At 41.9% G+C, this 72,089-nt stretch overlaps 1 protein-coding gene across 1 annotated transcript; it reads left to right on the top strand.

The window, feature by feature from the left end:
* The first annotated feature begins 15,798 nt into the window (after nucleotides 1–15,798).
* On the top strand, nucleotides 15,799–50,037 carry KIT (KIT proto-oncogene receptor tyrosine kinase). The gene is made up of 19 exons (XM_026083758.1): nucleotides 15,799–15,816; nucleotides 18,536–18,672; nucleotides 21,286–21,445; nucleotides 24,357–24,546; nucleotides 25,674–25,789; nucleotides 31,633–31,747; nucleotides 33,023–33,216; nucleotides 34,325–34,431; nucleotides 34,524–34,650; nucleotides 34,913–35,017; nucleotides 35,106–35,216; nucleotides 36,818–36,968; nucleotides 38,811–38,899; nucleotides 39,244–39,371; nucleotides 42,688–42,810; nucleotides 45,574–45,685; nucleotides 45,782–45,881; nucleotides 46,542–46,647; nucleotides 47,835–50,037. Exons 1-19 carry the CDS (start codon nucleotides 15,807–15,809, stop codon nucleotides 47,958–47,960), a joined length of 2,307 nt encoding a protein of 768 aa, XP_025939543.1. The 5' UTR covers nucleotides 15,799–15,806; the 3' UTR covers nucleotides 47,961–50,037.
* Nucleotides 50,038–72,089: the final 22,052 nt, after the last annotated feature.

The raw sequence follows: 72,089 nt of genomic DNA, 5'->3' as shown, positions 1-72,089 counted from the left end.
ACATGCAAACTTCTGTCTTCAAGGCGCATCCAAGACAGAGCTTTTCACCRATCTCGCTGGGTGTTGACGTGACTACATGGGACTAGCTTTGTTCACCCTGGGAGTCTGAAGAACCTGCCCATGAATCTTTCCTAGTTACAGTATTGGAGAAATATCTTTGCGTGTAGTTTCAGAAAATATGTCTCCATTAAAAACACATTTATTAGATTTGTTACTCTCTATAAGACTTAATGCTTCTACAAGAATTTTGTAACATTCTAATTAGCAGCAAACCTTGTGCAGTATTTGGACAATGCAAATCTAACTTACTGCAGGCTAATTAAAATTGACTAAATGGATAATATTAATTTATATGGGCAAATATGGAAATACTCAAAAACTTAATGCCATGTGGGTGCATTACATGTGATTGCAATGACTTTTATTTCAGTAATAGAGCTATGTAAATGCCTTAGCTGCCTTATTACTAGAACCTTATTACCAAATTCTCATGAATCCGTCAGTCCTTTCAGTGAGGGAGAAAGAATACAAAGTAATATGTATATAAAAGATAACTGTACCTTCTTCCAAAGTTTGGTGAATGTGTTTATTATCTTAATCTCAAAGTCTTATTTATTGCTGTAAACTTCTAGGAAAAAATACTGAACTAAATATCTAGAGAAAGTAAAAGCACTGCTCCTCTTTGTGGTATTTAATGTGGTCCATCATAAGAGCAATGATAACATAATTATGCAATTATTGGTATATTTTTCCCCCTGGAGGCCTTATGTAGATGATTACCAGTGCACCTTTTAATGAAATTGCTACTATTTGATAAAATTGCTGCCAAGATTTGAAATAATTATAATTTGCATTGCCAAAAGTCTTACATCTCTTTCCTCAGTTGAGCCTTTTTCAAACAGACATTAGTTCAGATGGCAAAACGATTCACTTTTCTCCAGTTTTCTCATTTATCTTTATTAAAACTACCTTTTTACTGAATTTCAGAAAACATACTTTCAAGCCCATGTTAATCATTACAAGGAACATTCTTTTAAAATGGAAGTGAAAAGATACTGCACTTTTTAATGTAAATGTCGCCAAAGAGAAGTGAGAAGGAAAAGCCATTAAAGCAATAGGCAAGATGAATGACAGCTGAATTTGAATATACTATGCATTAGCACACTTTTTCATCCCTTTAAATTGTTCTCTATATTTGCTTTATATTTTGTTTATGTATGTGTGCAACAGCTGCAAAAACTAGTTGTGGGAACAACTGGTTAATAAGCAATTTTTGGAAATTTGAAGCAAAAAGGAAATAATTCTGCAGGAGTAAGGATCACTCTAAAAGACTTATAAAATCTCAAAGCTGACAAGTATTGTAGCAGCAGTTACTCTGTGAAAATACTGCATATAGGCATGTATGTGCATACATATTTTTCCGTACTGTGTATTTTTCTTTGAATAAGAATTAGCAGTTACTGTTTGAAGCTCAGACCATATTTTAGTTTAAAAAAACCCACCTCTTTTAGATCAGTCATGCTTTGGGTCTTGTTTTGTTCATTGACACATTGCTTGTAAATTCCTTCTGTGGTGGTAAGTTTTGGTAGAAGAAACCATAATGTATCAACATGCTGTAATATAATGAGTTGTGCATCTGGAATATGTTGCTGCTTGTAGTGCTTTGTAGTCTATATAATGCTCTTTCAAAAAAAAAAAAGACCCAAAACCATGACTTCCCAGAAAAAGAAGATTCAGAAAAATATCATATCCAACCAAGGAAAAAAGCATGGATTTTAATCCTGTTATGATTGTTTAGTATGTCAATCAGAAAGGACAAGCTTCTTGGTAGGCAGACTGTTCGTGTGGCTTGAGTTTCCTTGCTCCAGCAAGGAAAAACAAAGCAGCTTGGGGAAAAGGAGTGTAGGTCTTCTCTCTCTGGAAGTTACAGCTACTTCCTCCAGCGTTTTCCCCTGAGTAAAGGACATCTACCTGAGTTTTGCACTAACACGTAAAGCCAGCTCTGACATACTTGTTTTACAGGTCATATGCAGAATCTTGTCTGTTAAGTCTGCCTGTGAAATCAGCCAAGTATTATTAGAGAATTGCTGCAGCCAGACCTGCTGGCTTCCACCCACAAATAGGGGATCATCCAGGGTGCTCATGCTTCTTGTCCTGCCTAAAAAATCCTGTGAATGTTTCTCTTAGAGGGTGGGATTTGCTGGGGACTAGCAAACTGGCTGGATTTGTGTTCCTGCCTAGGTCTGTGTTGCCACCTGGCTCAGATGCTGACTGTTTCTGCTTAACCACTCTCATTTGGAAGGGTGCATAACCCCTCTTCAGGTGTCTCCTCAGCAGTGTTAGTTATCTGAGCCATTTTGTCCTTTGGACTTCTTGATATAGCTCCCAGCAAGAATGCATGTTGTTCCCTGTTTTCTCTGGAAAGGGCAAGTATCAAGTGCTTATTACTTGTCTTGTGGCGTGCCCTCCCAGGGCATGAGCTGCTTAGTGAGGCAGGTCTGTGTAAGAGCACTCCATAACTGTGGAGTTGAAATCTTCACGTGGAACGTCACCACCAGCGGGGTGGCGCGGCAGGGGTGTCCCACAGCCGCAGCACAGCTCCAGCTGTCTCTGTGGTTCCTCATGCTCAGGCCTCCACAGAAGACAAACCCTTTGTTCCAGGCTCCTTCCACTTCCTCTCTTGAGTTTGCTATGGGTGGGAGCAGACTGGCTCCACACTTGCTCTTTGTGTTGAGAGATACCTGTTTCTCCTTATGGAAGAGGTAGATTTGGCTGCTGCCTTTGAGCAGTGGGCTAGTGAGCCCGCGCCTGCTGCTGTCCCTGTTGCGCTTGCCTTCCTAAGCCAGTTTGAGAGGGGGAGTTGTGTCAGGAGGCAGTGATTGCCAGCATCGCAGCTTGGTAAACATCATTTCTGCTTAGAGCCTTTGAGAATTCAAAACTTCAGCGCAAGTATTAGTACAGGAGCTTGGGAGTACTGCATTTCTGCTTGAAATACACACAATATTTAAGAGAGGCAGTTGGTCAGCAGATGGCACTGACTCTGTTAGATGAGTTAGAAAACAAAACACTCAGTTCTGCAGGGAAACCTAATCAGTTTAGCTCCCACAGTACGCGCTTGGTGACTGTTAAGTTATTTTTCAGTCTCCAAGAGGAAGTTGGGGCGGAGGGGCAGGTCAGCATTTCTATCAGCATGGAGGTATGGTTTTCATATATGCTGATCATCTGTGATGCTTGTGGATGATAATCCCATCTTTGGTCTTTTACTAAAGTGTGTCTGTGTCTTTGAGGAAGACACTAGCATGAGTGTTGGCATGGATGGTTTCTTTTGCAAAGTAAGAGGCTATACTGCTAGCCTTATTTTTCCCTTCAGCATAGCTGAAATGCTACATGATGTAGCTTTCAAATCAGATTATTTAAAATTGACATTTGCCATTGCTAAACTTTTCATCTAGCATAAGGGAGAGTGTCTGTTCAGCGAAGTGGAACAAAGCAAGTAAGCGTTATGATAGCATCTCTCCTTTGAAAAATCTGGGAGATTATGTACATCAAAGCAAATTAAAATTGCCTCAGTGTGGCTAAAATGTGAGGTTTACACTTTATTTGTTTCCTTGGGGCATAAAATGGGAGGACAAAGAAAATCTAATTGAAAAGGTCTTAAATTCAGCTTTAGTCATAACATATGTCAAGTGCATGGTGGCTGTAACAAGAGACAAGAGTTTGTAAGGGAAGTAATATTCTTCAATTAGACCAACTAACACTACAAAGAAAAACAGGCAGGCTTCTGGCTACAGCTTCTGCATTTGTGTAAAAGAAGCAGCTTTTGCTTCTGCTCTTTTTTCAAACCTGCAGGAGACGTGTCTGTAAACATGTTCATTTTTTTCAGCAGTACTGAGTATGCTAAAAGAGGATATTACCTCCCTGCAAGCCATGCCTTGCTGATATTCCTAGTCCATTGCATCTACAGCAGTACCACTACTTTAACTGATAAAGCATATCTCTTGTTTCTGCTCTCTTATGTTGTTATAGATGAGAAACTGAAAAATGTGGTGAGTAAGGTCTGTGTGATATCCCTTGAAATGAAGTCAGTGCCCAGAATGAATGGGGACTGAAACTAAAGCAGTCTCTCTGGTTGCATCCAGTCACCACAACCTTAACACGAAAGTCACAGATATTTTGTCCTGTGAAGTTTAGCTCCTAAGTGCATTCATCATGGAAAAACATCAACTGGTTCAGTGCTCATAAATTCAGGACTGATAATTTGGAAATGATGGTCAGGGGATTGCTTTCGTTGAATAGGATTAGTACAGTTTCTGTGGGGGCTATTGATCACTATCAAGGTCATGGAGAAAAACAGGAGAAAGAGGCTTATAGGCAAATGCCGTGCTCTTCGAGGGCAGCCCAGCAGCACGCTGCACTGGGAGAAGGGAATTACTCTTGTTGGGTAGTGATGAACTTGCTGGCAGATCACTGCTGGTCCCCTGGGCTTGGCAGAGAAAGGGGCATCGGGAGGCCAGGTGCAGTGGTAATCTTCATACCTCTGTCCAGGCTTGTCTTTTGGTTCTGCACTGGAGGTGGAGCTGCTTTTTAGGGTAGCCCTTGAAGGCCTTGGGACAAGGGAAGCGGCTGCTTTTAGTATGCTGGCAGTGCTGGTGGTGTAGCTGCCTCTGGTTTCCTTGGTGTCTGGGAGTTTTTGACGGGGGTTAGGTGTTGGAGGCAGGAAGCCCTCGCCACCGCACTGCATTGGGACAGGCAGCCAGTGGGCACACGGCCACCATGCAGCCCCGGAGTGTCCCATGGTCTGTGCCGCACCGGTCCAGTGCATCAGTGGAAGGGCAGGGTGTCCACACCTGTATGCCGGGCTCTTCAAGCAGAAAGAGAGCGTTCTGGTAGGGAAAGAAATAGGGGTCTTCACAACAAGGTGTTTCCACACGGTGGCTGTACTGTGAAGCTGAACTGTGCCCCTTTCTTGGTAGGTGTTTGGGATAAGTTTAACATGGAAGGGGGCTGGATAAGGCATAGCTTTAAGTCATCTCTGAAACTAATCTGTTGTATTATCACCAGCTTCTTGTTCCTTTTAATGTTTAGCTAAGAGTTGAAAAAGGAAACAGCCACAGAGGTACTAAGCCATTGGCCTAAAGTTGTGCAGGAAATCTGTGGCAGGACGGGGAACAAAAGCCACATCACTTGACTCTTCATCTTATTCAATGGCAGTGCCATGTCCTTTGTTTGCTTGGCAGCTGGAGACAAACTCCAGTTGCTTATGAGCATAATGTGGATTTGCACCTGACATGCTTTTCCCTGCTTCGGCAGTGTTGTGGCTGAGGCGGACCAGGATTCCACAGAAAATGTTTTTTTTTCCAGGATGGTGTGCTCTTCAGCCAAAGCTTGTTTGTTTGCATATCCCCTTATTGTTACAAGAACATTCTACTGTCCTTAATCATATCCCTGCAATCTGACCTGCATTTCCTATCAGTATTATCTAGAGCTGCTTCATTTTCTAATTCCTTCAGCCCTGTTTTCCAGATGTTCCTTCTGCTGCAGAAGTCACCACTGCTGTACTCCCCCTCTTTCCTCCCTCTCCCTCTGTTTTTAGGGTTTAGGAAGCTGCTTGCAATATATTCATATATTCTGCTTGTTTTTTCAGTTACAGCTTTTCAGAGCAGCTTTGTTCGCAAGTGATCCCAGCAATGTAGTGTTTAACTAAAATTCAGTACATTACAAGAAGAAAGTAGGGTAGTGGAAGTGACTGTTTTCAGCTATGGGACACAAACTTAGAATATCCAATATGGGGCTTGGATTGTCCAATTCCGAATTTTGCATAGTATTTTATGGGCATTATTGATTATTAAATATTTGCCATTATTGCCGTATTTTATTAGCATATGATTACCTGCTGTTTGCACTTGAGGGCAACCCCAGAGGGCAATCCAGACCCCCAGTGTGGTATTCTGGCTATGTGACATCTGGGGAGGGTCTGATGTTTCGCGGTGGGACTTGCAGCTTGCCTCAGCCTGCAGTGGGATCAGCTCCCCCAGTTAGCCAGCGGGAGTCGTGGAGACAGAGGGTTGATTTCCTATCTTCCTGTCCTGTCCTGTGATCGGGTGGGCTTCCCTGAGGTTGGGGCGCTCAGCTAAATAATGAGGTTGTGGTCCACCTCCTTTTCCAGGGTGTGAGGAGGTAGAGGGAGGAGGCATGCTCAGTGTGGGTCAAGATACAGAGTAGGGATGCAAACCCACACCTGGAGAGATCTTCAGTTGAGGTAGAGCAGTGGATTCCTCCATCCTGGTGCCAAGATAGCRTACAGTCCCATTGGTGACAGTAGTGAAGTCGTGGCCATCCCTCTTAACCATCCCCTGCCAGCAGACCTGATTCCTAAATTATTACCTTTACTATTATAGTTACGATTTTTTTGTTTATAATTTTGTTACGGGAGTGTGCAAGACCAATAGCAGACCGGCAGAAACCCCGTTGCACCTCAGGTGCTGTACAAATGGAACAGTCTCTGATGTGATGTGTTAGCAATCTGAGAAAAGATCAAGACATAGCAGATGGACATGTGCTGCTGGGGATTAGTAGACTGGATTACAAACTGTTGGTAAAAATCTCAGATTTTCATTACTTAATTATTCTCCCCAAAACATATATACAATGTTATTCCCATCTTTCTAAGCACCATTTACTGTTTTAATTCTCCTTTTTAAAAGATAGGAGATATTTAAGTGCAAAATACTAAACACATCTGATAGTCCTTGCTTTTACCTCCTGTTATTCTTACGCTGCCATATTCCCTTCCCTTGAAGATGCATTGTTTTCAGGTGTCAGACAAACTTTAGGTTGTGGGAATCCTTTGCACAAGGCATTAATTCAGTTTGTGAATTTTTGTGCAGAGAACTTGGAATCTGCTTTAAAAAGTTACAAAATTTGAGCTGCTGACCTGAATGGCTGTGATGCARTGCTAGGGAAAAGAGTAGGTAAAAATCAAAAACATGGCATAAAAATATGGGTTTTTTTAATCTTTCCTGGGGTTCTGGATTGCTCTCTGGGGTTGCCCTCAAGGGCAAACAGCAGGTAATCATATGCTAATAAAATAAGACAATAATGGCAAATATTTAATAATCAATAATGCAAAAAATTGCCCATAAAATATTACATAAAACTCTGAATTGGACAATCTTAGGATGCTTGCTTATAGGTGCAGTCACGTGAGTTTGTATAGAGGATTAGTGGATCTCATGTGGAAAATTTCTGGTAGTGCTGGAAAAATGACTGCCTTTTTGATTGGACACTGATAAATACATTTTAATCAGAGGAAGATGATGTGAAAATGGGCACTCCCTCCAAGATCCAGACCAAAACCAAAGTAATTAGACTCTGTAGGTGTGACCATCCTTGCTTCTTACTCTGTTGCCGTTGGATTTGTCAGGAAGAGCAGCAGTTACCTGACCTGGCCTTAATCCACTATGTACCATAAGAACAACTAAAGCTGCAGGATAAGTGAATTAAGTCTGGAATTTAATCTTGTCCCAGCTAATTATCAGATTGTTTTGCTTGAATGTCTGTTATTATCCCTGTGGGTAGGGAAATTCAGCCTCTGAAAGGAACCCCTGTATGTGTTTTTCAATGCAAGTAGTATCATTTTTTTGTGAAGTATTTTCTCCACACGCATATGGTCATTATACATCAAGCCCACCTGTGCAATACTGTATTACATGTTAGAGTGGCATGAGATGAGGGTTACTTGTAGGAACAAGGAACTGCTCTTTGGAACGGGGAGAATTTCTTGCTGCTGCACGTCTTCAGCATTTGTGTGCATCACAGTAACGTGTATATCAGACAGATCTACACTACATTTTGTATGTTGCTATGATTTTAATCTATGGAAAAGAAGACAGTGACATCCTGCTGGTGTGCCCATTAACAGATCCAGATGTGGCAAATTTCACACTGAGAAAATGTGATGGCAAACCCCTCCCCAAGAACATGACGTTCATTCCCAATCCCCAGAAAGGCATCATTATAAAGAACGTACAGAGGTCGTTCAAGGGGTGCTACCAGTGCTTGGCAAAGCAGAACGGAGTGGAGAAGATTTCGGAACATATTTTCCTGAACGTGAGGCCAGGTAACACCTGACAGTCACCACCGGGTAGACGGGCATGGCTTTTGAGCAAAGGAAGGTGATGGCAGGTGCTGTGAACAGATGGTTCGTGTTGTGTCCTGCCCTAGCACTGCTGTCCCTGGGGAGGCTGGAGCTGATGATGTCCTGTGGGGGCCTTTGGATTCTTCTCCTCCTAAAGGGCAGCTCTGTTTCCAAACCAGGGGAGTGCTTTGTGGCATCTGTGGCCGTTTGGGGATGTGCGGGGGAGAGCGGTGGGATTAGGAAGCTTGTGGTGGACAAGTGGCGTGGGAGAGCAGGTTGTCCCCTGAGACTTGTGCCGTGGCCGTGTTGGGCAGGGTCGGCCATGATCGCTTTTGTTTCCCATCCATGGGGACTTTGAGGCGTTCCTTTCCCCATGTAAGAAATGCAGATTGCGCTGTTAGACCCTGAGGAGAAAGCCATGCTCCTGCAGTTTGGAGAGGTTTGTGCAGCCAAGGCTGTAGATTTGGGTGCCTGGCTCTCGTGTCCGTTGCCCAAGAGTGCCAGCAGGAGGAAGTGATGACAGGCATTAAGGAAGAGAGATTTGGCCGAGAGGCAGAGCGTGGGGGAGCACGAGGCCCCTTGTTTGCCTTGGTCTTGCTGGGTGAAGACAGCTGCAACAGCAAGCATGTGGCCAGGTATGATGAGGAGGGCGTTGCCGGTCGGGCTGCCAAACGTACCGCTTACCTCTGCCCCGTCCCTTTGCTTGGTGGAGCTTGTTGTCGAGACCTCAGATTTGACCTTGTGGTCCCTGTGCCCTAGGGCAGGGTGGTGAGTGGGTTTGGGAAGGAGAAGCAGCCCAACTCCTGGCTGCCAAGTGTGTTGAAGACAGGTTTTGTTTTGAGCAGTTTGGAGCATACGTTTATGTTGTGTGTTGCTAATCCACTGTATAAATACTCAGGAGAGGAGTGGAGGGAGCAGTTTAGCAAGCCAGGCTAGCTCGGTGTTTCCACCGAGGCAAGGAAATGAGTTTATTCTCCCTGTAGCTCTTGGGCCCTTTAAATTAACTTACCGCTTGCGTTGTTAGGAGCGTGTCCCCACTAATGCGTGAGCGTGATGCAAAGGCCGTAGTGAGCTGTTGAGGGAGAGTCTCCCTTACCTTTCCACGTGCAGGGTACGTGTCTGGTGCTTTGGTTTGCTGCAAGTTCGTTTCTGCTTGTCCGGCCACTTTGTCACGGCTGAGGTTTCTCTGTGTTGAAAGTCTGACATAGCGGGTAGTGGTCAGCTCTGTCCTTTCAGAGGAGCATCCAGACATTAGATTGAGGTGCTAGGGGAGCTAGCGAAAGTTGCTGCTGGAGGAGGGGGATAAGCCAGGCTGGGACAGCGGGACGGTGCGGTTTTCAGCTCCTCTGTCCCGTTTTGTGCATGGTGCAGTGGGCAGGCTGAGGCTGGACCCTTGGGAGCTTTGCCATGTGCTTGTGACAAGGGGAGCTGCGGTGTTCGCCTCACAGCGCGGTCGTGTGACCTGCCCGTTGCCGCATGCAATGTGACGGGGCAGGGGACAGGGCCCCTTCTCCGTGAGGCCACAGAGTCTCTCACTTCGCGGCAGTGGCTGTGACCTTGCAGGTAGACTGGCAGGTGCCTGGGCTGGGGGTTATTCCAGCTGAGGATATGCCCGCTCCTCCTGTCTTGGTCTTCCTGACTCACCTGAGGACTCGATGCCCGAGTGGGTGAGCAGCTTTGCACTCCCACCGTTTTGCAAAGCTCGCAGCATTTGTGGCTGGAAGCAGCATGTGGCCTATGAGAAGCAGCACAGAGGTCTTCTCATCTGTCTTCTCCCCGTGCCCTCGCAGCCGCTGAAAGGTCCTGGCTGTGACCGAGGGGCTTGCAGATTTGGAGGTCTACTCTGCCGTTATGGCCTCCTCTGCCCACAGTGGTGGGATTTTCCTGCTCTACTCCTGTCTGCAAAGCCACTGCTGGATAGACCTTAGCTCCTGAGATGTTGGGCTTTTGCTCTACTCAACCAAGCGGTTGTGTCACAGTTCAGGCTCACGTACGCATTTCGATGTGGCGGATTTGAAATGTGATTTTTTTTTTTCTGCTTTTTTCTGACAATTATTATTTCTTGGAAGTTTGTTTATATGTTCAGTTGCGGAAGTGTATATGCAGGGTTAGTGGTCTTCGTGTGGAAAATTTCTGGTAGTGCTGGAAAAATGACTGCCTTTTCGGATGGACACTGATAAATACATTTTAATCAGAGGAAGATGGTGTGAGAACAGGGACGCCCTCCTAAATCCTGACCACAAACAAAGTAATTAGGCTCTGCAGTTCTGACTGTCCTTTGCTTCCTACTTTGTCACTGCCTTGGATTTGTCAGGAAGAGAGACAGTTACCTGACCTCATCCTAATCCATTGTACACCTTAAGAACAACTAAAGCTGTGAGATAAGTGAATTAAGTCTGGAATACATAATCTTGTCCCAACTAATCATCCAATTGTTTTGCTTGAATGTCTTTTGTTATCCCTGTGAGTAGGGAAATTCAGCCTCTGACAGGAAACCCCTGTATGTGTTTTTGAATGCAAGTAGTATTGCTTTTTTGTGGCATGACTCTACTGCTAYGCATGGAGGTTGAACAGTGAGTCCAATGTTGCTTCATATGAGAGTGGCATTAGCTAATGACACAATTATTGTAAGCTAAGGGTTACTTGTAGGACTAAAGAGCTACTTTTGGGAAGGGGAAGGGTTAGGGTTTGTTCTTGCAAGACCACCTCAATATTTGTGTACATCAGTCTGAGGTACAAGCAGATCCACCATAGTAAGACTTTATCTGAATTTCAAGCTGTGAACTCCGTTTTGTAGGTTTGTTAAGACTTTCATATCGGGGTTTGGAGCTGGAGAAGCCTGAATGTGCTTTTTTTTCCAAACATGCAAAGTAAGTTGGGAAATGGTTGGGAACTGTGAACTGAGGCTGCTAATTTTACGCAGTTTTATTTTCTCAGAACTTTTAAAAAGTTGTGTTGTGGCATGTTAAGTGAAAGTTGTGTTATGGCATGTTAAGTGCTAAGAGCAGATTTAAAGTGGCTTTGGTGACTGGGAGATTGGCACCCCGGTGACAATAATTTAGTAGTGTTGGAATGGGAGCTTGAAGGATATTTTTCACGGAATTATTTTTTGGGGTAAGGAATGACAAATTACCACTTCAACTAAAGAAATAAGCCATGCTGTGGAAATTATGTGCTGATGCCTTAATTAAACTGGACACTTCTATTCTTAAAGTGTGACTGGAGTTTCTAAATACATGAGAGAGCAGTTAAAAAAGAACAAGGGATCTGTAATTCTTGGCAACGTACTGACTAAATGGCAAAGAATGGTTAAAAGTGTTACCATGTAGAATAAGGCTCATACGGTCTTGAATTTAATTTTTAAATAGCTTTGGTCTGTTCCCATTCAAAAGCCAAATCACTGTGGAAACTGGTGTATCTGAAATTAGTTTCAAATGTTTTTTTAAAGGCCAGTTATTTGCTCTGTGTGCAGAAGGTCTTATAGTCAAAAGGCATCTGTAGAACTGCATGAAATGGATGCAATTGCAGCTTGGTATTTTCAAGAAACCACCCCCAAAAATGTTAACCACACATATACAATCATTAATAATGATTTTGCTGCAGGAAAAAAAAAAGAAAGAGTTGTATTGACATACATTGGATTTTGTCTTTTTTCAGGTGGTTCATTGCCGCATGAAGAATCTTCACTTGTTGTAAATAAAGGAGAGGAATTAAGACTGAGATGCAATGAGGATGGACCTGTGACTTGGAATTTTCAGAACTCTGACCCATCAGCAAAAGCAAGGAGTTCCAATGACAAAGAGTGGTACACCAAAAATGCAACAACCAGAGACATAGGCAGATACATATGCAAAAGCAAAGGGAGTATTGTCACCTCTTTTTATGTTTTTGTTAAAGGTAAATATTAAGGAAGGCTTTTTTTTTTTCTTTTTGGCTTTTCCCCCTCTTTCTCACTCCCAAGGGTTATCTTGAAAAGGTTGGGCCTGGGCAAATACTGGATGTTGCTTTGCTTGTGAGTGCTCAGAAGCTGAAATAAAGCCTTTTAAATTACCTTCAAACATTATGTGGAATCACTGTATTAGCGCAGAAAGACTCAAAAGTTATTTCAAAGATAGTCAGGTAAGCCCAGAAACAGTGAAAGTTTGAACTGCAAAAGAGAAAAGAAATCCTCCTGGCTGATACTTCCTGTTTAAAGTAATACAACAGTAAATCCCAGGGAGGAAATGAATTTGAGGTGTAGAAGAGCACAGTCCAACAGGAGAAATATTTTTTTCTGTTCAATAGAAAGAAAACTCACTCCCAGCTTTGCTTTCAAAGGCCTTTGTCACTGGAGCAAAGTTGCGGATGAGTTTCTTTTTACACCCCTGTTGTTCTGTGGTGAGATTTGATACCTGAGCTCTCTTTCTAGAAGCCATTCAAGTGACCCAAATTAGTTGCGTGAGTCAGTTGTACTGTGAGGAAACACGTAGTATGTGGAGAAATGTCTTTTTAATCCCATGCTGACCATTACTATGGAGTCATGTAAAGTTTAGCCTCAAGCTCTTGATTTATTGAGGCAGTTAGCTAATGGATTTGACTTTTCAAGGCTGCTCTCTCAGGGGCAGGCCAGCAGGCAGCAGTGATAACCACCTACGCATCTTGTGTTGGAAACCTCAGGTGTGCCCAGGAGGCAAGTGCTTCCTAAGACGTACCTAGAGCAGAAAGCTGTGACTATGAGCAGCCCTATTTGTACTCGGATTCCCTGGGAAAATCCTTTCATGTCTTCTCACCATTATGTCTCCCTTCCCGAGTGGGCTGGAAGATGGGAGGGCTGCACCTTAGCAATCCTGCTTACCCTAACAAGGCCTTCTCTCGGATTTCAGCTGTTGGTCAAACAGGTCTTTGTTCTTTTCTTCCTTTTTCAAGAACGTCTTTTTTTCCTAGGGAGCCGTGCTTTCTGTAGGGCGAAGATATCTTGGCTCTGTCAATGTCTGAGAGGAGGTGGACTGTGAGGAAACAAATCAGTGAAGTCCCTGTCAGCAGCGGCCTTTAGATGAGCTCTTCAGCTCAGGAGTGACAGCTATTCACAATTTATCTCCATGTATCTCTGGGTGCAAAACATCACGCCTTCATTCTGTTCAGACACGTTTTGCTTCTACATTTCTGTTAGGAGTCTGTAGCTCTAGACTGACCCTTCAGAAGGTTTTAGTTTGTGGGGGCTTTCTGGGGCAACGGTACCAAACCAGGCTATGACTACATTCTCACTCTAAGCTGGAAACTGCATCTGGTGTGCTGCTGTGTTGTTTCACAAACAGTGCAGTGCACATACATACTCTGTGTTTTGGTTTTGACTGGAAATTTCTCAGCAATCAAGTTAGAAAAAGAGTAAAAAAAAAAAAAGTTCTTACTTGCTTGAACGATATATTTTTGTGCTTCTTTCTTATTCTTTGAATCTCTTATTTTTTATGTTTTTTAAGTTTTACATGTGATTTCAGCATTTCAGTAGTAGATGCAAACAAGAGAAGCCCTAAAAAAAAACAACTAGACTAGAAGGCAACTTGAAAGTTGTCCAGTCTGTCTGTCTAGTCTGGAGCAGGATCAGGTATGCCTAAATTATTCTTGGCCCTGTGTCTAAAGTGTTACTAACTTCTCTAGTAGGAAAAATTCTGCAGCTTCCTAGGTAAGCTTCAGTTCAGTGATGAACAACCTTCAAATTAGAGAGCATTCCCTAGTGGCTTACCTAGACACCGCATGCTTGATTTTCGGTGTGATACTTCTTGTCTTAAACCAATTGCACAGCGTTATCGCTCCTCCTAACCCACTTCTCTCAGTATTTCCTCTTAGGTCTTGTCTGGAGATCTCTATCATTCAAGTGGTAGTAGGCCAACTGACAAGAGGAAAGAAAACTTTTTCTTCTCTATTTTTCTGATTCATACTACTTTTTAGGGAGAGCAAATGGGAACTGAAATAAACTTACACAGAGTGTTTGTCACTGCACTACCCTTTATTTTTGCATTCACTATTAATGGCAGAGTTCTTAGCATTTCAAGGTCATCAGCTAGCATGGGCAACTTTGGTTGTAAAAGTATTTGAAATACTGTGTGTTTGTGTGCGGTGGTTGGCTGAAAAAAAAACTTTTTAGAAAAGTTACCTTGTGAAAGATTACATGCTCATTTTTCACTCAAATGTGCTGTTTGTATGCCCAGGGTTTTCTTAAGAGCCTAAAAATAGCCACATGCTTTCAGGGAGGAGACAGTAGTTGTTTGGTGCTTCCTCTGGCAGCAATCTGTGTTCATTTAGATTACATATTTTACAGAAGTGAAAACCATAATTTAGATGCTGTTTGACTACTGTTTGCTCATAAATTTATTTAAAATCCTCCTGGGGGCATGAAGCCTTACAGCCTTGCCACTAGCTAAAAGCAAATTCCTTCTAATGGTCTGTGAAAATCTGTTTGCTGTTGTTTGGGGGAGGCAGGTTGGAGCTAAACATGACAAAAAATTCTTCATCTTCACATAAAAAAAAAACACAGTAAGATTATTTTTAATGCACATGATTCTTTAATGTGGCTGTTATTGAATGCTACTGTGCTGCACTTTTAGACTATTAGAAAATATGGTATTACCCAATTCATGTTTACCAAGAAACAGTAACCATACAGGYTGAATGTAAAGCTTCCTTTGATAACAGTGCTCAGTGGCAGAGTGAGGGCTATGAGAAGTTCCACGTGCAGTGTCAGCTTTTCTTACAGATCCTTGTTTTTTCCAGATCCAAATGTGCTCTTCCTTGTTGATTCTCTGATATATGGAAAAGAAGACAGTGACATCCTGCTGGTGTGCCCATTAACAGATCCAGATGTGGCAAATTTCACACTGAGAAAATGTGATGGCAAACCCCTCCCCAAGAACATGACGTTCATTCCCAATCCCCAGAAAGGCATCATTATAAAGAACGTACAGAGGTCGTTCAAGGGGTGCTACCAGTGCTTGGCAAAGCAGAACGGAGTGGAGAAGATTTCGGAACATATTTTCCTGAACGTGAGGCCAGGTAACACCTGACAGTCACCACCGGGTAGACGGGCATGGCTTTTGAGCAAAGGAAGGTGATGGCAGGTGCTGTGAACAGATGGTTCGTGTTGTGTCCTGCCCTAGCACTGCTGTCCCTGGGGAGGCTGGAGCTGATGATGTCCTGTGGGGGCCTTTGGATTCTTCTCCTCCTAAAGGGCAGCTCTGTTTCCAAACCAGGGGAGTGCTTTGTGGCATCTGTGGCCGTTTGGGGATGTGCGGGGGAGAGCGGTGGGATTAGGAAGCTTGTGGTGGACAAGTGGCGTGGGAGAGCAGGTTGTCCCCTGAGACTTGTGCCGTGGCCGTGTTGGGCAGGGTCGGCCATGATCGCTTTTGTTTCCCATCCATGGGGACTTTGAGGCGTTCCTTTCCCCATGTAAGAAATGCAGATTGCGCTGTTAGACCCTGAGGAGAAAGCCATGCTCCTGCAGTTTGGAGAGGTTTGTGCAGCCAAGGCTGTAGATTTGGGTGCCTGGCTCTCGTGTCCGTTGCCCAAGAGTGCCAGCAGGAGGAAGTGATGACAGGCATTAAGGAAGAGAGATTTGGCCGAGAGGCAGAGCGTGGGGGAGCACGAGGCCCCTTGTTTGCCTTGGTCTTGCTGGGTGAAGACAGCTGCAACAGCAAGCATGTGGCCAGGTATGATGAGGAGGGCGTTGCCGGTCGGGCTGCCAAACGTACCGCTTACCTCTGCCCCGTCCCTTTGCTTGGTGGAGCTTGTTGTCGAGACCTCAGATTTGACCTTGTGGTCCCTGTGCCCTAGGGCAGGGTGGTGAGTGGGTTTGGGAAGGAGAAGCAGCCCAACTCCTGGCTGCCAAGTGTGTTGAAGACAGGTTTTGTTTTGAGCAGTTTGGAGCATACGTTTATGTTGTGTGTTGCTAATCCACTGTATAAATACTCAGGAGAGGAGTGGAGGGAGCAGTTTAGCAAGCCAGGCTAGCTCGGTGTTTCCACCGAGGCAAGGAAATGAGTTTATTCTCCCTGTAGCTCTTGGGCCCTTTAAATTAACTTACCGCTTGCGTTGTTAGGAGCGTGTCCCCACTAATGCGTGAGCGTGATGCAAAGGCCGTAGTGAGCTGTTGAGGGAGAGTCTCCCTTACCTTTCCACGTGCAGGGTACGTGTCTGGTGCTTTGGTTTGCTGCAAGTTCGTTTCTGCTTGTCCGGCCACTTTGTCACGGCTGAGGTTTCTCTGTGTTGAAATGAAAGTCTGACATAGGGGGTAGCATGGGGAGCGAGAAGCCTACATCAGATCTGCTTTTTTGCTGTGGCAAATTGAAGAAATCTCCTGCTGTTTTGGGAATTCTAATATAGAAAGTTTTAATGAATAATAGCAAGTTTTAATTAATGGGAAGAGAACTATAGGCACTATAGGTATCTCTGGTATTATCTTTTGACTAAAAAAGATCAAGTCAGTTTTGTTGTCTCTGGTGTTGGTTTTGTAACAAGTTTGTTTTCAAGTGTTTTTTCAGGGATGGTCAAAGAGAGAGAGACAGTTTAACAGTTGACTGACATAACTGTCTTTTCTCTAACATGGGGGAATGCAGTTGTAGTACTGGGCTATTGAACTTTTTTTACTGGATAAAGTCTGTACTTGCTCAATACAATGGTGACTTCAAATGGGAGGGTGATGAGTTGGCATCCGTCAGCCCCCTGACCGTAGGCAGCAGTCGGTTGCATGCAGGACCTGCACCCTGGGCGTGCTCTCCATGTTCTCCATTTTGTGGGAAGTGTGCAGTAACTGGAAGAGTTTGCTGAAGATTATCAGCAGTAAAACAGTACCACAACGTTGTCACCCTCAGTGTTGTAATTACCGTGCTGCAGAGTTAAAACCTCCTTGAGTTCACCAGGTAAAACTCCATCTTTTCTCAGCTGATGACTTAGTTATGTTGGAGACTGGGTTCACTTTTGTAAGGTAGTATTTTTATAATCATAACCGTGGCACTTAGATCCCAATGCCCGAGCTTCTGGTGCAGAATTACAGAACATGTATCCATGAAATGGGGACCAGAACAAGGCCTGTCCCCTTCAGACATACACCAGCCCTGGTTTTGTGACAGAGAGAGTGTTCATGTCCAGCCCTTCTCCAAACAACGAGGCTCTCTGAGGCTTTGTGACTGTCCTTATGTGTGGCTGGTGGGTGAGGACACAGTGCACATCTGCACCGGCTTCCTCGTGTCTCTCGGGTACTGCTGAATGCCTGGAGTGTGATTTTATGTGAGCATTTATGTCTGAAGAGAGCAAACATGTTTCTTTGTTGTATTCCAAAGCCTCTTGTAGCCAAATGAGGAAAATGTTGTTAAAATATGAATGGCTGAGAAGCATGGCACTTTCCTAAGTTTTAACTAGTTTACCTGAGATAACTCCAAATTATATGTCAGAGGCAGGAAGAGAGTCTCAAATGCCTTATTTCAATCTGTTGCATTTGCAGTTTGAAAGTGATCCTTCTTGCATAAAATCCCTAGTGGGAAGTTCAGTTCTACTAGAACAAAATTGGAGTCTCATAAATGAGGAAAATTTGAAGAAAGGATTAAGAAAACAACCGAGCAAACTGTGGAAGGAACAAAGGAAGAACTAAAAGAGCTTTGCTGAGATGAGACATGTAGCTACCCAATCCTCAAATAGTGTAAGCTGGCACTACTTGATTATTGCCAAAAGACACCATGAAGTGGAAGAGTGATATAGCAAGCCCCTAGTGCTTTAGTTTTGTGGCATATCCCAGAAGGCTCTGTTGGATTGCTTGTAACCACCTACATCTCGAGTGACGACCTTGTCGGCAGTCTTGGCTCTGGCCACCACAGCCTCTCTGTGAATGACCATCATGAGCAGAGTTCATGGTGCTTTCAGAGGCTGGCATGCTGAAATCCCTGAGCTGTTCCTGTGCTCAAAAATCCCATACTGTCCCTAGGGACAGAAGCCTTCAAGGTTATCCTTCAGGTACTTTTCAGTACCTGTCAGACAGTATGTGGCATCCACTTTAGTATTTTATATCTTAGAAGTTGCAGCTAATTTTAGGCTGCAGTTCTTCAGTGACTGCTTGTCACTACATTTTTAGTTACAGAGTACAATACTTTAATAGCTGTCATGGAATGAGTGGTCTCATTGATGGTTCAATATTGTTTAAGTTTATTCAGGCAAGTGGCTGAGCTCTAATAAGTATTATCTAACTTTAAGCATACTTTGAAGGGAGATTGAAGCAGAAGTGTCCTTGTTATGAAGTGTGTTTGTAATTTGTTAAAGAAATTTGAATACCTCTTGGAGGTCTGGAATTTTATTGGAAAATTAACGACTGTTGATTTTTTCCCCCCTTGGAAGCTCTGAAGGTAATGAAAAGTAATGCGCTTCTAAATTGTTTTTCAGTTCACAAAACTCTTCCAGTCATTACCTTATCCAAAACCTACAAGCTTCTCAAGGAAGGGGAAGAATTTGAAGCTACATGCATAATCACAGATGTGGACAGCAGCGTACAAGCAAGTTGGATTTCTCACAAAAGTGGGGTAAGTTCCTTTAATTGCATCTTGTAAGGTCCAGAGCACAGTACAGACTGTGCCTGTAAACATCCACGTGCCTATCTTGCATGCCTGACACTGGGTTGGTTTCAATTTGCTCTTTCCTTAAGTTCAGCATCCTACAGACTGGTGAGGGGCCAGCAACAACTTTCCTGTGCCCCAGGTGGACTTCCAGCATTGTTGAACGTGGCTGGGAGGGACAGTGTCTGCCCGGCTGCTGTTCCCAACTTGTAGAAATTAAAGTCAGGCTTTTCAATGTGAAGTTTGGGTGACCTCTGTGGGGCTGCCTGAATATGAAAGCACGGAGTGCCTACACATCACATTGCAATCAATGGGAGCTGCAAATAACAACACATGGACTGCAAATTACACATTCTAGTCGTTATCATTAACAGTAAAATATCTGCTAATTAGCATGGGATTGTATGTGACGGGAATAGTAGTAAGCATTCACAGGAATGATTAATTCACTTAAATTACATGGTGTGCCTTACTAACTGCGAAAGTTCTCAAAAATGAACCAATGAACTGGCTTCTGTCTGTAATGATAGCTTAAGTTAGTCTGACATTACCAAATTAAATTATTGGCAAGCTAAATACTCCAGGAGTGTTTATTACCAACAGCGTAGCTACTCAGAAGAAAAGGGAGATAGAGGGAGATCCCCTGCCCTGCTCGCCCAGAGTGCTGCCAGTTCTGTGTTTGAAATGCAGACTCTGTATTGAAAAATAGTCAATAGGAGTGGGCCCAAACAGCAGCAGACACTGGTTTGTTTGCAAGAATACTTTTTAGTCTTCTGGGTATACCATGAAATTTAAATGAATTAAAAGCCCCTCTGAAGACTTGTTAGTAACTCCTGCCATATACGTTCCCATGCTAATTGGTCGGTATTTTACTGTTAATGGTAATGACTGGAATACATAATTTGTAGTCCACATGTGTATGGAAAAAAGGCTTCTGTGATACTGTGATGTTCAGATAAATCACATATCCTCAGGCAAACAGCAAACTGGAGACCAGTTCCCTTGGGTTTGGTATGCCATACTTAGCTAATCCGTTGGCTCTGGCAGAGCTGCTCTCGCTAAGTGCTCGTTGCTCGAGAAATCCCACCTCGCAGCTCCAAGGTTTAAAGAGGTCTAAATGACATGGAGGCAGCATGGGACCTGCAGATGGGCTTTTGGTCCTGTGCCAAGGTCAACTATAAATCTTTCATTTGAAAACTTTATTTTTTCCTTGTTTACCCCCTTTTCTTTGTTACAATATGGTAAAATTGGGGTATTCCCTTCAGTTTTTATGCTTTATCACTTTTCATTTTATGAGTAGAAGCCACAAGGAAAATATTTTTGACCAAATAAGTTTGACCTTTCTGTCCTTTCTGGTAAATAGCAGGTAATGCTATCTTTTAAATATCGAGTATCAAATTAAATTTTGTACTGAAACAGAATACATAAAAATAATGTTTAAATAGAAGCAGAATTACGTTTTGTCCTGAATAGGTCAAAGTAAAAAAAAAAAAACCTTACTTTCTCCTGTTATGATAGAAGTTATCACTGCTTTTAAAAATTAGGAGACTTGTAACAAGCAAGCACATCCATACAAAACAAACTTCTGTTTGTGATTATTATAGTTCACAGGGAGTCAAAACTGTGTTGAGCAGGTGAAATTTATCTAGAACCTCTCGGCATCTCCAAGATTTGAAATAATAGTACTAAAAAATCATAACAAATTCGGGTCTGTGTTTGTATTAATCAGTGCAGCTTTATCCGTCTTCCCAACCAAACTGAACATTCTCACAGAAACTGAAGTCAGGCGCTCAAAGCATTTATTTTTCCTTTAGTTCTGGCATGCATACATAGACATAATCATCTTATACTAACTGCTTTGGAAACAGAAGGACATTTCCAGTTGCCTGTAGGGTTAATAAATCTGAATTGTCATGGACTGAGAAGCAAAGTGGGTTCCAGAACGAGGAGGCCATGTAATGCAGGTCGCCAGCAGTCCTCCCTACAGCGTATTTGCAATGAGGGAAGCGCTGCGGAGCTGTGACATAGAATGACCCAGTTTAAAACTCAGCCTGTCTCCCTTGTAATTCCCTGGGAACCATTACAACCATTGGAGAATTTTGTGACTTTACACCCTGCTTGAGTGATGCAGGATTACAGCCACTTTTTATGTTAGCTGTAGCTTCTGAACGTTATCAAAGTCAACGCACAGTGGTCATCTTGCATCAAGCCCTACAGCTGGAAGCATTGTTAGTGCAAATAGAAGCTCCATGCCTTAAAAAGCCAGGTGGTAGGTTGGACAGTTAGTTAGTAAAATGCAGCAAAATGAATGCTTTAGAGTAGATTTTGAGGAGGAAAAACAATAAAGAATAAGGGGAGGGCATACTGCTTAGGAAAGGATGTTATCTCTCAAAGAGAGCTGATCATGTACATGTTTTGCATGGAGAGATTCTAGTGACAGGTTTGTCATGATGGCTTATTATTCCGGTTTAAAGTTATGAATATTAATATAGTGAAGTTATAATTACTTCTATTTTTATTTTATCTAGGAAAGATGCTGCATACACAGTATTTTAGATGTTAATTGTTTTTTACCGACAGATTGTTACAAGCAAAAGCAGAAATTTGGGTGATTATGGATACGAAAGGAAATTAACATTGAACATCCGTTCAGTGGGAGTTAATGATTCTGGAGAATTCACATGCCAAGCAGAAAACCCTTTTGGAAAAACCAATGCCACAGTAACCTTGAAAGCACTAGGTAAATAGTTTTTGGAGAAATGTAACATTTCTAAGAGTGGGAGGTGGAAAATGAGAATACTGGGTAGCCTTCCTTTCCCTGTCTTTCCTTTCCGAAAACCTGAACTGGTGAAGTTGCTTGTTAAAAGATTATTGCTGACTGGTACTGTACTGGGATGCTGCAGCAAGTGCTGTGGTGTGTATGACTGCCTTAAATTCTGTACCCCCTTGCATGCTAATGGAATGTGATATTGGAAGAACCACCTAACAGTGTTTCCATCTCTCTGGTTTGTGTCATCCTTCCTGGTTTAATTATAAATTTAATCCTGTCTTAATGAAGCAAGTAATTTACCTTTGCCTGGTATTATCCCTATGCTTAAGTAATTTGGCAGCACAAGCACAAAGTGTGTCTTGAATACCTGCATGCTAAGCATGGGAAATTTCGCTGACATCGACATGTCAGTGATTTTTATGTAGGAGAAGCTGTATATTTATCTCTATTTAAAATAATACTGTGAGCAACATTGCAGTATGCGCAGGCAGCATGCAATTGCTCCAGTGCTCACCACGGTGGTAAGTCCGCTAGTCATCGCTTCCATCGGTTTTGGATTATGTTCCTTAACAAAGAGCAAACTCCCTTCCTCTTCGTGTTTAATAACAGACTCATTTGGACCTCCCTGCTATGTATTAACTTGTATGACACACACTGCGTTTTAAATATTAAAGCCGCCAAAAAGTGCTAATTTGCTAAACCAATTGGGAACATACTGATGTACTTAATTAGATACTTCTGAGCAAGTCTGTGTAACTGGCTAAAACAATTTCAGCTCCTTTCCTTCCAAGGACCTAGAAGCTGAGGGAAGTGTAGCTGTGAAACTGCTGGGTTTCTTTGTGTGGTGGTCCTTGTATTCTTTTCCTTTTCAAAACTGTTCTTCTGTTGCACAAATATTCCTTCAAGATTGCTTGTTTGGCTTTCCCAAGTAACTTCAAGAAAATAGATACATCTGACTTACGTGGGTCAGATCTTCAGCGCAGCTTCAGAGGTTTGAGTGCAGTTAAGTGCTTTGAGTACTACACCATTGGAGGGGCTGAGGCTCATACCATTGGTGATGTTTTCCTCATTTGTTACAGGAGAGACTGAATTCATGTGTAAGATAGTGAAACAGTGTTAAGTATTAAAGAAAATCTTTTCTCCAAGGGGAATAATATGAAAGCTGCTATTATAAGTGGAGTTCTTCACTACAAGTGAAGAATTGACTACTGCGTATATACTACTGCGTATAATACTACTGCGTATGCTAATGTGGTTTGAAAAAAGGAGTCACTTTGGAAAGTCTGATGACTAAAATATAATGAGTGTAGCATTATAAAAAGTAGAAAATGCATTAACAATTTTGTATTTAGTGAATTACAAAGTTTCTATTTAATTAAAAATACCAGAGAAAAACTGAAACCTTTCGTTTTCATGAGAATTGTCTCCCACAACCCTCTTAAGTTTGGCCTAAAATAAAATAAACCATCTCTCTTTACTCCTTTCACTGTTCATTGTCAAATTGACTATATTTATCTTAACTGTGCCAGCTCCCAGAATCATGGAAAGTGGTATACAGAACATATGGGAGATATCCTTGAGATTGTATCAGATTCTAAATGACTGTGGCTTTAATGTTAGCCAAAAGGTTTATGAGAAATAATGGGTATTGTGATAAATTTCATAATTCTTTTTTTAACAGCTGGTTGATCTAACCATAAGCAATTTCTAAAATTCTGTTTTGGGGACTGATAGCATGATCATAAAATTTTATTTGTAGGCTCTTGGTTACAATCTTGATTTAGGTTTGATGGGAGATTCATTGTTTATACAGAAAATAGAAAAGAGGTCTGAAAAGGAACTGAAGATCATATGTTTCCAGATTTTAAACCTTTATTCTTTTTTAATGATAGAGAGGTTTTTTAGACCATACCTGCCTGCTGTGGGTTAACGTTTTCCTTCCTCCTCTGAAGCACCTTTCAAGTGCTCTGCCAACTCTATGTGCTTTCACCAAGGCCTGCTGGCTGTAGTTTTCATGAGCTGAGGTGACTAGCTGGCCACAGCAGTTTGATTACTAGAAAGTGGAAAGAGGCAGAGAGCTGAGATTGACTTTTGGTCTAAATTCAAGTTCTCCCAGTGAACGTGTTTCCCTTTAGCTCCAATCTGCCTGTCAAACTGGTAATTCCAGGGAATTTGTGTAGGACTGAAAAATTTGTCTTTCAAATAAGCTAAGACTGAAGCTTATTAATGAAATTAAACCCACTGCAATAAGGGTGTTGCTCCACATGATATTTTGGAATGAAAGTACACGGTGATAAATGGCATCTGCCAAATAAAAAATTAAGACCCAGCAGTAGATGAACAGAAATGCCTTAGTTTAAGACAATTGGTATATAGCCCTATGGACTTAGCACGTTTTTCTCTAATTACAGTTTTTAATAGCTTCATTTGTAATGTCATTCTTAATTGCACTTGACAAAGAAATGTTAAATGCTCTAGTATATTGACATAAATGATCAATCTCTCTTGCTTTTGTTCTTAGTGTTTCTTTCCTACCATACAGTCAGTGGCTCTGATTTTGGGGAAAATTAAAATACAGGAATAGAATCAAGCATGTGCTTGCGTTTTTCCAAAAGCAAATAAAGGATATTTATCACCAGAAGATGGAATTATTTTTGTTAAAGCACTCAAGGCTGCTTTAAGTTCTGTGCCTCATTGCTACATATAGCTAGTGGTCTTGGTTATAGCAGGTGAGAGTTCAAGTTCTGCTTCCTAGATAAAAGTTTCCTGTTTCACAGCTGGATGTTTGATCACTGATCTTAAAGTAGTGTAAATGTGGTTAGAGTACTGACAATCCTAAATGGCTCTAATATTCTTTTTATTTCCCTATTATGGCCATCAGCTAAAGGATTTATCCGTTTGTTTGCAACGATGAATACCACAATAGATATAAATGCAGGACAAAATGGAAATTTGACAGTTGAATATGAGGCATATCCAAAGCCAAAGGAGGAAGTGTGGATGTACATGAATGAAACATTGCAGAATTCATCGGATCATTATGTCAGATTCAAGACTGCGGGCAATAACAGGTAATAAGAATGATTGTAAGTGCTATTGATTTCACTTGGGAACAGCAAACTAGACTCTGCTCTGGAAAGATGAAAGTGGAGAAGGAGAAAAAGCTGTAATTCCTTCCCCCACTCCCTTCCTCCTCAGTTTGAGACACAGGGAATGACGTGCCAGAGAAATGCTTCGGACGCGGGGGAAGAGGCACAAAGATGTGCCACAGGGTCTGAGCCAGTGTGTGTTAGAGGGCCCCATTCGGGTCTTTGGCCCAGGATCAGCTCCTGGTGCTGTCTGAGTGTGGTTGGCAGCGTGGATGCTCGTTAGGGCAGGCGTAAGTATGCCCTTTGTGGCCTGTATGTATATTCTGTGCCTGAGCAGTGCCTGTGTTACTCTTCTGCACCCAACTGGGTGCAGTCCCGGCATCCGTCATGCATGCCCCAAGGTTTGTGCAGAGATTTGGTCTCTCCTTGTGCTTGGTTCCCTCTTTGTGCATCTGGGTGTACAATGCCAAGGTTTAATTTTAAAAGATCTTGTAGTTTGTGTGCCTTACCACATTAAGTGTGGTGCGAAGTCAGCTAACTTAGATTTGGAACAGCATTAAACTAACCACACCATTTGAGGGACTGATGTGCCATGTACATCATGACTTCTCTACAGGATGACATTGCTGCCTAATAAGCAAAAATGCAAATTTGAAGTTATTCATGTGTGGAGACTCACTCCACCACCAGGGCATTGTGCTCTGGACAAAAGGTTGTGCTTTTATTTCTGCTGTGCACTCTAGTTCTCTTCTCAGCCCTGGTCCTCCAGAAGTCCAGTGGAGCACCTAGCACGTGTGGCCTGGGTTGTGTGTCTAGGTTCCCCCTTCAGCAAGTAAAGGAAGAGAAGGTGGCATGTGCATGGAGTCCCAGCCTGGTACTGAGCTGTGACATAGTCAGCCCACACATCTGGACCTTAGATACGGGAAAACTTCTTCTACGCTGTAGAACAAACACAGCCATAATGTATAGTAAGAGTGTCTACATGGACGGTGTGTGCAGGAGGCAGCACACTAATAGTTCACATCTTAGCTTCCTCTGTGGGAATACCCTGGGCTGATATGTTCACCACACATTATGAGCATCAGTAATGCTTAATTTCTTCTTTGCAGCTACACAAGTGAACTTCACCTTACCCGATTAAAAGGAACAGAAGGAGGCATTTACACATTCTTTGTGTCCAATTCTGATGCCAGCTCCTCTGTAACATTCAATGTCTATGTGAAAAGTAAGTAAAGTGAACAGTCTGAAATATTTCATTATCACAGTCATTGTATTTTATACAACATAATGTATGCACAAGATGTCACAGTGTGGTTCAGCATATGAGACGATGTCTGACGTGAAGCACGCATTGTAAAACTATTTAAATGTCAGGATATAAAAATGTGGAGTACTCACACAGATCCGCCTACTACCCAGCATGACCTTACATTATAGCAAGTATGTTCCAGCGGTTACTGGAGAGCAGATAGATAGTTTATATAGGAAAAAACTGTAGCACCCAGAAAGTCTCAAAAATAAGCATGTACCATAAACCTTTGATAATTTAAGGTAGAACAAGATATACAGGGATTAGATATATAATTTGTATTTTTGGCAGCCGAGTTAAGCTATTAATTGTCTTTAATTTGTTTGAGTTGTATGCAGAATTTGAAAGCTTGTCAGGAGAATTATTCACTTGTGCCTTTTGGCATCTGAATACATCTATACAATAATATAGATCTACATTATTTTAGAGAAGTCTGCATAGCTTGAGAAATGTGCAGGCTGTCATCTTTAGGACACGCTTTTAAAAAAGGAGCGTCAGTCTCAATTCCAAACAGCATTCTTCAATACAAAAGCTAAACTTCAAAATAAATTAAATGAAACCTTTAGGAATCTCCGTCCTTAGAAAAGCCATCCCATAAGAGAATTTCATGCTCTCACCAGACAAATATTGGTAGCTGCTAAAGGGCAAGCTTAAGAAAAATTAGATCAGGAGGGGACTGCAAGCAAGCTGGAGAAACTAAGGTGAGGCAGGCAGCGATGCTTTCAAACCCAGCATTAGGAACTGTATAGGAAATGAGTGAATATGCCGCAAATATAGTTCTATGTTGTTACACTTCAGCAGCAATATATCCTTCTCTGGGTATGAGATTATGCAGAGGATTGTTGAGACTTCCACAAATGCACTAAATTCTAAGTATTAATTTCTGAATTCTTCCCATTTATCACTAACGTGATATTTGTAGTGTCACCATTTGCAATGCTATAGTTTGGGGCTAGAAACACTCAGGCTCTTTTTGGAATATGGCATTTCTTCCTTGATCTGTGAATGTACTCATTTGTATTGCTGTGCCTTTTCCATTTCTTATCTGTGATTTTTGAGATGAGGGCACTGGCACTGGCCTCAGATACCCTTCACCACCGAGGATAAGTGTGGGTCACAGTCACAAGGGGTATTCCACTGTCTTAACAGACTGGAGGAGCAAATTGGTGAGCATAAAGTTTAATTCCTGGGAAGGAATGAGAGGAATTGCAAGTTGCCAGTGAGCTACCAGTTCCCATGAGGCTGGATGGTGTTTTCTGCCTTGTGGCATCATATGTGTTCATGCAGCAAGGGCTGTGGGTGCTGAGCGCTGCGGATGGTTTGCAGTCTGTCTGTCAGCTCTCCCAGGCTCTGCAGGCTGCCTGGGTGCGGTCTGGGGAGGATAACCAAGAAAAGCAGTTTTTCCATCCTCAGGTATCAGTTCTCTGTGCACAGCTCCTTGTTGCCACTTTTTAGGAATCTGCTAATTGATAAAAGCTGACAATCCCTGTGGGTCATGGTTAGCAAACCAGGCTAGGAACAGCATGGTGCGGCAGAACAGCCAAGGCGGGAGAGAGCATAAATGAATTAGTCCTCCTGAATGGTTTGTGCTGACAAGCAGCAGTATTCACATCTCCTTCCTTCTTCCTTCAACTACTGGTCTTATAAGTAGTAAGGGCTCAGTCCTGAAAGGCAGGGAGGACTTTAGCCATCTCAGTAGAGCCCTGGTGACCATGCACTGCATCCCTGGATGGATTACAGATATTGCTAAAATGGGTAATTTGATGCTCTTGACTCAAAAAAAAGTTTCTTTTGGCATTTTAACTAAACTACTGCAAATATTTTTTAGTTTTGAAAAAGGGGGTGAAATAGATTGATCCTTCTAGTGTTTTGTTTTTAAAAAAAAATCCTCCTGTTTTCAGTGGCTCATACAATGCTCATCATTTAGGTACGAAACACAAACAGCATAACAACACAGCATATTATTTGAAATAGCAGAGTAACAGCCAAAGGCAAATCATGTTTGGGTGTGTCAGATACTGATCTAATTGTGTGTTCTGACCTGGTATTGTAGTCAGTGGGGATTTTGCATAAATTGCCGGGATGTGGCTTCTGATGTTTACACATCTGGCTTTGGCAAGTAGTCAGCAGAAGATAATCAAACAGGTAGAACAGGATTCGTAATCAGGAAGAGACTATCTTCACATAAACAAAAATCGATGCTGAAGCAGTTGCTGAAGTCTTGTGCAGAAGTACTTGCCTTCAATTTAAATACCTTTAGCAGTTGCATATGCTAATCTGAAACAATACTAAATTGCAAAAAAAAAAAAAAAAGTAGTTAGTCACAGTAAATGTGACATAAAGTAAGTAAGGAAGGAGTTCTAAAATTAGGAGCCAAAAATAAAATTACAACCTGACAAACAGCATTCTGAACTGAGAGCAATTAAGAATTGTAGAAATCTCCAGAGTGGCAAGCTACAATGCATCTAGCAATTAGTGGAGGAATCTTCAAACTAGCATGCGAGTTTAGTGCAAAATAATATCTGGGCTTAATTACAGTCAACAAAATATTATCTATGCAGTTCAGGCTCGTGCTGCAAAGAGAAAAACAGCAATATTACAGATCACCTGAAGCCAAACTCAACATTTTTCCTGTCATTGGAATATATAGAGAACATATGCAAAGTCACCATGATATTATAAAAAGATTCATTCCAATCCAGAAAATGTTGCTCCAGGAAGAAAGCCGCATCTCTTTGACTGTAATGGTAGACAAGAGCAATTAAATGTTACTTTTTAGACACTTATTTTCCTATGCTAATGATGAAAAAAAGGAAATTGATAATAAAAAATAATTAAATCAACAATGTTATCGTACAGAGCATTGAATTAAAATAGGAGCAGCCTCTTATAAATCCTCTTTGCTTCATTCAGACTCAACATCAATAAACACTGAGAAGCAGTTAATAAACTTAATGAAATTAGAGGTTTAAGACATCTAATGCCTGATTATGAAAGAGAATATGCATATATACCGAGCAATTTAATGCAACATTAAATATTTAAAGGGTTAAAGCCAGAGCAGTAAGCAATGAATAGTCATTAAGAGCCTGTCTAATACCAGGGATAATTAGACAGTGAAAATCGTAAAACCCAGCACAGTAAAATCTCTTTCAGAGAAGATCATTTAGTGACAGCTTTGCACCTCTGGTTGCCAACGCTAGCCTGTCTTTGCTCCCGCTCAGCCTGGGGCACCTACGCTCGCTGAAGGAGGACGAGTCCCCACTGCTGGTGCAGGTGCAGCAAATTGCACGTGGCCTGAGCCAGCCCATGGCACTGGTTGGGCTGACCGTAGTAGCAGCCTCCTCCTTTCGTTTGAGTAATGGCTCAGTGGGCTCTTTGCTGCTACAAGTGAAAATACATCCCTTAACTTCTCTTAGCCAGGGAAGCTAGAGAGAGCGACGGGGAGAGGCTAATCGTGCTTATCACCACATCAGAGCCCCTCACAAGGGCTGGCACCAGTGAAACTGGTCTCAGGGCAGCTGCTCTCACAAGGTTTCTGCAGAGCAGCTTCCCATGCCCCGAAGGCACAGACGGACACTGTTTGCGCGGTCCTCTGTCACCGAGCCGCTCCATCGCGGGGCTTCCTGGAGGCACTAACCACACGCAGCCTCTCATCTCCGCCGGCTGCTGTGTTCAGTAGGACACGTCCACATCCACGTTATTTCAACCAACGCTAAGCTCTCTCTGCCCGTGTTCCAGCCTGGCTGGACGYGAGCCAGCTCCAAAGCAGGAGCCACATCAGCTGCATTAGTGTGGCACCGCGTTTGTGCTAATGCGCTCCACTCTGGGGCTGGCGAGCGGGAGCAGGCCGTATGCTGGTCGGGGCTGGCTCCCATCTAGCAGGTTTGACGTGTGGACCCATGTCCACGAGACGCGCTCGCTCTCGGGTCCCTTGTTAGGACTGTGCCAACAGGCTTTTATTGTGCTTGGTTTTTGCAGCGGAAAAGTGTCTGACTAATGTGGGCATTTTGGTTTCGTTCACTCAAAGTCAGATGTTAGATGCAGCCCAAATCTGGCATGATATTTTTCCCATGGCTTAGTGTTCATTTTTCTCTCATATTTGGCTTTTAATTTCTCTCATTTCTTGAGTAAAGTTGGATTGTTACATTGCCTATTACACAGCACATACCTAAAGGAATTCTTTATATGTGGATATTAGACAAGCTAATTAAAATTTCAGAATTCAGCCATTTTTAACTGAGTTTCAGAAAGTTGAAGAACATCTATTCCATGAACTCTCACATTGTGCATTATCAAAAAGTCCTGCACCAAATGAGTAGCGTTGAAAATCCATCTCAACATTTTGCAACTATGTTTGTTTTTTGATGGTTTGCATAAAACACAGCATGCAGATTTAGAAATGAAAGAACATTCGGTTCCTGTAACATGAGTCATGCGTAGATGGTACATGATTGAGAATATATGTGTGTTTTATTGCCTYCAATTTAATCAGCAAGTAGAATTTTCATTGAAAACTCATGTGCAGTGCACACAAGTCTGTATGCAGCTTCTATCTGAGGTAAATCTGCTTTTCTCCACTGTAGTCAGTGCAGCTCCACAACTTTCCAGGACATTAGAAGTTGGTCCTACATTTTTGTAAATTCCTATTAACTGATAATGAGCTTTTAATCTGTACCTGTCAGTTGAGCAATATCTTTGGAATATAGTCTGGTTCTTCCATTAATATCTTTTTCATAATTTGAAAGGAATCTAAGATAGGTATGGGAAATCAGGCCTCTAATTCAAGTTCTCTGTGAAATAAATCTTCCTAGTATTCGGCAAACTGTGTTGTTGGTCCACTTGTTTTTTTATAGAGGTCTGTGACAGAGGACTAATGTCTGTTAAGTCTGTTTTATTGCTCTGTTTTCCTGCCTTACTCAAAACAGCAGCTCCTAAAACAAGTGCAGCAATAGTACCAGCGCAGCACAGCAGAGCGTCCCGTCACCAGTGGGGAATCAGCTGACTGAGTTGTTTTGTAAACTCACAGAGCAATCATGAATTATAGTTTAGAAAGCCAATATATTCTTCCAAATATTAGCTTCCTGAATGTGCAATGTTTCAAAAACTTAGCCAGTCAGGCATTTACAGAGTGGTATTTTACCGGGACATGGGTCAGCCCCGGCATCGGGCACCACCGTGGGGACAGGGACGGGCCATGACTGTGGGAACATGTAGCGTGTTTCTGACATCTGTATAAGTGCTAGTTGCGTTGCACTGCAGTTCCTTTTCTGGCTGTGGTGATAGTGTTTAATAAAAAGGGCAGATGTRGGGGAGATGTGGTTTGACAGATTTAGTACACTTACAACTGTGAAGAAACTGTCCTTTATACATATTAGTAAAGTCATCTGACACAGGAACTGGAACTGCATTATCGTTCAACAACACAAACTTCTTTGGTATATTAAACTCCTGCCTTTGCTGTTTTAGGGACTTCTATCAAACCAAATATATAGTGGAGGTAAAGTATTCTTCTGAAATCCAACCAAGCATTCAGTATAAGAATTTGAATATATTTTCACAAATTTGCAGATAGTCACTGCTAGCAGCAATGACACAGATGAGACAGTTCAGGCCCAGACACCCTTGAACATGTAAAACTCAGTTCACTTGAGTAATCCCATGGATGGTAATGCACACAAGTTGCTGAGGTGAAGAACAAGTGGCAATGCAAATTTTCTATTCCCCTAATATATGACTATCATTTGTGTTTATTGCAGCAAAACCAGAGATTCTCACTTTGGATATACTTAGCAATGATATTCTCCAGTGCGTAGCAACTGGCTTCCCAGCCCCTGCCATATATTGGTATTTTTGCCCAGGAACTGAACAGAGGTGAGTTAAGTAACCAGAGTCTCCAGAAATTGTTCTAGATGTCACACACCCAGTTTATAATTTAAAACTAAGAATGTAAAATAACTTGGTAACAGGTATGTTCAAATGTTGCGTCACTGTTTTTATCATTTCAGGTATTGCATTGTTTACAGTGGTTTGAGGGGAAAGGAGGAGTATGCTTCATTACTCCCCGTTGCATTCACCCCTTGAAGGGGGGAATAATCAACATTTTCTGCTGTGGAAAAGCAAAAGCCAAACTTTCTCTCTGCTGTACACCAGCAGACTTTGAAAGGTTTATATCAGCTTGGCCCCACCTGACACACATTTTGTATGTAATTCATGGAATGACAGTTGCAGAATCACTTGTGCATATGGCTGTTATCTTTTGTTTTATTGTGTAATGATATAATTTTTCAAGACACAAAGTAATTAGATTTCTATTCACATGCATATGACAGGGTAAACAAGTCTGGAATTATTAAGACTAAAACCTGATGTCTAGTTACCAGGTTTCCAAAAAGACTGTAGAGTTTCATTGTGAAGTGAATATTTGTGAAGCATGTTTTAAGATTTTCTTTGACTTCCACTGTGGGCATAGATCTCATACTAGCAAGTCACAGATTTCCCACCTACGTAATTTATCTTATGCCTAAAATAATTTTTATTTTCCTTGTTTTTTATGTAGACAGTACAGTTTTTATCTTAACTGTGTGCTCATATAGTTGTTACTTTAAAAAAGAAGATTGCATACTTTTAACTAGTTCATGGACTGTTTCTTAGGAAAAAAGGTGGTGGGCAACAGCTTGAAAGAACAAAACTGGCTGTTTTCTGGCCACATATAAGCGTAGTGGTGCTGCATGTAAGTCATGGATATTTTGCGCTGTAATAAAACAATGCTTGGGGCAAGTCTTCAAGAGTAGGAGAGGATCACAACTGCTTGAAACTAGAGCTGAAGATGCAGGTTCGACAGTGCAAAGGCCATCATGGGCTTGCAGACCTGTAGGTGTTGCTAGCCAAAGGAGAATGCAAAGACTTGTGGTGTCCATTTGGGCCAGGTTTGATGTATGTATCGATTTCACCCACTGCACAGAAGAGAATAAGACATTCTGACTAGGCTAAGTGTTGGGGATAAGATTTTCAGCTCAGTCCTTTTGTGGAGCGGTGTTGCTTATTCAGCTGATGATCAGGCAGGGACTATCTAACTTAACAGCGAGACCTGTCATTCATTCCAGATAGTAATTCAGAGCAGGTAATTGTCAGTGTTGTTTCTCCCAGGTGTTTTGATTCACCAGCAGTATCCCCCATGGATGTGAAAATCAGTTACACAAATTCCTCAGTGCCGTCCTTTGAAAGAATTCTGGTTGAGAGCACCATTAACGTCAGCATGTTCAGGAGCACTGGCACCGTGTGCTGTGAGGCCTCCAGCAACGGGGACAAAAGCTCGGCTTTTTTCAACTTTGCTATTAAAGGTAATGGCTAGAGCGAATGAGACTACAGCATAAACCACAGTTAATGTTGGTGCCATTCAGCTCTTTCCATCATAAGAGAATTAATACTTTCAGTGTGTTACCTTTGCCATAATAAAGCTTATGGTACTGTGTCTGAGTGCATGATAACATATTAAACTACATTTTCTTACTGTCAATGCATTACTTTTCATTTTTCAATAAATACCGTGGTATAGTCTGTTAACTGCTCCAAAGCTGCAGCATGACTGTTAGCTGGTTTTCTTCTGTCTGCAGTGTGATCTAGCACAGAGATAAACCACCTACAGCATTACAGTGGGTTACTTTATCTCTCTCTGCCTTTTTCTTTTCCTGTCTTTGTCTGTCGTGACTGTTTAGGCCATCAGCTCTTTCAAGGAAAGACTGCATTTTTTTCTGTTTTTTACAATGTCTCGGGAACATGGAGTCTCAGTCTTGACTGGAGCCCAGAGGCCCTGGTCTTGTAAAAGAAGCAACAACATCATACTGCAAAAGTGCTTAAGGGTTTTGTCATTCATAGCAATATTTGTGGGTTTGCAAAAATAAAAAAACACTACAACCCAGGTGAATTGAAACGTGTTTGTAAATCTTCGCTCTTCTTTGCAAAATCAAATGTTCTGCTTTTTTCTGTTACACCCAGGTATGGCATATAAACAAGTAAGCCAAATTTGGGGCATATTGATTTTATTACAGTGGTATTCCTTTACTACTTTGCACAACCTCTACTTGCCAGGAATATGTTGTAGAGGTCATACTTGGAAAACTGGATTTTAAGAAAAGTCCCACTCATAAGCTTCTGTCTTTAATCTATCTTGACCATGATCATGTGAAAGCCCTGCGTTAATTGGTCTTGGTTTCATGACTTCTAACTTGTTGAAGCTGGGACTGGTGAAGAAACAAACTGCATGGTTCCTATGCCTTCTTAAGAGTTCACTCAGGAAAGTGATTCTGAGGTATTTGGAGCACATCTGGGAAAGTAAAAACCCCAAACTTTGTTCAACATGGAAGAATCAGGAAAAGATTTTTCACCTGAATCTTTTTAATATCGTTTTTCTTACTCAGTATTTAAGCGGAATTTTCTGTTTCTTTACAGAACAAATCCGTACCCATACCCTTTTCACACCTTTATTAATTGCATTTGGAGTAGCCGCAGGACTGATGTGCATCATGGTCATGATTCTGGTGTACATATATTTGCAGGTAAAATTAGAAGCTCCTTTGCCTGATTTGCTAAAGTGTATGAAGCAACTGCAGATGCTTCAGTAGTGACAACCATCCTCTTTCCTTTCCAGAAACCCAAATACGAAGTTCAGTGGAAAGTTGTGGAAGAAATAAATGGAAACAACTATGTTTACATAGACCCAACACAACTTCCTTATGATCACAAATGGGAATTTCCTAGAAACCGGCTGAGTTTTGGTTAGTTTAGATTTATTTAACTTCTTCTGCAAGATGAAGCCTTCAGGTCTCATAAAATGAGATCATGGTCAAACACAGCAGGGTTTTGTCAAAAAGACATTGCGCAGTAATGAACACAGTGATAATTGCTCGTACCTACCTTGGGAGAAAAAGCAAGTAGACATATCTAGAATAGCTTCCTTGATACCATAAAATAAAATGTTGAACCTTTTATGAAGAAGTGTTCCAAGTTGTAATGAAATATTTTGTTTGGTTTTATTAGGTAAAACTCTTGGTGCTGGAGCTTTTGGAAAGGTAGTTGAAGCCACTGCCTACGGTCTGTTTAAATCTGATGCTGCTATGACAGTAGCGGTAAAAATGTTGAAACGTAAGTTGCTGTAATATATTGTACAATTTTTTTCTAACTTCCCTCTGATGAGAGTCTTATTTACTGAATGTTGTATTTTACCTTGCAGCAAGTGCCCATTTAACAGAAAGAGAAGCTTTGATGTCAGAGCTTAAAGTCCTGAGTTACCTTGGTAACCACATTAATATTGTGAATCTACTTGGAGCTTGCACTATTGGAGGTAGGGTTATCAACAGCTTATTGATTTTTTTCTATTCCTTTTTTGTTTGTGGTCAGAAGGAGGAACCTTGTGAAGAAGAATCCAGTACTGTTAAGTATAGAAATCTTAAATGCTTGCTTAGGTGGTTCACAGATCATCATGGCTATCATCATGTATGGCTTAAGTTTTTTCTCCATTACCCTGTTTCTCAGGAATGAGAAAAGATATGTGAATTGGTTGCTTGTTGGCATCCAAGATGAAGTCAGCAGGCTTATCTTGTATCGTCCTCCAGTGTTCTGCTTAAACTCTTAGTGTATTTGTTAATGCACCATTGAAGTTACAAATCTAAACAATAAAAAGTTGAGAAAAGGAATTTCCCAAATAAATAGCATTGCACAGCCCAAATGTCTTATATTTAAGAATATTGACATTCACATTATAACATTATACATTAACATTATTAACATTAGTAATATGTTTATTTTCTGATATAATAAAAGCTATAAAACAGCTGAAGTGTCAATACAGAGTGGATACAGCCCTATTCCTTAAGAACCATAACGCTCGTTTTTAATTTATGTGCATTTTAATAAAAAGATTACATTCTTTCTTACACAAATATTTGCTCTTCAAGTTTTTGTTCCATTTTTCAAAGAAAAGGAGCTTGTAAAAATTCAGGGCTTTAGGCAAGCACAACATTTCTCACTTTCACATTTAATGGTTTAAAAATAGGATGAAGCAATTTTGTTTAAGAGATCAACAAAGCAGATTCACTGGCCTAAGTGCATATCTATTTCAGACAGCTGCAAAATCATGGGAACTCTAAGAAAATCCTGAGATAATCACTGTTTTTGCTATTATAAAACCTATAATTATTAAATGCAGAAAATAGAAATAAACTGTTGAGGTTAGGAAATGGTGGAAGAGAGTAACCTCGCAGAAGAAATAACATTCAGCATGATTACACATTCAAGTGTCATAGCTGTAGTCATTCACTCAGAAAACATATATTTGATCTATAAACATCCGCACTGGAGATGACTTGATTCTCCTTTTAGATTTCATTTTAATATTCTAAGACCTTGTGCAGTGTGGTTTTCTGTCTCAGCAGGCTGTTCTGTTTGAATGATTTTTCCTATTATACTGCAGAATATAACACTCTACATCATTTCCAAAACATTACTGAAGAAGTGTGAAGCTCTACTGTAAACAGAAGTGAATCAAAAGGATTAATGTTTGAAGCTTGAATTACTCCAACGTTTGGAACAAATAACTTCCTTCAGGAAGTGAACAAAATCAAACAGATGTGTCTGGCCAGAAACATTATCATATGAAGAGAGGGAAAAAGACTTATTTGTTTAATTTTTGTATAATTCAATACTATTGAGGGGGAAAAAATTAATTGGGAGTGACACAGCTTTAGCTGGACAGTAGTTACTGATCTGTGAAAGGGAGGATGTGGAGGTTACTCTTCTATAACTTTTCAAGTCTAGACAGTGTTGGGTAGTGTGATTTTTAATAGTCTAGTTTGTGTGTTTAGCTGAATGCTATTTCTATATAAGGTTTTTTTATGCTTTGAAAACAATGCTCACCTGCTTTCTCAACCTCACATACATCTACAGGTCCCACTCTGGTGATTACAGAATATTGCTGCTATGGTGATCTTTTGAATTTTCTGAGGCAGAAACGAGATTCATTTATTTGTCCGAAACATGATGAACACACAGAAACAGCAGTTTACGAGAATCTTTTGCATCAGGCAGAGCCTGCAGCGTAAGTATGACCTGCTGAAATGAACCTGCGTTTTGAGAAATACAAAAGGAGGGGATATCAAAGTTTATTAGCGATAAGAAATTTGGAGAAACCTTTCCTGCAGCAGGCTTTGAAGATTCTTTGCTGTGCAAGAAAACAATTTAATTAAAGAGATCATTTGTACTGTGGGTGGTTTATTCTAACAGAGCTCAATTCATTGTATGCACTCTGTGTTTTACTTCTTTATCAAATTTCCTGTAGTTATTTCACGCAACTCCTTGGCTCTAATCTTAATATGTATTTGTGTTTATCATTGCTGTTAATTGTTGGCAGCACTCATTTAGCAGCTTGAATGACAATTCCCCCAGTGTTGTGGTGTTAATATTCTGAGCTCTCGTAAGTTCCTGCCTTCAGAAATGACTTTTTACAATAAAAACAGTGTCTTACTGTATTAGAGGCAAGCTGTCACTGATAGCTCACTAGATTTTGTGATAATACAACCCATGTCACCATTCTGAGATTGCTCTTGTACTTTTATTTTGTAGTTACTTCATCTGTATATTTTTCACTGTTCTGTTTTAGATACAAGCGTGATGTTCTCTCCAAGTACATTTCCAAGCAGATTTCCTGCTACCTCCTTCCTTTTAGAAAGTAAAAGAGAATTAATTTGCCAAAACTTAGGGTCTGTTACAATAACCTGTCCATTTTTGGTTTTAGTCTGTGTGTGGCCTCAGTGGGTCCATTACTCTGTTGGCAAACACAACTCGGAAGAGCCAGTAAGTGCCTTAGGAAGTACAGTTCCTTGTCCCAGCGAGACATATTCATAGCGAGGCTGTATGTGCCATGGCAATAAGTGGATAGTTCATGGTACCACAGATGGATTTAAAGAAATGGCTCCTTTTCATTAGGAACAGGAAGCTGTGATTTTCCACAGGTGTGTGTCCTCTTTTGAGCGGAAGTTAGAATCTCACTGCTTGAGCGTACTTTGTAAATTGAGGTAATAACAGCGGAGCATTTACCAAATTCTCATATTAGCTTTTACTGTAAAGCTGCAGCTGTTAAATGCTCCAGAAGTGTTTGTGGTTTGGTGGTGACTAGAGCTATTGGTGATCTCATAACTACTTCCCATGTTAGCTCTGTGGCTGCAGTTATGTTCATAAAGTAAATAGGTATCTCAAAATAGAGAAGGGCTATCTATATATGTGAGTTCTAATGGCATGTTTTGTTCATCTAAGTGAAAAATGCTGAAGCCCATCCATTGTTTCTAAAGGTGCCTAACTTTGTATTTATAAACCATATAGTATGAGAATCTGTACAGATGAATTATAAATAAGAAAATAAGCAATAAGAAAACTTAAATAAAAAAAAGTAGGAGATCGCTGTCCCAAGTCTTGGCTGATTCTTTGAAATCTAAGTGAATCCCCTTTGGAACTCATGAAGTTCTGAATGTAACATTTTTTTTTTTTACCATTTTGTCTTCTGCATTTCAATTGCCACTTGAATTGCTGAAATACTGTGATAGAAGTTGGCCTAAGTGAAAGAAGGAAGCATTAGCAGATCCTATGAAACATCTGGCCATTAATGTATAGAGACTCTAGTCTCGATAAGCAGTACGCATGTGAAAGGTTTTGTTTGCTTACCTGGGCCAAACTCCAAACTTTGAGATGCACTGTAAATTCTCCTGACAGCCCTCTCTTTCTATATAGGCCTTTTCTCATCTTTTTTAGACACCCATAATTTTCCAATATTATTAATTTGTAAAGCATTATATTCAGAATGTTGGCTTAATGTTYGCTTTTTCTTTGAATGGTTTTTGAGACCTTCTCACTAAATGACATTTCATTTCATCTGCTGCCTCTGCAGTGATGTTGTCAATGAGTACATGGACATGAAACCAGGAGTGTCATATGCAGTCCCACCAAAAGCTGATAAAAAAAGACCAGTGAAGTCTGGTAAGTACAATACAAGAAATCGTATCTGCACTTGGAGTGTAGAGAGGAAGGCTTTATGGATTTTTTCAGTTTTAAAATACTTTTTTTCTCTTGGATGTGGATAATTAAAACCCATTGATATGAGAAGGATTAAAAAGAATAATATGCTAAATTATAATGTCTTGTATTTTTCCACAGTTACATGGAGTACCAGGATTATTTTTTACTACTTGGCAATGGGTTATTTGTGTGGTAGTTTAGTCTGGTACTTGTTCAGATCATTGTTTCGTTTAATGTAAAACAAATCTGTTTCTATATGATTATACATAGTCCACTCAAAAGCTGTTGGTGTTTATATTGCGTAGGATCCTACACTGATCAGGATGTTACCCTTTCTATGTTGGAAGACGATGAACTTGCTCTAGATGTTGAAGATCTGCTAAGCTTTTCTTACCAAGTAGCAAAGGGCATGAGCTTCCTTGCCTCTAAAAATGTAAGTTAAAAATTTTCGAGACCTGAACAGAATTTAGATTTCTGATTTCCTTTAGCATCGCTTGTAGATTTTTAATGTAGTCCACATGTTTAAATGCTGAATATTTCCACTGTGTTCTTTGTAACAAGCACTGCAAACTGAGATGCTTCTTCTGATACGTGAAGCTTTGGCTAGTCTTGAAGTTCTGTACTGAGAAGTGCTCGTCTGCCAAAAGTGATTTTTCCTTCTGTAAAACAGAACATGGCGCGTACAGTAGTCAACATGAAGCAATGCCGCTGCATATCCATCGTTCAGGCTAGTAGGATTACAGGCCTCGTTCATGAACAGAAAGTGGTCATAGAAACATCAAAAGAGGAGACAGATGAGAGGAACTGCAGTGAAATATGTTTGCTGCACCCTGAAACGTCGCTGATTAATAATATCGCGTGTGGGGAGACAGCGGGTGCAGCTACCCTTCCTAGTTTGGATGGTACCTCTTATGGGTTTGATCTTCAGCCCTTTGTTTGTTTCCTGGAGCACACAGATAGCCTCATGAGAACTCCTTACGACTTGGGAGACACTGAAACCCATACAAATCCCAAGGAGCTGTTTTTTCAGAGACTTCTGTGGTGTGTGGGAATTAGATGGCATTCATGAAGGAATCAGATCCCTAATGTTTGGATGCCTTCAAAAACAATTCAGTCTTGAAATTTTAAGATTTATTCTCTATGGCACCTCTGAAGAGTTTGCAAACTAAAGAACAGTATGAAGACAGCTGAAAAGCTGTCTATTTGCACAAAAAAGTCTTGAGTATCTGTTAAGTTTTAAACAGTGCCACAGTTCATACTTCTGTCATACAGAATACTGCTTTTAGAGAAGGGAGTTATCATGCAGTGTGCTTTTTTAGTGTTACAGCTTAATGTACAGAATACATATATATGTTTTTTTAATTTTTTTAAAAGGTARAATCAGCCTAGAGACTCACAAATGATCTTCATTGCCTACACTGAGCATAATAGGCATTCTCTGGGTTTCACAGGAGGGGTTTTGCATATCAGAAAGGTATTTGTACAGAACAGTAGTCTTAAACACTGCATAATTATGGTCTCCCTATGAAGACAAATGAAAAATGCCAGTTAACATGTAAAAATAAAAATTGTAGCTAATATAGAGACAGGATTGTATAGTTGTACCTTGGATACAGTGCCAAAAATAACTTAACCAGTTTAAGGGAAGTAAGGTAATACAGTGATCCTGTGTTAATAGTGGGAAGTGTGGCCCTAATTCTGCTCCAGCAGAAGTCCGTGTTGAAACTGGCACTTACAAAGTTGAGTGTTTCTTTTTTTTTCCTGCTGTTCCTCCTTCCAAGCCCTTTAGCTTATTTTTCAGCTATTGTCAGCTTCAAAACAGGCCTCACAGGCAAATACATTACATTACAGATTTTAACAGTCTTCACCAGACTCCTACATTTTTCACTGTTCAGGACAGGTGGTGCTTAGCACACATGTTCTTTATTTGTTTTCGTATAGATAGCCCCAGAAATTCACTGTGCATCATTCCTGATGAATGCTTTCCTTATAGTCTTTTCATTGATGGAAACAGCCACTGTGTCAATGAGTAGCAAAGGCAATAATGAGTGTAACATCACATCTCAGTGAGGTTGGGAAGCAACATGTTGTATCTGTTTGACAGCCCAGAATTAGGGGCCTTATCACAGAGTTAAGTTACTCTGTGGTAGCAAGTTCCTATATTTGGTCCTCTTTGGTCGTTGTGTTTATTCATACATGCCCTTAGCTGAAGCTAGTCAATGCGCAGTTGTTTAGGCGGGGGGGTAAGTTGCCCCAGGTTTACCAAAGCAAGCCCTCAGAGAAGGGGGGCCCGTGCGGACCAGCAGCGCAGAGTGCCCAGCTGCTCTTTTGCAACATGTTTGCATGTCAGGGCTCAGAGGCATAAAAGTGTCTCTGTGGGGGAGTCAGGATATGAGTCTTTCCTGGGGGTGTGATGCCCTTGATGAGCGCACAGTGCCTTAATCACAAGGCAGTTCTTCCTCCAATGGACAAAGTCTTTATTCAATAAAAAATGCACTACTTTTGGAGGGGTTAGGCAGAGACTCACTGGATATATGGCCATTTCTTCACTTTACTCCTTCAGTGCAATTATGCTGTTAGCTTTCCACATGCAAAGTGAACAATATTTTGGACTGGGATTTGACCAAGACAGTAATTGTCGTTAAAAATAGTTCCTCAGCGTAAGTGTGCAAAGGGACAGAGAATAGGTTGCTTATTGCAACCTGCAGTTATCATTTGCTGACTTTGAATTGATCAACTCTTCCGATATTTTAAGTCATTTTTGCATGGAATTCCTTAAATTTTGTATTTCGAGGAAAAAATGAAGGGAAAAATTGAAGCATCTTCAGCTGTTTGTAGACAGCTGTGTCCTGCCTATTATATACGATCAGTAAAGTAAGAGCTTAAGGCTGTGCTTTCTGTAGTAGATGGAGAAAGACAATTCTGTTAAAGAGCTACCTCATTTCATAAATGCACATAAATGCACTGCACAGTTGCGTAGAAAGAAAATATGACTCCTGGTAAACTCAACAACCCTTCTATAGCTGCAGTTACAAACATGTGCATACTTCTCAAATGAAAACTGGAAGATAAGCTAGCTAGGTCATTGAACACATCACAGTGTTCATTAAAAGATACTGACGTTTGAAAACTTACAGTATTTTCAAAGGCTTAGAGCTGCTCATAAAGCTCTCCTAGGCAGGTGGTGACTCTAGTCGTCCAGAGGAGTATTTTTGAAATGGGAGTGAGTCTCCTAACTTGTACGCTTTGAAATTGTTACCATGATCTTCCCTATTTTCAGCTTTTCAGCACTTCCCCCTCATCTACAAGCCACTGGGCTTAATAAAGGATTGGAATTGTTTTAGAATCAAGCCACATTTGCCCCTTATTTGTCTTATGTTAGGAAACAGGTCAATGATTTTTTGATAAAAAGTTCAAGAAAAAATTCTGTCCTCAGCATAGAACAAGTACATTAAACTTTAGCTGCAAATGTGAAATGTTGGAAAATTTAAAGTGACTGCAAGTGGTCTTTTCTAAAAGAAATGCATAGACAACCTTAACTACGTGGATCAATAGCGTGATAGTAAAGATACTACACCAGAATTTTTAATCTTCTGAGTAAGCTTTTTAACACATGGCTTCATTATGACTTTCAGCTTACCAAAAATGCATAATACAGTAAGTATATAGCTAAGAAAACATGCAACCAAGCAGCAGTGCTTTAAGGATATTATAAAATAACTTCATTTGTTTGTCTGTTTGTTATTTAGTGCATTCATAGGGATCTGGCAGCAAGAAATATTCTCCTCACTCATGGTCGAATAACAAAAATCTGTGACTTTGGCCTGGCAAGAGATATAAGGAATGATTCAAATTATGTGGTCAAAGGAAATGTAAGTATATATGATACTTAATCCACCAATTTTAAATTTGGGGAGTTCCTCTATATTTTCTTGACTTGCAGAGAAATCTCTTTCTTAGTTAGACCATATCTAAGCTTCCCAATTTTGGTATATATCTGTGCTGATCAGGCCAGAACTGTGAAGAGGAGCAATTCCTGACCTAGATAAGCGTGCTGACAAATGTTTAGTATATTCATGCTGCTATAATTGAGAAACCATGCTTGTAACTGAATATATGTTATACTAGAGGAGATGCTTTTGTTGCACCAATATAAAGCGTAGTCTTTCTGCTATATCTGAACATAATAAAAGTTACAACTCTGTGAGTACTTCTGGTAGACCAATCCTAAAAGTAATTACTTGGAAACTTTTCCTCTGGGCATTGCTGTTTTTGTCCATGACTCAAAAAATGTATTTTAAAAATATCTAAATAGCCAGCCTTTTGCATCCTCTTCTTTGTTATAAAATGTTACTCAGACAACAGAAATGAGATTCTAGAAGTGTGAATTTATTGGTTAAGGTAGAGTGGGAAGCACAGAAGCCTTGATTTTTCTCTGATTCCATATACTTACTCTAGCCTTTTATGTGTAATAAATATGGCTTTAACTTGCAGCTATAGCTCCCACCCTGTAATAGGTAAACATTAGTTGGAATGAGACCCAATATTTTGATGAGACAAGTTTAAACCCTCCTATGCAGAAGAGTATCAATTACACTAGTACCTACTAGACCTTTGCAGAGGTACAAAGGCACTTTGAAGTGATGCAGATTATACTGGCAGTGCTTGAAGTCCCCTTTAAAATGCAAGAGCAGTAAAAAGAGCCTTACTGCAAAAGAAAATTAAGCCTGTCTATGGTTAAGCTGGAGATGTGTGCTGGGAAGGTGATTTGCCCACAGGTATTTTGCATCTCAAACTGATTTTTGCTGTTTATGTTACTGTTTTAATTCCACTTCACATATGTGCACCCATCCACTGCCTTCAGAGCACACACATTTTGATTTGTTCAGTTTTTCAAAGAAATGAAGATCTGTGTTCAACAAAGCAGCCCTCCCCGCTGCCCCCCATCTGATTGCTCAGTGGTCAGACAGTCAAATGTTGGCCTCTAGTTAAGGGCTTGACAACACAAACCGCAGGTTACCCATCCGGGCTTTTGTCAGGCTGGAAAAGAAAGAAGATCCCACGCTTGAGCATTTCTCACAGATGTTTTTTGCCACTCTCAGTTAACCTCGGTTCACGACACCTCAGGTGTCTCACATATCTCTGCTGTCCCCCAGCAGTCCCTCAGGTCCCAGGCAACCAGAGCAACCCTATTTTAGGCTGCGGGGGGTGGAGGGAAGGTTTTATTTGTTGTCTTCAAAACCAGTGTTGGTGCCAGCTGTTGTACACCTGGAAGTTGAGGTTAGGGAACATCAGGAGCCCAGATAATTCAGGAATGGCTCTCCCGGCAAAATACTCAGTGGCATTTAGTGTTAAGAAGACTGTTTTCAGGCTCAGTGTCAGGTCAGGAGTTGCTTGGTCAATCAATGCACCTAGGATTGGGAAGTATAGACCAGCTGCTTATGAGGGAAGTGGGCAGTAAGTAATTACGTTTTACTTGTCTTGACTATACTTTAAATTTCCTGGATTTTACTTAGCCTGAAAGGGTCAGAAGAGGATAGGCGCCTGGAGAGAGAGGAAGCAGTGGCTGCAGGGGGCATCTGGTAGCATCTGGCCTGATCTTAAACCAGGTCAGGAGTGCTGGGACATTGCTGGCCTGGACACTGCTGGGAGGCAGCGCCTGGACACTGCTGGGAGGCAGCGCCTGGACACTGCTGGGAGCCTGGCCAAGAAGAGTGCTTGCTATCTGCATTGTTCAGGACATAAAGACCTCTGGTTGCCTCTCTGTTGAGCTGCATGTTCTTACAGTTACCTGAAACATTAGGCAGCTGATGAAAAATCCTACCTGTCCTCCCCCTGATTTCTTCTCTTTTCCATTTATCCCCTTTCCAAATCTGTCTCCTTCCCTTACAAGACATCAAGGCTCTTCTCTGTGATATGGTTGAAATATATGTTTGTACATATTGTTGCAAGATCACTTAAAAGGAAGAGGTCTGGTTTCTTCCGTTGCAGGACAAGTGCTTAGGACAGAGGCTTAACTGGCTCCCCCAGTCAGACAAGGAAAAGGGCAGAGTAGGGAGAGGAAAATGGAAGCAAATCCAAAGGCTTCCTATGCTATTTACCCTTTCTTCTGCTCCAGTTAGCATTCCTGAGGAATGTCTGTTCCCACATGAACCTCTGAAAATTGTCAATATGTATTTTTTCATGTGAATTTTCAGTTTTTTTCTGATATACTGAGGAGCTAAAGCAGATGTTTTAACTGAGTATGTGGACCTTTTCAGTGATAGCTATGATGGCCAGTCCGCAGAAGGAGGCTTGTATGTTTGCATAAGGAACGGTGCCATGTTTATACATACTCTTGCGCTCTGATTTCCTGCCACCCCTTATAACCAGACAAAGGGAATCACACAGTATACAGAAAATCAGAGTGCAAGGAGCTGCACAAGTTTGGTGGACCCATAGAAAGATGGATCAGTAACCGTGAAGCACTTGTGCTTCTCTCTGAAATACAGAGATTTCCATTTTTGGCTGGATACTTCTGTTATTTAATTAAACAAGTATTCAAAGCACATATTAAGTATAAAAAGTTCATTTTATGTTGTTAAATTTTACACCTTATGTCCATTGTCTTACTTGAATCTCTTTTCCCTGGAAAGGCTCGACTTCCTGTGAAGTGGATGGCACCTGAAAGTATTTTTAATTGCGTTTACACCTTTGAGAGTGATGTCTGGTCTTACGGAATATTGCTGTGGGAACTCTTTTCTTTAGGTAAGCTGCTTTGAGATCTGTGGTTTAGGAGATTTGTGTGCATCTTGATTTTATTTCTGATGCAGAGATGACGTTGCTCGCTTGCCCTCTTAACAGGAAGCAGCCCGTATCCAGGGATGCCTGTGGACTCCAAGTTCTATAAAATGATCAAGGAGGGATACAGGATGTTCAGCCCCGAGTGTGCACCACCTGAAATGTAAGCAAGCAGCCAGCACCTCTAATCACCAAATTACCAGCGATGACGCAAAGGAAGGGAAGCTGCCATATTTGTATTAAGACTCTTCATACTGCTCCATTGTCTTTAAGTTCCTTTCACATTTTAAATAATTCATGTAATCTAGCTAGTGTAATACATGCCTGTGTTGTTGCATACAGTGCAATACACTCTTGCCTTTTAACATCTGATCATTTTGCCATGGCATCTGCTCCGTGTCACTCAAGTATTGACAGATCGCAGAACATACTAAACATTTTTATTTCAGATAAAGCAGTCAGTAAGATGTATCATCAAAGTGTACAACATCTGCCTTTGTGCTGTACTTCCTGACCACAAGGGACTGGCCACTTATCTTCATTAGGAGCCATCCCTCATTCACTGTTTTGTAAACAGACTGGCACTTAGCAAGCTGTCAAAGAAAACTGTGTCCAGAGCCTCTCCTTAGTATTGAGTCCTTTGTTGTCATAAGCTGAGGTGTTAACAGTACTATTTCTATTCTTACAAGCCATTTAAACAAGTTAAATGGTGAGACCCGGTCACACTTTTCTGTCTGTTCACTCTCTAAAAGTAATAATAGAGGCGAGACAACAGCTCTCAGAATTCCCTCATCAGCAGTACTTAATTTTAGTATCTTTGCAGGTATGACATAATGAAGAGTTGCTGGGATGCTGATCCTTTACAGAGACCCACATTTAAACAAATTGTCCAGCTGATTGAGCAGCAGCTTTCAGATAATGCCCCCCGGGTAAGCGTGGGCTCCATATGGCTCATCAGTCTTTTGGGGTCAAAACTGTTTCAAGCAAGACCTTAGACTAGAGCTGGGAGAAGCAAAGGACCTAGGCGCTTCATGAGTTTTCCACTATTATTTATGTACTTTTGCACTGTGAGTTTGGGTGGCAGGAACTATCTCTGTGCTACTCACTTCTGCTTTGTTGCGCCATTTCTCCCCAGATGTGCAATAGTTGTCGAGGCCCATACGCTGAAACAGGTACCAGCTAGACAACAGTCTTTGCACGGTTTGATGTTTCACGCTCAAAATATACCCACCACAGCAGTTTTGATGATACAAAATGCAGTGGTACCTCATAAATTCATCATATCCTAAACTATGAAAGTCTCTATTTGTCTGGGAGAAATCTCAGAAATGAAGAATATTTAGCTTTTATTTGAAAAGCTTTCTGGACAAAGGAGTTGAGCTTTTTCTGCTATTCCATCTCTTCTCAGTTACTTCACCTAGCTATATTTATATAACTTTGGAGGTATGTTGTGACAAACTACTTACTGTATTCACTGCTCTTTGGACCATTCTCTAGTAAAACCTTTTCTGAGAGGATAACTGGATAAAACAGTCTGAAGAAAAAGTTGAGGCATGTCAGAGACTGGGATTTTCTCTCACCATGACATTGTGCGTTATTGGATTTTAAAAAAGGAGGTTTATAATCTGGCTTAAAAATAAAGCTTGTACAGTCTAGATGTTGTGTTTGGACACAAAGTACATGGCTTCCTGACAACTTGAGAAAAGAGGAAACTGAAAGCTGTTGGTGTTCAATTGCATCCTGTAGAATATTTTTGGCAGGTGCAGGCATTACTGAAACAAAAGCAAGAATGTGAAGAAAATGTTAGTGATGTTACTGGGTTAATTTTAACAATAACCTGAGCTGCGTTTTTTTCAAACTTAGCTTAAATTTAGTGTGCAGTTTTAAGCTGCAGTGTTTTTAATAACCGAGATTGAGGTTCTTAACTCATTTAAAGAGCAGTTACGCCCAAGACCTTTTGAAACTTTCTTTTTATATTTGTGCAGAAACATCTGAGTTGGATATCTTTCACACATACACATAGTATAATGGGAAATTGCTAGCAAAGGAGCGCTTTCTGAGTGTACATGAAGGGAGCATTCTGCAAAATATTGACAACAGTGTTTGGGCTCTGCAGGTTTACGCAAACTTTTCAACTCCACCTTCCAGTCAAGGAAATGCTACAGATCACTCTGCGCGGATTAATTCGGTGGGTAGCAGCGCTTCATCAACTCAGCCTCTCCTGGTACGCGAAGGTGTTTGAAAGAGGAGTTGGTGTCTGGAAGAAGAGGAGCCCAGATGGATTTGCTGTTTGTATTTGCCGGGGGTGAGAGAGGGATGACTTCAATAATTTCTCTTACTTTTACTCACTACTACCACTGTGTACCTGAAATGTTGTTGTAATACTGTCCTTTACCACACACTGTTACACATAAACTTAATCTGCCAAGCACGGTTACAGGCATCATTGCAATGTTATCTGAAGCTGTATATATGTTGCTATATTGTGTGTATTTGCAGTAGAGAGCCAGATCTGAAGAAAAAAAAAAAAAAAAGAAATCCTGAGCCAGGGTGTGGAATGAGATGACTACAGATCAAACCAAATCTGCAGCGGTCCTGCTCTGGATCTGTGCCTGGAAAGCGTTTCGTCATTTTCTAGTTAACTTTATTTTGCTGGATTTAAGAAATAAATTAATGTAAAGCTAATTGCTTTACAAGCTCCTTTCCACATCCAGCCGTGCCTGCGAGCCTTTCCCAGGCAGATACTGCAGGCTGGAGGCCAGTGAGGGTGCTGGACATGCCAGGGCAAGGGAGGGGAAGGGAACGAGTCCCTTCTGCCGTGCCACGGTCTGTATGGCCGCAAACCCTCCCAGGCACTCTGGCCTTCGAACCAGGTGCCGAGAGGGTAGCGCAGACCTTTGCCTTTGTACCCCACCTGTGCTGCCAGCCTTGCAGGCTGGTTGCAGCCGTACCACGGGGATATGCCCTGTGTCTGTCTGCCCCATTTCCGGCTGCGGGAGGAGCTGCCAGTGCCTGGGTGTCATCCCGAGCGGAGCCAGAGCCGGGAGCCCACAAGCACCCTGCACCCCAGCTGTGGCAGCCTGAGGGCTCAGACACTTGTTTTACTGATAGTTGCATCCAAAAGTGGTCACCAAAGATAGATGGGCCCTGCTAGATCGGTCAAAATACTGGAGAGCCGTTTATAATAAGCTGTGTGTGTGGAGGAGAGACTGTTTAACGAGTCATCTTATCTAAAGGAGAGCAGCAGCAGAAAATCCTCTCCTGAGGGCCCTCTGTTTATCTTTCCGTACCCAGGTGAACATTTCTCACAGACAGGCGTGGATAGCGCTAACTGGAAAGGGCTATTTCTCCCCCCCACGCCCCTGTTGTTTCATCTTTCTAGCTCCATCATAGTGCTGGGACCATAACGGAGAAGAAGAGCTTAACTGGGAAGCACTGAATTTTTAAGCAGGACAAAACAAAGCATACCTTCAGTCTTGTTTTACAGGCAGGAGGTGTTGGGGTCAGTGTCTGTTGAGCCCAGGATTGTGCTTAAGTATTTTGTAACCCCTTTTCTTCCCATCAGAAACACTGCTAGTTCTTTTCTTCCTTTGTTTTCATCACCTATAAATTAGTAAATGCATTGAGAGGAGCATTTCAGAGACAGAGTACTAGTTTAGTACCTATTTATTTACAATGCACTTAAGCACTCTGTAATTTATACTTTACCAGGATTTTGGTTGAGTTTACATTCATTTTAAATGTGTAACTAACTGCCCAAATGCAAGATAGTTGTAAATACACACACTGGTAGTATGTTTTAGGTTATATGGAATACCACACTCTTTAGATGACTGTGCATTTGGTTCATTGTTACAGAAATTTGTCTTTCAGAGCTAGTCAAAAATCAGCCATTTGCACTGAAGTTACCTAGGCTGTTGCACCTTTCCAAAGTTAGCCAGTTGTTTGGAGGCACTCTTATGCATACTTGTTGTTGAGCATTTTCAGTTTAATGCTATAAAAGCTCTTTCGTAGTGTGTTGGCTTTCAGAGCAACTGTAGACAAACTAGTTGTTATAATTATAGATGTCTCGGTACTTTACAGACACTTAGCTGAAAGAGGTTTTGGGTTTTTTCGTTCTTGAAATTTATATTTTTATAATTTGGGGATTTTTGAAACTTACTTTGCAGTGGCTTGGTGTTTTGAATGGTTTTATGCATTGTTTTTGTAAATATGGAAATGTAGCAATAATGTCTTTTTGACTATTCTCAGTCCTTGAGTCTCAAAAATATTTTTATATATATATATATATATATGCAAAAACTATATGTATAAATATGTAAGTGTTTGAAAGTTTATGAAACACTTATGGATATGTTGCTCAATTGTAGAATTGCAGTTCAAAAAAGTTCAAATAAATTTGTAAATGTATTCAAATGCTGCTGTGTACTATGTTAAGATGGAATATTTTCATGTAAGTCTTAATAAATTCTTGGGTTGAAGCAAAATCTCAGTGTCTGGCCACACAGAGGTAAAGTTTGGAAATCTGAAACATTTTGCAAATGTGTGCTGGATCAGGGAAAATCTTGATGTTTATTCTTTATGAATGTTCTTTTCCTGTGAGTGCATGGGATAAATACTTCGACAATCGGATGCAGCTTTATTTTGTAGGAGTTTGCAACTAGAAGATTGAGCTGGTAGACAGCTGATGCAGTCTGTATGACATGAATAGGAGTATTTAAAATTGAACTAAAATATCTAAATGTTACTAAGGGTATGGTCTTAAAAGCACTTGGAGCCAACTGAAGACTACAGTACTGCTGAATATTCCCTCTGTGTGTGCACACATACACGTACGCACGCACCTTACGCCCTCCTGTACGCTGGCACTAGGGCTTGTGCTGGGCTGGCTGTATGCGATGCTACAAGGGAGACGGTGTGACCATGCCACCAGGAGCCGAGCAAAGTTTATGCAGTGGGAAAATCTGGCAGGGCTAGCACCACTTGCAAAAACTGCCTCCTCCATTTCACTGGGAACAGTCTTATGCAAGCCTGGGCACAACCCTATTTTAGCAAGGTTTTTGGGTGCTAAACAGCTTTGGAGAACATGCAATTTTATTAATCTGTCTTCTTTAATGAGTCAGTTCTGCTGCATCATGTTGTTTTCCAACAGATAAGAGGTGTTTTTAATGGCCTACATTTTGGAATGTCTGTCCTAGTGAAATCAGAACTGAAGAAGTGTCCATGAAGCTTCAACTGAAAAATGGGTAGCAACTGCAATATACACCTAGTGCTGCTTGGATTGTGGGGGGTCATAAAGTCAAAGGGGAAATGTAGTGCTTCCCTGGCTGGTCCAGCCACACCACATCGCACTGGGAGATCCTCTGCTTTTATCCCCACTGGGAAGCTGCTTCATCTGCCCAGACTTGGCCCTGTGCTGCAATAGGCTTTGCATCAGCATGGTTGATGCATGATTTAACAGTAGGTTCAGAGCATTTTTTTGTCAAACTTCCTTAAAAAAAAGTCATTTTCCTATTTTCTTATTACAAGGCTTGCAATGATTACTGCCTCCATTCCTGTTCATGGTCACACACACCATTTCCCTTCCCACTGCTGACTGAATCATTTTTCTATGCCAGCTCTAAGCAATTGCTTACATGGAAAGGGACATCAGGAGGGCATTTAATACGTATTTTAGCTGTCCTCCAAAGCATTCTTGTACCCAGAAAGAGAAACTAGCACCATGGTACCAGCAGCTCTCCATGGACCATTAGCAAGGGCAGTTTGGGGAATCTCAGCTGTAACATTCACTTGGCCAGAAACAGAAGAAAAAAATCCCACTATTTAGTGAACAGTAGGGAGTAACTCTTCATTTTCTTTACAAGTGAGAGAAGAAAATAGCTGTAGTCTCCGTGAGAGAGATGATGATACTGGAAACACTCTTTATATGGAGTTACTGACCAGTATAATATACATGCATCTCCGCCACCAGTTCTGCAATCACCAAACTAGAGGCTTGACTGATAGTAAGAAACTGAGTGCTGAATATATACGATGCATCATCTTTGTTTAGTGGAAGCAAGAGAAATGATGACTTCGTGACCAGTTATACCTGGAATCTCTCTTTCTCCCTTAAACAATTGAGAGCTCTGAAAATAAAATAATTCAGTTAATCCACACATCCAGAGCCTATAGGTCAGAAATAACTATTAAGTCATTCTTACCCATAATTTAATATATCAGGCAAAATGAAGCTTGTCTGCTTGTAGGCTCTGACAGCCAAGCGTAGATGTTATGGTGGAGAGGGAAGCCCATTAAGGGATGCTGGATATAAGAACAGCTGGCAAAAGGATGCAAAAAGAGAGATGTCAGCATGAAAATGGAAAATTGGTAGCTAAAGGCAGGCCAACCAACTGAGAGATGAGACGTGACCCCAATCTGTGGTCATTCCGAGTTTCGAGATTTTTTTTGTTTAAGATTCTCCTTACGTCTGGACCCTGTGTAGGTCTTTGTGGGGATTGTCTGTAAACGGAGACAAGCTACTCCTGGCCAAGTCTCCAGGGAATGACCAGTCATGTCCTAGACTGAAATGTTTACAGCAGTTGCTCCAGAAGTTGGACAACAGCACTGTGAATTATACGGTGTTATAGTCTGAAACGGCGACAGTGAAAAGTTTCCCACTGCCTGCACATGGATTAGAAAACTTCCTACTTGTTCTGTGGGGAGTTCTGTGTCTCCAGATACAATTCTGTATCTTCAGAAAAGACAATGAGCCATTGCACAGACTTTTTAGCCCCTGGTTTAGAACTGAAAATACAATATAATAAAAATATGAGAATGTATTCTACAGTTCTGTTGTGGTTTCCAGAAACTTCTGTAGCTATAAATAATGGTTACTGATGGCCATCCATTACCATTTTTCCTGAGCACTAATTTCTTAAGACATTGCTCCATAACTAATAAGTTCATCTTCAAAAAAATCACTCTGAGGCTATGTTTTCTGAAATATTGTCCATATTTCTTAAATTGATTATGTGTGTGTCACTCTTTCTGATGGTTATTTCCATCTGTCAACTGCCAACCAGGCATAAAGATGATTTACTCTACCAGCAGTGATTTCTTCAGTGATTTGATTTTCTATCCCTGTCCTGGAAGTCATTTTAGGTAGGTTTTGATGGGCAGTAGAAACAAGCTGACCCCAAGTGGCCTATTGGGCTTTGCATGTGCATACCTCTCCAAGTGGTGTCAGCAAGGTCAGGTAGGGATTTAATGCTCTCTTGGTGGCTTTAATGCTCTCCAATTATCAGGTTGCCATCAGGGAAGGCACAGTGTGTAACTTCCTCTATAGCTCAGTGAAAGCCAGTATGTAGTACAAGTTATAGCAACACTTTCTCCAGTTGCAGAAATGGCAAAATAATCTTTGGCATCCCTCAAATATATTCTTTAGAGCAAACAGCAGAAAATGTCTGGTTGCCTTTGATTTGCAAATTATACTGCAAGTGCTCTTGAATGAGCTAAGTATCTTTACCAAGCAGGAGGTCTTGCTGTTGAAAGTGAAGAGTTGTATGGGATTGATGCAGTGGGTTTTGGTGTGGTCATCAAAAAAGGATGTTGCATAGTAAAATTGGCTTGGTTGGACACCTATGCACTCATTTTTGGCGACTGAAATACTGCCCGACACATGACTTGCCTGCCCAGGGACAGCATGGTGGGGACTCTCATTTGCCAGGCGTGCTAGGGCTGGGGCCTTGAGAGCATACTGGATGTGTGTGAGCTGGACATGCAGATGAGGAAGGCACAGGAGACACATACTCTAGATTTAATCTCCAGCAGAAGACCTGTTATGTTTGAAACCTCCCTGCTGGAGGGTGAAGGGCTGCCCAGTGGGGTGGCCAAATGACGCTGCACTCGGTGCCTGGCGGGCAGTCCCGGCTAGGGCACTGCATGGCGTCTTGCCGTGTGGCTCCATGGCAATGTAACCTGCCCACGGCCCCCCAACCCGCCCTGCCCCAGCTGTGCCTGCTTCCTTTACCTCCCACCATCAATGAAATGAATACGTGAAAAGCCAGCGGTACTGAGCACTCAGCACTGCAGCACCGCTGGCCCAGGAGGCTCCCAGGTGCCCTGCACAGGGAGCACCGTGACTCCTCTCTCCTCCGTCCCCAAACGCACTCCCTTCCTTCCTTCCCCTCCTGCTCACTTCATAAAGGACGCAGCAGAGATGATGTCTGGGGTCTTTTCAGGTGACTCATATGCCTGTGCATGCAGGGACAGAAGAAGTGAAAGACATTCCTCATGCTGCAGGCCCCTCAGTGCATTAAAAAAAAAGGCAGTAACAATCCCCCAAAAGCTAATTTTTATATTTCCTCTTCTGGGTTAAAATATCAAAACAATTCCAACTCATTTGTGAGATGAACACATTTTTGTGTGTTCCCTTTCAGTCATTTTCCATTCAAAAACATTTTCCATTCAAAAGCATCTTTCTTCTTTTGCTGGGAGGCAATTGCCAAATATCACCTTGTCACATTATTCCAGGATTAAATATTTTTTGGAAATTTCCAAAATTCCCGTGCAACACAGATTTTGTTTTTCAGCTCACTCTGGAGCTTCACTAAACCGAATTACCAAAAGTGCTGTACCGCATACCAGCTTTCCCCTGAGCAGGAAAGAACAGCCCAAAGATGGCAATTGCTCCACCAAAATCAGTAACTAATTGCACAACCAATGACATACTTGAGGATATCCTTGAGATGCCGCATCGATAAGAGCATCAGAGAAGCCTCTAAAGAATGAGACAGACCACGTCAGAGGCCCAGACAGCTCCACAAGGCCCYGCTCCTCTTCCCCTTGGCGGCGCTGGGCAGGGGTAGGGTTTTTCAGGGAGCAGGACGGCTGCTGGCTCCAGAGGAACAGCTCCTGGCTGATGGCTAGAGCACGGGAGAGAGCCGAGAGCTGAGCCGGAGCACCAAGCGGAGATGGTGTTCCCAGCCCCTGCTGTGCCTGGCAGGTAATTTAAAGTCAGCTACTTTGCTATGTGCCAATCAATGGGGTGAGACCATTAAGTGCACAAAGTTTGCAGCCTTCTAATTTTAAGGTGACCTACTATGGCCAGAAGAGAAAGAAAGAAAATTCTCCATAACTTGTAGGGGGGAACAGTCATTCCTCGGGAGGTAGCTGTATAAGTGTTTATAACACTTCAAGGTAAAAGAAACATATTCACCGTTGTATTTTTAAATTCCAATTAAAACTAATAGCACACTTCCCCCTCATAGTTTGTCATGAAAGGCTGGAAATCACCACAAGAGTAAAACTGCTGTAACACATTTTAGCTGTTCAAGCTGAGAGAAATGAGACAGTAAAGGGAAAAGGAACATAAATAGATTTTAAAACACCTTCTCTTTTAATAGTAGAAATAAATGTATATAAAGTATGTTTGTTAGCATCCTTTGAACTATCCTGATAAACTAATTAACTAGGATAAAATCAAATCACTTCACTACAATTAGTAGCAAACTCATTTTGAAAGTTTTATTTTCTTCCTTTTGAGCTTCTAGCCTTTTTGGACATGGAGAAAGTAAAGAAACATGAACAGTGCCAGTGAAAATCCCCAAAGGAAATTAATTGAAACCCAGGATTATAATTATTTTTCAAAAGCTGAGCATTAAGCCACTTGAGATTTTAGAGGACTTATTTGGGAAAGCCCTAGAGTGGCAATGGCCAGAGCCGTCGGTGGCAAGGAGCTGGTTCAGGCACCAGCCCCGGGGACACGACTGGCACCCGGAGGGCAGCGTGTCTCCATGTCCCCTCCAGCATCCCACTTCTCAGCTCCTTAGAGATTTCTGAGATTTCTGAGGCTCATTTGAAGGGCAGCTGCTGTTTGGCTCTTGTTCATAAAGTGGGAGCAAAAAGAGCCCAGCCGATTTTGCCCACATCAGTGGAAAAAAACCAAACCAGTATTTTTATCATTAGAATATTATTGTAAGATCTTTCAAGCAACATCGTGTCCAGCTGTTTTCTCTGCTCTCTGCATCGCTGTCTCCAAAGGCAAGCTGGGCTGTGTTTCAGGAGGAGCAGCGTGCTGCAGGGGGACAGCATGCGGCGCTCGGTGCTCCTGCGTGGGGACCTGGACCACGGGGGCACAGGGAGCCGGGGGCGCGGGGGCCGGGGGGCACAGGGAGCTGGGGGCGTGCGGGCCGGGGGGTGCACGGGGTGCACAGGGAGCCGGGATCACAGCCCAGTGCAGGGAAGAGCAGCCAGGGAGAAGTCGCTTCCGTGGAGACGTGTTCCCCTGCAGCGGCAGGAGTTAAGCCGGAGGATCTGCCTCGCAGGTGGCCTGTGTTGCCCTGCCGGTTAATCCCAGCAGGAAGCATATTACCTTCTTCCTTACAGGCTCTGTCCCAAATAGCTGGGAAGAGGAATTTTTTTAGCCATCTATAAAACTTTTTTCCTTTTCTTTTATCACAGATTAATAAAGTTGCCTCACAAGCCTAGGATCTTGCCGTGCTTAATATTTTTTATTTTTCTATTAAGGCCTAACAATACAACATTGGGGAAGATATCATTTTCTAGGCAAATTGCCTAAAATGATGCCTCCTTCTAGCAGGAGGCAGGCTCCGGCTCTGGCGTGGTGCTGGGTTGGTTTGTTTCTTAATGTACCGCAGCTTGGGAAAGGCCAATCCTGCAGGCAAACACACTGACGGTAACGGCTGCATGGTTTTATATAAGCCCCTTCGGCCTTGTCTTCAGCCACATCGGAAACAAATCTCCCTTTAATCATCTTTCTAAACTATTGCTGGGACTGTGTGGGATTCACGGGCCATGTGATGGTCATGTGTGCTCATCACCACCCTGGGCTTTTCTGCTTGCAAATAACAGATTGCTCTACCTCCATGGGACCAGAGCAGGGCTGCCCGGCTTGCCCTGAGCCGTGCCTGTGTGGAGGCCCATGTGACAGTGGTTTGGACCTGTTCTTATCGTTTGTTCAAAGCAGTGAGTGTTTAAAGACCTCACTTCCTGAACAGAAGGAGGGGGAGAAGGGGGAAGGCTGAAGGAGAACCGTGTTTTGTCACAGTTTTCACTGCAGAGAATGATTTAAGACTAAATACATTACACCTGTTTTCTCATGCACTACCCTTAGTTCAGGGTTGGGGAGAGAAAAATGAGAGTCCTGACAGAAGTTTGAAGTATTTTGTATTGTGCAGTGCAGGGCCTTTAGTAGCATAAAATTATAAACAAAGAAAAATATCTGTTAAGCAGTTGGAAAGAAAGAATTTCAAATCCCTCATTTCTCATCTAGTATCTGAGCAGTCCAAGGAGCCACTTACATTACATGAGAAATATCTGAAGAAATAACCTCACAATATCACCAGGGATATTTTCTGGGCTGATGCCTGTAAGTATTATGGAGCAACATGCAGCCAGTGTAGCCAACACAGTGAGCAGAGGCTCTGTCTTTTCAAGGTTTCTTTTTGTGATACCCCAAATCACTTTGGAGCAGCACCTAATTTTTGCCCACCAACCCTCTTCCTTGCAAGGGGAGAATAGAGATGAAAAGGTGACAGTTTCCAGCTCGGCATTTGCGCCGTGCAGGCACGAAGGAGATGGTACAGAAAACTGCGGACCCCACTCATTCTGTGCTGTAGAATCGTTACAGTCATATGACGAGCTATGACAAGCTATCTATCTAGATTGTTTGGCACCCAAATTGTAATCTGTGGTTATGTACAAGCCTAACCACAGTGATACCTGCAAATATGGTTAGGGCTGATCTACAACGTATCAGCTGAAGAGGAAACGTCTCGGCTCCTTTCCACAAGGAACTTAAACAAAAACTGGTTTGTTTCTCCTCTGTGACAAAAAAACAGCTTTGGGAGTCAGCGGAAGTTTTAGAAAACAGTCTAAAAACAACTTTCCTACACTGAAACATTATTATCCTCTAGGATGGAACTTTCTCCAGTTATAATTACTGAATAGCTTGACCATCAGATAGATGGTTATTTTGAATTAAAAAGTGTAATATTTCTGCTGGCAGATTAAGCTTGAATTGCATACTGACACACATTTGTCTAGGCTCAAGTTCATATCAAAATATGAAATCACACAACAGGCCAAGAAGTGGGAAGAAGAGGAGGAAGGGCAAACTTTTCAGCATACAAGCCAAACCTCTGTGCCAAGCTGACCCTCCTAGACCAGGAAGGCTCATCCTCGAGCAGCTGATAAACCAGGAGAGCATCTACTATTGGGGCAGTTGTGTGCCCTGTTAAATCCAGTGTAGCTGAAAGTCATTCCCATTTAGTGAGGAGGGGGAGGGAGGGCAGGCTTCTTGTAAACCCATGTGGAGTGGGATGGCACACAGCAGAGCTTTGCAGGAGTGAAGAAGTCCCCCGCCACAAGACGATTCATCCTTATGCTATGGCAAACTCATAAAGGCCATCCTGAGAACGGGGTCTGCTGTGCTAGATGCTGAACAAAGACACGATACATGAGATGATCTAGCCTGAAAGCTTATCAGACAGGGCTGTGGTCAACATTCATACAGCCAAACACAGCTGCAAATGGTCACCAGGAGCTTCAGCTTCATGGCTGTTCCGTGACGGCAGTCCTCAAAGGCCACTGCCAAATCTCAGGCTCCTTCCCTGCCTGCACTTAGTGCTCTGTTTTGGCACCGCTCCAACCCTGTGCTTTGTGCCTCTGCTCATCCCTATTAACTCATGACAGCGTCAGAAAAAAATGGAAATGGGAGATGGTGCATTCGGCTGTGAACTCCAGCAATCTACAATACATGATGCCAAAAATAGGGAAGTGTTAGAAATGGGCACCCTTTTGAGTTTTGGATCTTCATATAATTACCCCTAACTGCATCTCTCGAGAGTCCTCACAGCTGGAAGGAAGGGATGGTTGCATTGTATAACACCATGACGCTTATCTAGCTACATTTGAGACCCCTAGCCGTTTCCCTGGAAAATTAATGCTAGCATTTAGTGTTGCAGCCTTGGACAACAGCCCTATCAGCTGCTTCAGAGAAGGTTGAAAACAAATCACCCATAACACACAGTTTGGGAACTGCCTCATGGCAGGGATGTGTCTTCCTAAGCCAAGGCAGTGACTGAGTGGTTAGTACCCTGCAGCATGAGGCTCGACATTTCTTCTAACTTTCCATCCTGCCTAGTGTCACAGTGCATACTTATGATGCATATCCTCCATGAACTTTCTTTTATAAGAGACTGAAAGTAAGCAAGAGCTTCTTCAAAACAAAGCTGATCAAATATTTTCCTACTTCCCTGAGCAGTTTTGTGCAGATTTGTGCAGTTGATAATGAGGTTCCAGGTCATTTCTTATTCTGGGTACCATCTGCTGCAGTGGGAAATAACAACCAAATGTGTTTTACAAATACCACATGAATATGGTTCATTTTGTCTAATAATGTCCAAATCCTCTCAGCCAGATAAACATAAACTCAACTTGAGAAGACCATTCAAACATCAGAAGAGCTCCAGAAAGACTCCATCACTTACAAGCAGACACACTCAATATAATGTTCTTGCAATATATTTTATCATTTTACCCCAAGTGCAGAAAGTTGGCTGCACAGTGCTACTATGACAGTCAGCTATACGTCTATGTCTTTATGCCCGCCTGCACTGACAGACTTCCTGTGGACACGCTAAAAAAAAGGAACAGTTAAGAATTCCCACTATTCTTTCACCTAGCCTTTCTGTGACACCTTTTATCCTGGTGTCCAGAGGCCTTTGGTCATGAAGGAATTGAATATCTTTGTGGAGAAGTCCGTAAAGAGAACTGCTGTACCAACTGTCCACGAATGCAACAGGAGCTTTGCTAAAACATCCAGCTGTCCCTGAGGATGCTCACTGCTAACCAGAATGGCCCCTGCCAAAGCATCTTCTTCAATATGTCCCCACCAGTGCCTTCGAGATCCAGATCAAGGACAGCCAAGTGACTTGCTACCCTGGCTGGCTGCGGGGATGCATCTCCTCCCTGCTGTCCCACAAGGAGCTCCAGGACAGGGCAGCTGGCTGGGCTGGTGGGCAACACAGTGAAGGTGGGAGAGGTGGTGGGCTGCAAGGGAGAGCTCCATGGGGGTGATGGGCGGAACTGTGCCAGGAGACTGCTCTAACTGATAGTGCCAGCAACAAGTAATTTTGACTGGAAGGAAAAAAATGTCTTCCTGGCAAAGAAATAGTTGCCTTACTTTAACTACTGGCAGCAGTATATTAATACACCTTCCAGTTTCGTTTTTTCTACAACTGTAATTAATTGACTCTTTTGTAAAATTCTAGATCATGAATAATGAAATATGAAAAATAAAACCAGGCCTAACGCTATGCCTGTGCTGTTCCATTAAGGGCCTTACTGAAGCAGAGATGGTTCCCATTACATTTTGTTTAGAGATGGTCTCCATTCATAAGGCAATACTTATATGCAAAGCAAACTAACATCTGGTCATTTAGCAGATATGATTTTGTGCATTATGGTATGAAGATCCAGTTGAAATTAAGCAATATTATACCTCTTTCCTGCCACTTCTTTTCTTAACCCACATTTGCCCACTGTTCAGTGAACAGTTATCCATGACTCTGACTGGAGGCAGATGATTTAACCATATTCCATTATTTTCTAAGATCTGAAATCAGATGGCTAATAATCACATAAATCATCTCTTAAGTCAGGTGGATAATAACTGCATAGATCACCTATTTCTTTCAAACCTTTTTTTTTTTTGTCTCACAGGATTTTCCTTGTTTAGCTTGTTTTGTCTGGATTTCTTTCTTTGCCTCTTTCTGGCTTTTCAGGAGTCCGATAAAGCCAGGAGCAACTCTTGCCCCTCTTCAAATTCCCACATCCTTAGGTGTTTTTATTGAAATCTTTGCTGACATTTCAGGGGACCAGACAGAGGCTGAACAACGATTCAGGGGGAAGCACTGGCTGACACAGGAACCAGGGCAGTAGCCAGGCTCTGGAGTAAGTTGCCCAGAGGAGAAGCAGTGAGAGAGGTTCCTCCTCACCTCCCACCCAAAATGTCCAAGGTCATTCCTGTGTGCTGACCTCTTTCACCTGCCATGCACCAATTCTCTTTTTGTTGCTCTTATCTTTACTGTGCATGCCATGACCAACCATAATTTTTTGAGGTGTTTCCTTCTCCTTTTCCATCATTAGTTCCTGTTTAGAATCAGATTTTAAGTAGCCTCTCATTAACCAGATTGGCCACTTCTTTCTTGCATTTTCCTCTCTAGTGCAGCATTACCTTGTTTTCATTCATCATGTTGCTTACAAAAAGACTCCTACAACTAGATCATCCTCCCTCTTTTAGTTGCAGACATTACTTCATCTAATTGCAACACCCTGAATGAGGTTCTAAGCATAATCCACAGCATAACTGGGATTTAGGAGAATGGAATATATTTACAGTGCCTATTACATTTAGTCATAACTCTATTTTCAAGCCCTATATTGCCTCCTACCTCAGGCCTGTACATAGTGAAAATAAACTTGAATAGGTGAGCAGTCAACTAAAAGATAGCTTAACCACAGGTACGTGAAAGATTAAGTGTTTTACTGGTTGCTTAAAAAAGGTAGCTGGCAAAATCAAGGAGTTCTCAGAATGCAATCAAGAAATCAGCAGTGTGATGCGACCTGATTCCCACATTCCCTCCTCTTCCCTCCTCCTTTGGTGGCATTGGCAATATTCACTGGTTGCTGGTCAGCCSATCTCTTGTCAGCAGTGTCAACTGAAGCATAGTGGACATGGCAAATACAAAGAGACTTTGTAGCGTAACACTTTAGCTAAGAATTTTTGTCTGTGAATTACCCCGCATTTAGCCACTGTGGATTTGCTACATGCCCTCCCCATTTGTATGCAAGGTTTTGCTGTGGTTAAACGGCTGATCAGCCACTCCTGTTGCTCTTCCTTGCATGGGCTCCAGCACAGAGTACTTCCCTTGGAGAGCGGCTAAGGCTTGCTGGGTAATAAATTCCTAGACCTGCCTATAGGCCCCTCTCTCAGAAACTGGTCTCAAAGCAGGTCCATGGAGGATCTGCTTCAAATCTTCTGCACAGTGTCTGAACTGGGAGGGGAGAGCTTCGTATGTGGATGGGGCAGAGAACTCGGCCCTTAAATTCCTGCAGTGAAAGCACACCTCAGCACCTAAAAAGAAAGCTGGTCTGGACAAGGCTGAAAATATGTGTCTTCACCAAGCCTTGGTCTTTTCTGGTACTGAAGTAGATAGAAGCAGTCAGTTCRGAGGTGACGACTTTTCAAAATGTTATTCAGGGTGTCTGTAACACCCCAGAGAGTGAAGCAGGTAAGCTAACCAGCTGCAGCTTTGTCCTGCTTTCTGCTGTTGGATTTTCCCCCGTCCTTTGGGAAAAAAATCATAGGAGACACATTTTTCTCCATCTTTTCTTTTTTTAGGACTTGGATATCTGTTTTTATCCTTAGATATATGTTTAGATTGTTCCCCTTTTGGAGATCTGGTTTTCCATCGTCCATTACTTTTCAAATCACCAGGTCTTAATCAACAGGTTTTCAAATATATTTCAGCCTAGCCAAGATCACAACTTATACTTGTTTACGCCTCGTGAAATGGGCACATACTTTAAAAATATACATACCATACCATCATGCCAGGACAAAGAAGCTGAATCAACATTTTAAAAAGAGATTTGACAGACAACATGTGCATTTGTGTGTGTGTGTGTGTGTGTGTGTGTGTGTTCTCTGGGCCCATAATTTGTCCTTTTTGGCATACTATGATACTAATTGCAGTGCACTGAATTCTGTAAACATGGACTTTATATGTGGATTTTCCCCTCCTGAGTATAAGACCATTTAGGCTGCATGTCTTTTTAAAGAAAAATTAGATGCCTGTGGAAGGTTTACAGTAATTCACTTTCAATTTAGAGCTGTTTTTTGAACAAGAGCAAATAGATGAGCATCTGTTGCCCTGAAAATTATACAAAATGTAGTCACCATGCAAAAATCAAACATCTCTGAAAATGATTATTTTGGCTACATAATCAAGCAAGCAATTATTGCATTATCTACAAAGTATGATCATACATTATTAATATATTTTCAGAGAAAAAGGTTTCAGTAAATGCAGTTTTTCTGGCRGTTATGATATTCAAGACCCAAACATAATTCTAACTGATCGAAAATACTTCACAGCTAGCTTGTCATTTCCCAGTTTAAGATTCAGTTTGATTAGGCATGATAGACAGTAAGGAAGGAGCAGGAAGAACAGGAGGATATGGACATTTGTGTAAGTGATTACAGACATCCTTCCTATGTGTCATGCGTATTCCAAGCTGGAAAGCCAATTTTCCAGTGGAAGAGGATTTAATGAATGCAAACAGTACAGTGTGCTGTGCTATATACAGTACATTGTATTCACAAACTCAGATATACAACTGGGCAAGCATTTTTCACTGAGCACCAGAGTTTCATGTGATACAAAGAGAATGGGGGAAACATTTTCAAAATTGAGAGTAGAGCCCAAATGAGGTGCCTATTGACCTTTGATGTTCTGGTCTGTAGTGACTTCACAATCTAATTCGCGTCTTCAAAAAAAATCTTAAAATGAATAAATTCAGTTAACTTCAGCTGTGTGGAAGTCATGCATCCCACCCAACTAACCCTTGATTCTCTCTGCAGCCAGCAGAGAGGGACTATTTCACCTGTCTGAGATGCTTGTCCTGTGACTGTGTGAATCACTTGAGCCTACAAAGCCAGAATTTATACTGCCGAAGCTATGGGAGATGAGTCCTTTAATCATTAAGAGTTTGAGGAAGTCTGTAAATGACTTCTAGAAATGGAAAGTAGGTTTCCAAAATTTTGGAAAAGGTATGTTACCTCAGACCTAATGTGAACAAGCTGTGTAGTCTCTAATGCCACAAACTGGAATAAAGATTCACAGCACAGTTCCCAGGGGCTCTCTGGGTCCTGTTGGACTTCCTTTACTTAAAGATGCTTACAAGCAAAACCTAAAATGTTGGCAGGAAATGCTTGGGCTTTATGAACAAACAGCCCAGACTGCTTGGGGCCTCGTTAATGAAGATTGCTTTAAAGATAAACTTCTTTAAAAAAAAAACATGAACAAAACCTAGTTGGGGAAGAACTGCCCAAAACTTCTGCTAGTGCCAGAATGTCTACTAGAAAAAAGTTAATGCAGAGCGTGTGTGTGTGTGTGTGTGTGTGTGCACGTGTGCGTGCGTGTGTGAAAACATTGGCAGGCATGAATCACAATAATTAGTTATACAAATTACCGCTAATGGGTGGCAGTACAAATGCCATGGGATAAATTCATCCTCAGCATAAGGAGGGGTAATTAATCCTAAATGCACCCTTGTGATATAGGTAAGTATCACTTCAGCAGTTTGAGCGACAGGGAGTCAGCCAAAGCGAGGTGGTGCTTTGCCCTAGGCGATTCTGCTTTCCACAAGACTGACTAACATAATTTATAGCGGAGCATTATGCTGAGCTCTTTTGATTAGAATTCTTGTAACATCACAGTAATGTCCCATAAAGAAATTCATGGGTAGTGATTTTGGGAAGCTGATCCCCTAGCTAGAAAATTCAGAAAGCAAGTTCAGTTGTACTTGGGTTTATCCGAAAAACCTTTAAATACAGCGAACAGTAACATAACGCGTGTTCTGACACACATGGCTCCATGAGGAAAACTTGCTCTTCTGTAATGGAAACTTTCTGAGTGTTTTTTCCCTCTGAAAATTCACACTTTTGGTACATAAACCCCAGCTCGGCTTATGAGGTCTTCTATAAAACAGTTCCTGCTAGAGCTAGAGGCTTTTCCTCAGGGCTTTGAACATTTGGATGTGAGGTAAAAAAAGAGAGATGGGGCCCATTCAGTTCCTTCTGATAATTATTACAGCTGTAAAGAAGAAGAAATCCAAAGAGAGCAAAGCAAAGGGCTGTTTGGATATCCAGTGATAACACTTTCAGAGCTCTGGAGCTACAGAAAAATGAACTACCATTATATCTTTGATTCCTTATAAAAAACACAAAAGAGAGAAAATCCCCCAAATACCTAAAAGGCCATCTTGGATTTTGAGCAATTGGTTTACCAGGTACACACAAATGTGTATGGCCTAGCTGGACATATACAACTGCTCTGGCTGTATTTTTCTTGGTCTCATAAAAAGCATAAAACATAATGAGTACCCCTAATACTATTTCAGAGCCAGGCTGTTTGTTAAAAAGGTACATCTGCATATTCCTACTTTGGTGAGTCCAGTGAACGCTAAGTTAGTGGGACAAATATATGCTAGGGCTACTTCCCTAAGGTAATATATATTCTAGCAAAAAGAAGAGGCCAGCCCCCGTTTGCTGTGCTGGAGGGTGAGTGGCACAGCACAGCTGATGGCCGTGAAGCCTGACCCCACTCCCAAAATGGGGAGGTTTCATCCCTGCTGTGTACCCAGAGTGCCCCTCATGCTATGACTCGGTGGCCATCAGCTCAAAGTGCCCAGTCAGAGGATAACCCAGCGCAGGCACGGCTCTGGGTAGCACTCTGAAAGAAGGGAACCTCATACAGTCATGTCTGCAAAGATGTGTTATCCACAGCATTATGAGACTTAAACCATATGCCATATGTTTAGCATATAAAAGTCTCAATGCATAGCAAGTTACAGCCGGACAGACGGATTGCATGATGGAGGAATTTCCTCTGCAGTGATGTGCAAAGCCCGCAAGATATCTGCATTCCCTATGTATTTTCATTCAGTACAAATAATTTTAAATAGCAATCATAATAATCTGCTAGGATGTGAAATCTGACTTTCTTGGCTAAGAATGATGGTTGGGAACAAACAAGATCAAACAATCTAAATTGCCTGGAATTTAAACAATACTTTTGTTATATGTCTGCAAAGTTAGGTTGTCTTGTGGAAAAAAATGGTATGTTATTACAAGACAAAAACACAAAGAGCCTGAATTATGGCTACGTAATCTTGACTCAATTACACAAGAAAAAATACTTAGGTTTTTTTCTAATCATGGTTCAGCTTTTAATGGTCAGAGTCAGGGAGTTTATAATTAAACTTAATTTTTTTTTTTTTTTTTTTTTTTTTGCAAACTGCTGGTTTCTTTTTGCTGAGAACTGTTCCTGTGAGCATTTTGAAGACCTCAGAGGCAAATGGTCTTTGAAAATTTTCTGAACTTTGAAGCCCCAGAAACAGGATAGGTTTGTGCTTTGACTCCATGGGTATTATTAGAAAAGGTCTTACCAAAAATTAATAAGGAGCCACACCAAGAGACAGCTTATTATAAGGTCCTAATAAGTATGCTCCCTTCTTTAGAACAATACAATGGTCTTCACATACAACACAGAAAAAGTTTTAAATTAGGCTTCAGAGGAATCTTAGGATCTGGAAGCGTTTAGGATAAACTAAGACTATTAAAATACATTAAAATAAAATGCTTCTTTATACATGTAGATAAGCTGCTAAACTAAACCCAGGCATCACAGAACTGGACAAAGCTGTTTCTAAAAACGCCCTTCACATTACTCTGCATCTGAAGCTCTCGGCCCAGCCCTCGAAGGACCCAGAAAATCCTGAGCTGGGAATCACCAAAGTCCGGCTCTGGCGGATTAGTGTGAAAAGCACCTGCCGGAGCTTATTGAAAATGCCATCTGCCAGCCCCTTCCCTGTAAAACACCCGGCACTTTTGCTGGAGAGCCTCAGCTGGGCACCACCGCCACGGTGGTGCACGAGTGGCGAGGCAGCGTGGGYGCCCAGGGACCATCCTGCTAAGCTTTCGCGTGTAAAACCCTGCCTCCAGTTACTCCTTAAATAAACGGGAGGCCAGCGCAAGCTAGGCTGCACATGTCGGGGGCAGAAGGGAAAGCAGTGGCACCGTCCCCATCTCCAGCCCGTGGCAGATGAGGAGAGCTGCTCAAGTGCCATTTCTGTCCCTTCCCAAGCCCCTGGCCGTGCAGGGCACCCTTTGCGGTCTGCAATATCAAAGATGCTTAAAATGTTGGGGTTGTATCCATACTCAGAAAAAGCCAGGGCACAAACCACTCAAATGTCTTCAGAAATCGTTGATAGCAAAAGAAATTACAGTCATTGCCTCTCTTATGGAGGCAGTGGTTGTCTCTCTGATGAAAGCATGAGCTCTGAGGGAAGAATGAATATCTAAAAAGTACACATTCTGGTACCTAGACTTGCAAACAATTTCCAGCTAAGAATCCCAGGAAAATAATGTAGGAGCTGAACTGTGTCTTCTGAAAATTATACACTGTCTCTGAGAACAACACCTCAGTGGTACAGTCTGTAGGGTACGTTGTGTGCATACACGTGTGTGTGCAGGAGCGAGAGAGAGCAAAGAGAAACCCCCCATCCAGGACACCCGGGCACTTTCAGTTTAGCCCACGCCCAAACCATTGCAAAACGTAGGTGGTTTGTTATATTTTTGCCTTTGCAGAAAGGAAGCCGAAGGCCTTCACGGGGAGAGCGGCGCGGCCCGCCAGTCCCGCGAGCGGCAGATGCTCAGGAAGCCGAGGCACTGGTGCGGCTGGTGCCACAGGGGCCCCACTCGCCCCGGCCCCCCATCCCAACCCCACGCCTTATCTAAGGTACCGCCGGCTTCCTCGTACCCCGCCTGGCGTGTGGCAACCTGCCGCTGTTTAATTGCATAACACAGCAGTTACATAAGAGGAGCTTAAGAAAGGATAAAATAATTAACAGCGAATAACTGCCACTGYGTGTTTTGACAATCTGAACCCTGACAATAGTTATGGGGAAAAAAACAAGTGGAGAGAATCTGTTTCCCTAAATGGTGCATGACTGATTTAAATGCCATGTAACTTTTCGCAGCCATACTGTAGGCCTTAATTATTCCAGACCAAAATAGATGGAGCGTAATCATTTGTCTATTTTAGGAGTCATTCAGCCTAATTAGTAACTCTCTAATCTTTGGAGACTGGCATTTATCTAATGATGGACTATCTTTCATGAGCTTCATTTGTATGGTTTGGCCTTGGCCCTGTGTAGCCTGAACTGCTTTTGTCCAATAATTACCTAACTGGGCCATAATGATGCTGGGCCAATCAATGGTGAACGTATTTCATTCGGGGTGACCCAAGCACAGCAGCCAAGCATACCTATTCAGTCAGTTAAGTATGACTTCACACCAAGTAAGAGATACGGACACTATCCAACAGCTGAGATAAACCACAGAAAGCAGCATCGGATCTTTTGCCTCTGAAGTAGCTTCAGACATGGGCCATGAGGACTCTGCCACAGTGAGCTGCCCCTTCAAGTGAAGCATGCCAAGATCATGTATGGGCTTTTTTTGCAACAAAGATGATTTTGCAGTTAAAGCACAAAAGTGGAGTTAGCAAGAAAAAGTTCCCTTCATTGTCACCCTCCCCAGGTGACAGAACTATCAACAATTTTATTAACCTCTTTACATTTCCATTTCCTAACCTCTATGAGAAAGACAATAATATTCCCAAATGTTGTGAAACAGGGCAGGTGATTTGCAGGCAGTCTTAGGGCAGTTAGAAATCCCAGGACAGAGGGCAGGTTAGAAGCAAAAGATATCTCACACTGGGGCATTCATAAAGACCTGTTCACTCCCATGTTACAGCAGTTTCCATTTGCAAGGCAAAAATATTTCTCATTGGAGAAAACAGGCTAGAGTCTCTAAAGCTCCTAGCATCAAGGAGCTTAAGTTCACATGTTGTTGTTAATCGCCATCGACTTGCAGCACAAGAGACAAATGCTCTTTTCTGCTGATGAGGTCTGAACCTTTGGATGGGATGGTAAATGGGCTCCATTGGTGGGAACCCAAAAGCACATACCAGTCAAGAGCCTCCTGACACTGCAGTTGCGCTGCAAAGTTTTGTGATCAACCCAAAGGAGACACATCCCAGGGCAGGAGTCACAGGAAAGCAGAGCCAGCTTCTCTGCCGCGTAAGCCCAGCTTCAAGCTGGTTTTATGCACCATTTCCAAAAGGTACTCATGTTCTTCCCAAAGAGTTTCCAACATCTGTCACCTGAGGCTTGGGCAGCGGACCAGCGTACTTTTGGGAGCCCCTTCACTCTTCTGGGGATGGATGGCAGAACTCCATGGAAAACTTATCCCAGATGTTACCCTGCCTCGGTGCGAGGGGGGAAGCACTGCCCTCAGCGGGCAGACAGAGCATGGTTTCCTGGTTATCCTAAGGCAGCATTCAAGCATATAAAGAAAACATTCTGTTATTATTCATCATCCATAATAAGATGGCATTAAGTCAGAGCCTGCTGTTAACTCTTTAGTGGCTGGCCCCAGATTTTTCTGGCATGTGCTACACGCTAATGCAAAATACATTACACTTTTATGGCAAAATCCCACCAGTTGCACCAAGAGGTTAATTAAGCTAGAGAGAAGAAAATAAAGAGGCTTTTAAAATGAATTATTCAGGAGATCATTAAAAATCAGGCACACATAAGAAGCATGATACTTAGAAATCCAAATGTAAACACAGATTCATGGTTTAATGTAACATTTAGAAAAATAAGAGCTATCTGTGTATTGCTACTATCTATTGTTAAACAGTGTTGTTAGCTTGCATGCCTTTAAGAACAGTTTTTAGCTGTGAACATTTTTGGTGAGAAGGACTAACGGGGAGGCTTTAGGGGAGCGGTATCGAAATCCAAAACGGTCCCGACTGTGACAATCTGCACCAACAGTTGTGGTCTCCCTTCCTGGTGGATCACAGTGATTTTCCCCACTCATCCCTCAGTTGTGGAAACTCAAATGTTCACACAGCCCAGCGGTGCCTGAGCAGGGAACTGATCCGACTGCTTTCCAGTCTACAGAAACAAAATGTCTAAAAGTGCAGATTTCCTGGGGAAGGCAAAAAAGCATCTGTGCCCCCCCCCCCGCTGCGCTGGCCCCAGCCTGTGCTCCGGGTCATGCGGTAGGGCTGCAACAACAGAGTCGTTTCTTTCTTCTCCCTCCTCGTCTCACTGTTGATGGAGTTATTTTAGCCCCAAGTTTGCCAGTTTGACTCTACACCAGCACCCCAGTGTGCTAATCACCTTTGAGGCTTTCAGATATATAAAAAGTCTCAAACACAGATGCTTTTTCTCTGAGAAGACTTTTCAGGACGGATGCTGGGGAGATCAGCAGATTCCCGGAGATTGGCCCTTGTGGTATTTTCTGAATACTGAATACTTTATTTGTCTCATCCTGTGAAGCTACAGTGCTGCCATTGGGGTTGTCAGCTGCATAACTATCATTTTGCACTTACTTTGAAGGAAGAACAAATTCCTGAATTAATGTGAACTTCCTGGGCCTGAGTCTCATGTATAGCAAATCTCCACTAAGGCAATGAAAATTGAGGTTATAGTATGTATAAATTATACTTGTGCCCAATTTGTGATCCCTCTACACAGTCAGAAAGGTATCAAAAGGTACATGAACCTTAGGCCTTCAGTCTAGATTACACCTATTTGAGTCAAGCAGGAGAAGGAAGGATTGCAGTGATAAAGCCCGGTGTCCATATCTGACTCTGAGACCCTTTGTCTGGAGCTGTCTTGAGGCACAGTTTGCAGATAATTTTTAAAGTTCTGATAGAGGGGGAAAAGGGTTCATGCTATATTGCTGTCCTGGAGCCAGGCTCTGCAACCCTTCTCTTTCCACATTTCGTAAGAGGGCTTGAAAATCCAAACTCTTGCATGCAATTTCTTTTCATTATTAGCCAGCTGAAACCAATTATTTCTTTTCCTTAGAAGTACTCCCTTCCATTCCCATAGAGAAATGGCTATTGTGAAGATGCAAAGATTCTACTTTCTCCAAGTAGGCTCAGATATTTGAAAATAAATACTGCACAATGTTTACTTGAATTCTTCTGAAGAAACCAACTGACAGTTTGGATTTCAGGTTGAAATGCAATTAAGGAGAGAACAAGGTTAGGAGATCCCCAAGAATATTGTGAACTCTTGTCACAGCACAGCAGTTCAAAATGACAAATACTTTGCAAGTTCAGGCATCTATGTCAAGCTTCTGCCATCTGTTTTAAGGGAGGCATTCTTGCAAGGTCAGCTGCTGTCATGGGGTGTTTGCTGTGATCCTCCCTCTCAAATGGCATAACACAGGTGCTTCCTCACCCTGGATTTGGCCTGCATAAAGAGCTAGAGTGATGAGTTTCTAGGGGAAACCCGATTCCAGTCTCCTCAATATTGGACAGTTTCTCAGATATGAGGTTTTAGGGTCTAGCCATCTCTGATTTATAATAAAGCATTCTGTGATGTTTCACTAAATCTGTACTGTACAGGAGAATAATTAGCTACTATTAGAGAAAAACCTGCTTCTCAGTCAACCAAGGGCCATGATCTTCCAATTTCGGAAAGTCTTCCTTTCTGGTCAAGTTTTTTGGTTTCATTTGTAATTTGCAAGACAAACCTTGTGCTCGAAGTTGGGTAATGCCCAGTCCCTGCCATGCTACACGCTACAAGGACCAATGATTGTGCAGGGTGGGCTGCTCTCGGAGGAGAAATGGCAGCCTGGAGGAACAAATGATATGCCATGCTGTCAATACACGACTGGGAGGCTCGCAAAGTGCTCACCCTCGTAGCAGGTGGGCAGCAGCTGTCATGTGCTGCTGTCCTCCCCACAGCAACCACCCCAGCCCGCAGCCCTGGCTTTATATTAACAAAGCAGCCCAGAGATTTTTTTTTTTATAAGGGCACAGTCATTTATGTTCTCTGCTATCATGGCTTTAAATGCAGATTTCTCATAAATGTACAGAATCTATTTTGCTCTTTACTCCAAAAGAAGAAAAAGAAAGTGACACAACATGTGCTGTTCGTGCCAGGGTTTGTTGTTGAGGAAGAGACAGCGGACATGTGCCAGGACAGGGTGTCGCCACTGAAATAACTTTTGAGTATTCAAATGAAGCTGGTGGCAAGTCAGCTCTCTGCTAACTCTTGGCATGGAGCTGTCCTCCTTGGTAGCTACCCATCCTCTGCTCATTATTTGTCTAAGCTCATTTGTCCTCTCAGGACAGTCTGAGTCACAGTCACATTATTTCTTCTGTTGAGTCTTAAAATCTTAAAAAGAGATCTTAAGAAAAAGAAAGAGAGATAAAAAAAACATTTTATCTGTTCTTTTTCACTAGTGTCTACTTTTTGCCACAGGGTAGTACTTAAGCTAAAGCTTTTATATGTCCTTACACCACTGACTTTTGCAATGGCTGTGGGGAAGATGGAGTGTGATGGAGGAAGAGTCACAGCTGAGCTGAGTCCCTGAAAAAGAGTTTTGCTCACTCTTCCTTGTGGAAAGACAACCAATCATCTGATTTAGAAGCAAAGGGAGTTGTATTTCTCCCACTCTGTAATGTGTGGGTGTCATCCGGAAATACTGGAG

This window comes from Apteryx rowi, unplaced genomic scaffold, assembly GCF_003343035.1.
Source record: "Apteryx rowi isolate R43461 unplaced genomic scaffold, aptRow1 scaffold_614, whole genome shotgun sequence".
Taxonomy (NCBI): domain Eukaryota; kingdom Metazoa; phylum Chordata; class Aves; order Apterygiformes; family Apterygidae; genus Apteryx; species Apteryx rowi.
Note: the sequence above shows the minus strand (reverse complement) of the source record. Positions and strands in the feature narration are given on the sequence as shown.

Bases quoted from the DNA above. Each gene is read 5' to 3' on its own strand.
- KIT (XM_026083758.1), top strand. The intron at 18,673-21,285 runs GTAAGTTCCTTT...TTTTACCGACAG, and splicing joins GGATTTCTCACAAAAGTGGG to ATTGTTACAAGCAAAAGCAG. The intron at 24,547-25,673 runs GTAATAAGAATG...TCTTCTTTGCAG, and splicing joins AAGACTGCGGGCAATAACAG to CTACACAAGTGAACTTCACC.